We start from the raw sequence: 72,089 nt of genomic DNA, 5'->3' as shown, positions 1-72,089 counted from the left end.
TTTTTCTGTGCTAGTCTGTTTTTAGGGTTGCGGCAGTATGGAGAAAAATGTTGAGCTGTAAATTAAATATGATGAAATGCCTTTTTTGCATACTGCACATCGTTATTTTTATTTTTATTTATGCACCCAGACGCGTTCCGCCTTTTTTATAAGGCAAGGTGTCCTGAAATATTACATGATTTGTCCATTTCTTTTTTTTTTAATAAAAATAAAAATTATTATTTTTTATTACTATTTTTTATTCATTTATTTATTCTTAATAATAATAATAATTATTATTATTATATTTTTCTGTATATAGTTATGAGAGGAATCAGATGTGTAATCATTTGTTGGGATTTTTGTCTCTTATGCTTAGATGCAATGAATTAGAAGTTACCAGTAAGTACCTTTCCATTTCATAAAAACCGTTAAGGGACTGTTTCTAAATCTATAACTTAGATGTGAAACCATAACCTATGTGTAAAAATGGACAAATCATGTACTATTTCAGGACAACCACTGAAGGCGCCTAGTAAAAAAGGCGAAACGCGTCTGGGTGCATAAATAAAAATCAAAATTTCGATGTGTAGCACGGAAAAAGCCATTTTCTTTGAAACAACTGCAATTTAGATGCAGCTGCTGCGAAAATGGCCACCACAAGAAACGTGTTAAATATGATGGCTCTCATTGTCCTCATTGGGGATGATAAATTCAGGTATCCTTCCTCATGTCGTTAGTAATTGAAATGAAATAAAATTATTCTTGTTGGTATTAACTGGTAAGACATTTAATAATTAGGCCTTATCCGATGTAAATTACGTAAACTGACGACCCATAACTACAATATTTCAATTTTCAGTAATAAAAGTTTATTATCTTTAAAATGTTCACATAAACTCAAAGACTGATGAAACAAGTTATTTCAGTAAGTGGTTAAAAGCTACTCGAGCATGCAATATAGCAGAGGTAAACGTTCAATATAATTTTAAGAAACTGACAACTGCTGGAAAACGGGAACTATATTTACTGCTAATCACTGAAGGAGAATAAACGACACACTAATTCGCAGTTAATTGGAGTCAGACCGACACATGGCGCTAAATTCTAAGTGCCAATTTGTGACTGACCTATGGCTCAGATCGATTAAACATCAATATGGGCAGCCCTACTATACCTGAGATGAGATTAAAATTTTTGCGGAAGGAGATAGGATGTTGGCGTGACGAGATTCACATGCACCATTGCAAGTTATAATGCAGAAACCGGGAGTAATTGATGAGATTACATATCAAATTAAGGGGATTGATGAATTAAAAGAGCAAAATGCAGAAATTAGACAAAATATAAAAGCCCGAAATGAGGAAACACGAACAATTTAGAAGGGATTAGTTCGCAGATTAGCGATGTGGAGAAGAATCTGACTGATCGAATTACTGTTGTCGAGAATGATTTTTGACGGAGGATAGATTCGGTGTGAACAGAGTGCTACAGGAAGACGAAAGAGGCGGAGTTTGCGCTGAAATCGATGTCATACAACATAGGCTTTGTGGTTCAGTGCCAGACGGAGGCGAAGGGAGGGCTGGATTCAGTGAAATCTGACACTGGAGATCTGCATGCTGCTGTCCCTAAAGAGGCACAAGTAGGAAGGAGAGAAACCGCGTCTGTCGAGGCCGCGATAAGTAACATTGTTATGAGTCGGGGAGGAACCACCAGTTTCCAGCCAAGTCCCAAAGTAAAGTATTTAAGTGGGGAAGCAGAATACCACGTAGAGGATGCCTTGACCACGAGTAAGGATTGTTTTTTGAAGGGCATATTCGACAACGTGGAAGTCAAGGTCGTAAAACGGCAGCTTGGCAGAAGTGCACAAATGTGGGCAAATCAAGAATTAGCAGCATTTATTGATTACGTCGCTTTTGAGACGGTACTGCGAAATACTTAATGTGGTGTAAGGAAAGCAGGTGCAACAGCAGTACGTGTTCCTAAACCGTGCCTGCTACAGCAGTAACGTTGAAAGCATTCTCGAATATTGCGAGTCTGAGCTGCAAAAACTGGTGCGTTTGTACAGACCATTGGCCATGCTGACAGAGAATCAGTTCTGAAAAGGCATTTGTCAGATCACTGGCAGTGGGATTTGGTCAACAGCCCGACGGGATCTGTGGTGAGCTTTCTTGAGTTCGTGGAACGAATGGACGGTGCAGTGTGTTACCGGAACAGAGGAGCCGGTATAGCAAGAAATCATGGGGATAATGGAGACGACAGGTGCTGGCAAGACGCTGAATGGGAGCACTTCCAGCGCGATGTTAGTGAAAAAAAAAATTGTAAATTTGTGATGAGATCTTACGGGACCAAATTGCTTATGTCAGCGGTTCCCACTCTTACATTCTACGTAATATAACTTAAACTAATTTACGCTATGGACAACACACACACACACACACACACACACACCCATTGCGGAGGGAGGACTCGAACCTCCTACGGGGTCAGACGCGCGGCACAATCGTGGGAATCAGCTGAGCAGAGAAGGGTGGGGAAGTAATAGGCAAGATAGTAGAGAAAATCAGAATGTGAATATTCAGCGGCAGCAGCCAGGAAACTAGGGCTCAGCCAAGAAGTTTAAAGTGGCGGGGAAATTGTGCATATTAAGTGAAATTCAGACGGAATTTCGTGCAGTTTTCGAGGACGTATGTGATGGTAATACTGATGTTGAACCTCCCAGGGACGTTGTAATTAACACCATGTGCATTGATAGCTTTAAGGAGATTGACAGCGATTTATTGGCAGAGACTGAATAGTTTGCGGTGAATAATGCAGCTCTAGACAGTCTCGCACACACTGGAAGTGACCTGAATTGTATTTCAGAGTCATTTTTTAATTATGTAAATAATGTAGATGTTGTTTATCGTGTCAGCAGTGTGAAAAGTAAGATGGCTACCGACAGTCACAGTAGGCCGATTTAAAGAAAGGCAGTCTTTGAGGTAGATGTGGATGGAGTCATGCGCACGGGTTTTTTCTGGTACCAAATCTGTGTACCAATATTTTCTTAGGCACAAACTTTCAGACCAAGTATGCTGGTAATATCAGCTACCAAGACAGATATATTAAATTGACCGTTGGCACAGACTGGAAGTGCATTCGTTTCAAGCATTCAGTCCCTAGTGAAAAACTGGTAGCCAGTTTGTACAAATACTATGTAATCAAAAGGATCCGGACATCCCCCAAAACATACGTTTTTCATATTAGGTGCATTTTGCTGCCACCTACTGTCAGGTACTCCATATCAGCGACCTCCGTAATCATTAGACATCGTGAGAGAGCAGAATGGGGCGCTCCGCGGAACTCACGGGCTTCGAATGTGGTCAGCTGATTGGGTGTCACTTGTCTCATACGTCTGTACGCGAGATTTTCACACTCCTAAACATCCGTAAGTCCACTGTTTTCGATGTGACAGTGAAGCGGAAACGTGAAGGGACAAGTACAGCACAAAAACGTACAGGCCGACCTCGTCTGTTGACTGACAGAGAAAAAATGGTTCTGAGCACTATGGGACTTAACATCTGAGGTCATCAGTCCCCTAGAACTTAGAATTACTTAAACCTAACCAACCTAAGAACATCACACACATCCATACCCGAGGCAGGATTCGAACCTGCGACCGTTGCGGTCGCGCGGTTCCGGACTGAAGCGCCTGGAACCGCTCGGCCACGACTGCCAGCCCGACAGTTGAAGAGGGTCGTAATGTGTAATAGCAGACATCTATCCAGACCATCACACAGGAATTCAAAACTGCATCAGGATCCACTGCAAGTATTATGACAGGCGGGAGGTGAGAAAACTTGGATTTCATGACCGAGTGGCTGCTCATAAGCCACACTTCAGGCCGGTAAATGCCAAACGACACCTCGCTTGGTGTAATGAGCGTGAACATTGGACGATTGAAAAGTGGATAAACATTGTGTGGAGTGACGAATCACGGTACGCAATGTGGCCATCCGATGCCAGGTTGTGGGCATCGCGAATGCCAGCGTGTGTAGTGCCAACAGTAAAATTTGGAGGCGGTGGTGTTATGGTTCAAATGGTTCAAGTGGCTCTGAGCACTATGGGACTTAACATCTGTGGTCATCAGTCCCCTAGAACTTAGGACTACTTAAGCCTAACTAACCTAAGGACATCACACACATTCATTCCCGGGGCAGGATTCGAACCTGCGACCGTCGAAGTCGCGCGGTGTTATGGAGTGGCCGTGTTTTTCATGGAGGGGGGCCTTGCACGCCTTGTTCTTTTTCGTGGCACTATCACAGCACAGGCCTATATTGATGTTTTAAGCACCTTCTTGCTTCCCACTATTGAAGAGCAATTCGGAGGTGGCGATTGCATCTTTCAACACGATTGAGCACCTGTTCATAATGCACGGCCCGTGGCGGAGTGGTTACACGACAATAAAGTCTCTGTAATGGACTGGCCTGCACAGAGTCCTTATCAAAATGTTATAGAACACTTTTGGGATGTTTTGGAACGCCGGCTTCGTACCAGGCCTCAACGACCGACTTAGATATCTCTCCTCAGTGCAGCACTCTATGAAGAATGGGCTGCAATTTCCCAAGAAACATTCTATCACCTGATGGAACGTATGTCTGCGAGAGTGGAAGCTGTCATCAAGACTGAGGGTAGGCCAACACCATATTGAATTACAGCTTTACGAATGTGTAAGACATTTTCAACCAGGTGTCGGGATACTTTTGGGCACATAGTGTAGATAAAGGTTAAGTTTTACGAGGTTTATTTTGTGTATACGTTTATTGTGGGGGTAAACAGTGTTCTGATTAATCCTGTGGATTGATTCTTGGTGTTCGGAGGTGGCAATGGCTATTACTGTGTTTTGTGAACTTAATTGTATTAGATAAAGTGTATTTTGAATGGTTTTTATGGTTCCTGGTTCCGTGCCCCCCCCCCCCCCCCCCCCTGCTGTAAGAACGGAACTCTTATATAATCGCTTTGTCGCCCGTCTGTCTGTCCGACTGTTCAGAATATCTTTTCTCAGGAACGGACAGAATTATCTTGTTGAAATTTTTGTCACGTACTATGTTCTACGGTCTCTTAGCGGCGTAAAAATTTTGTATTTCTACGTCAGTTAAAGTGAGTTCAGTTAAAAGATACGGCCATTTATTTAACATATTCTGATATTCGCAAACTCACTCGTCAAAAACTGTACGAGGATACTTCCCAGTGACATAGAGTCATGAATTTCGGTAAGAAGTGAGGTTTCGCAATGCAACTACAAAAATCTGAAACTTGTTAAACTGTAATTATATCACATAAAAATATCTTTTTATCATTCGAATATACCGCATGATCTAAAAGTCAGTATAAATTTGAAAACTTAATAAACGACGGAATAATGTAGATAGAGAGGTAAAAATTGACACACATGCTTGAAATGACATTGGGTTTTATTAGAACCAAAAAAACAAAGTTTACAAAATGTCCGACAGATGGCGCAGGACAGCAAAACGTCAGTGACTGCGCATGATAATCGTGTATAAAAGGAGTTGTAATGAGACAGAGAATCAGATGCGCCAGCAGTCGCAGCATGTTGACGTTACCTGAAAAGGCGCTTTTAGTGAAACTTTTTTAGAATGGAGAGTGTGCTAGATCAGCGTTACGATCCTATCGCCATAGGAAGGGGATTCGAACGGCTAAAGGTCCGTTGACAAATGCAGCAGTGGCGTGAATGATTTCCAAGTTCGAAGCCACGGGTTGTTTAGACGATAGACCCCGTAGTGGCCGACCGAGCACAATGCGTAATGCTGCTGAGACAGTTCAGGAAGAAATGGAGACTGTAGCGGATTCGTCTATGCTCGGGGAAGTCAGCGCTCTTGCAGTCGCACATCGCACCGGCATTCCATACACCACTGCTTGGTTGACACTAGGGCGTACCCTCCGATGCTATCCGTACAAAATCCATCGACATCATGAACTGTTACCTGGCGGTTTAGTGAAGTAGAGGGCATTTGCGGTGTGGGCGTTTCAAAAGATGGTGGAAAATGACGATTGGCTGAGCAACTTGTTGTGGACTGATGAAGCTCATTTCACGCTCTGAGACTCTGTCAACGCCCACAACTGCAGAATTTGGGCTACCGAAAATCCTAGAACAGTCTTGGAAACTCCATTGCACGACAAGAAAGTCACGGTATGGGTTGGATTTACCTCATCTACCGTTATCGGGCCTTTTTTCTTCGAGGAAATGCGTGATTCTGGTTTTATAACTGCTACCGTGACGAGTGAGAGGTACGCCGATATGTTACAATATCGCATCATCCCCAGCCTGGCTGATAAACACCTGCTGGAACGTACGATGTTTATGCAGGATGGCGCTCCACCCCATGTTGCTAGACGCGTGAAAGATCTCTTGCGCGCGTTGTTTGGTGAAGACCGTGTGCTCAGCCGCCACTTTCGTCATGCTTGGCCTCCCAGATCCCCAGACCTCAGTCCGTGTGATTATTGGCTTTGGGATTACCTGAAGTCACAAGTGTATCGGGATCGACCGACATCTCTAGGGATGCTGAAAGACAACATCCGACGCCAATGTCTCACCATAACTCCGGACATGCTTTGCAGTGCTGTTCACAACATTATTCATCGACATCAGTTATTGTTGAGGAATGATGGTGGACATATTGAGCAGTTCCTGTAAAGAACATCATCTTTGCTTTGTCTTACTTTGTTATACTAATTATTGCTATTCTGATCAGATGAAGCGCCATCTGTTGGACATTTTTTGAACTTTTGTATATTCTTGGTTCTGATAAAATCCCATGTCATTCCCAGCATGGGTGTCAATTTGTACCTCTCTGTCTACATTATTCCGCGATTTATTCAGTTTTCAAATTTATACTGGCTCTTTGATCACCCGGTGCATTGCAATCACCATCCGTCAAAAGCATAACAGACGAACAGTATTGTTTGTATGAACAATGAAGGGTTTACGAACGTCCTAAGTGTCAAGCGAGATGCTAGCCTATCTGTTGCTCAACATTCACCCTCCGTGAAAAAGTAAGTACACTTCTAAGAGGTCAAGCAGAGATGTTAAACTCAAATAAGAAAATCAAGAACAGCTAGAGGGAACAAAAAGCCACAGAACTCCAAAGTCTGTCAGTTGCCAGGGATTTGTGGAGTGTTTATGTCGGAATAAAGGAAATATATGGGCCCACGGCACGACCATCCTAACTGATAACCAGGATATCCTGAATCGCTGGGAGGAGCACTTCAGCTCACTATTAAACCGAAATTCTATTGCTGCTGACTACTTTCTCGAGCGTGTCACACAACATCTAGCACAATCTAGTATTGCACTTCCACGGACATTTTGTGAATTCAACAAGGCTCTAAATAGCATGAAACCAAGAAAGGCACCGGACCTGACAGTATCCCCCTCGAGATCGTTGCCTCTAAAAAACAGACTCTTTTTCCCTGTTTCTTCTAATGTGGGACACCTGTAAGGTACTAGCTGACGTGAAGAACTCCTCAGTTGCCACCATCTTTAAAGAAGGCGACCGAAGCATAAGTGGTAACTACCGTGGCATATTCTTGCTCTCAGTGGTTGATAAAATTTTTGCTAGAATTTTGTTGATTCACCTCTAGATCCTTTCCGTGACTGTACTTCTTGAACATCAGTGCGGATCTCATCCCTCCAGAGGGATCATCGATATGAAGTTCTGTGCACGACAACTGTAGAAGTGGAGGGAATAACATAAGCCTTTAATATTTCTTCATATACATCTATATATATACTCCGCAAGCCACAGTACGGTGCGTGGAGGAGGGTACCCTGTAGCTCTACGTGTCATTTCTTTTCCTGTTCCCCTCGGAAACAGAGCGAGAGAGAAACTGTCTACAGTCATGCTCACAAATTAGGGATAATGCTGATTCATGGAGAAACAAAGCTCTGGTGGGTGATTTTCGGGTTTAAATCATCTCGGAGTATGACCATATAGTGTATTTGACCTGCGGTCTCGCACGGTGGCGCTGGCAGCAGTCCATATACGCAGAGGTGTGTTGGTGCATGTCAGAGTACGGTGCAGCGAGTAAGTGTGCAGAAGTTTTCAGACGGGCTAATGGTGACAGTGTGCTGAAAATGGCTCAAAGAACACATATTGATGCCGTTAAAGGGGTAGAATACTGGGACGGCTGGATGCTGCGCAAACACAGCAGGTCGTAGCACGGGCGCTACGTGTGCCGCAAAGTGTGATCTCACGATTATGGTAACAATCCCAGCAGACAGGAAACGAGTCCAGATGCTGCATTACGGGACGTCCACAGTGTACAACACCACAAGAAGACCTTTATCTCACCATCAGTGCCCGCAGACGGCCACGGAGTACTGCAGGTAACCTTGCTCGGGACCTTACCGCAGCCACTGGAACACTTATCTCCAGACACAGTCTACAGGCGACTGAACAGACATGGTTTTTCGCCCAGAGACCTGCAAAGAGCATTCCGCTGACCCCTGGTCACACGAAAGTCCGTAAAGCCTGGTGTCAAGAACACAGTACATGGTCATTGGAACAGTGGTCCCAGGTTATGTTCACGGACGAGTCCAGGTATAGTCTCGCCGTGTTTTCATCTGGTGTGAACCAGGAACCAGATACCAACCCCTTAATATCCTTGAAAGGGACCTATATGGAGGTCGTGGTTTGATGGTGTGGGGTAGGATTGTGGTTGGTGGACGTACACCACTGCATGTCTTTGACAGAGGAACTGTAACAGGTCAGGTGTATCGGGACGTCATTTTGCACCAGTATGTCCGCCTTTTCAGGGGTGCAGTGGGTCCCACCTTCCTCCTGATGGATGATAACGCATGGCCCCACCGAACTGCCATCGCGGAGGAGTACCTTGAAACAGAAGATATCAGGCGAATGGAGTGGCCTGCCTGTTCTCCAGACCTAAACCCCATCGAGCACGTCTAGGATGCTCTCGGTCGACGTATTTCTGCCCGTCTTCAAACCACTAGGACACTTCAGGCGCTCCGACAGGCACTGGTGCAACAAGGGGAGGCTACACCCCAGCAGTTATTCGACCACCTGATCCAGAGTATGCCAACCCGTTGTGCGGCCTGTGTACGTGTACTAGGTGTTCATATCCCATATTTATGCCGGGGTACATGAGCAGGAAACAGTGGCGTTTTGTGGCACATGTTTTTTCACCTTATCACCAATACCGTAGACTTACAGATCTGTGTCGTCTGTGTTACCTATGTGCCTATGCTGTTAGCGCTAGTTTTGGGTAGTGCCACGTTGTGTGGCACCACATTCTGCAACTATCCTTACTTTATGAGCATGAGTGTATATGCCTCCGTATGAGCCCTAATTTCCCGTCTCTATCTTCGTAGTCCTTATGCGCATTCTATGTTGGCGGCTGTAGAATCGTTCGGCAGTCAGCTTCAAATTTGCCGGTTCTCTAAATTTTCTCAATAGTGGCTCTCGAAAAGAACGTCGCCTTCCCTCCAGGAATTCCCGTTTGAGTTCCCGAAGCTTCTCCGTAACACATACGTGTTGTTCGAATTTACCGGTAACAAATTTAGCAGACGGCCTCTGAATTGCTTCGATGTTTTCCTTCAATCTACCCTGGTCGGATCCCAAACACTCGAGCAGTACTCAAGAACACGTCGCACGAGCGTCCTATGTGCGATCTCTTTTACAAGTGAACAAATCTTTCCTAGAATTCTCCCAATAAATCGAAGTCGATTTATGCTTGTTCCACCTCATATCGCTTTGCAACGTTGCGCCCAGATATTCAAACGCCTTGACTGTGTCAAGCAGGACACCAGTAATACTATATCCGAACATCATAGGTTTGATCTTCCTATTTATCTGTATTAACTTACATTTTTCCACATTGAGAGCTAACTGCCATTCATCATACCGACTGGAAATCTTGTCTCAGTCGTCTTGTATCTTCCAACGGTCACTCAACTGCGACACCTCACTGTACACCACAGCAGCATCACAAAAACTACACTAGATTGCTGCTCACCCTGTCCGCCACATCGTTTATGTCTACAGAGAAGAACAGCGGTCCTATCGCACTTCCCTGGGGCAGTCCTGACGATACACTTGTCTCTGAGGAGCAATCGCCATTGGGGACAACATATTGGTTTCTATTATTTAAGAAGTCTTCGAGCCTTCCCTATCCTCGTATCTTTGTTAAGAGCCTGCAATGGGGCACCGTGTCAAATGCTTTCCGGAAATCTAGAAATGTGGAATCTGCTTGTTGGCCTTCATCCATAGTTCTCAGTAGTGCATCATGTGAGAAATAGGCAAGCTGAGTGATGCACGAGCGCCGCTTTCTAAAAACCTGTTGATTCGTGGACATAAGCGTTTCAGTCTCAAGAAATTTTATTATATTCGAATAGAGAATATGTTCAAGGATTCTGCACTAAACAGAGGTTAGGATATTGGTCTACAATTATGTGGGTCCGTTCTTTTACCCTTATTATCTACCGGCGTCGCCTCCTTTCTTTCCATTCGCTTGAGACTTAGTGCTGGGTGAGAGATTCACGGTAAATTCAAGCTAGATAAGGGGCCAATGCCGTGAAGTATTCATTGTATCCCACCCGTACATAGTGATTTCAGTGATTTATTTCCTTCCAAATCATCAGTTGTTTCTCTGCGCCAGGTATGCTTATTACTATTTCGTCCATACGGGAGCCTGTCCGCTGGCCAAATGACGGTATGTCTATACGATTCTCCTGTGTGAACGATTTCTTGAAAGTGAAATTTTTAGCAATTTTACGTAGAACAAGAATTTTCTCGGGTTCTCTGCCAAATCTTTTGCTAAGGCGTTGTATGCTTCGCGTATAGATCTTTTCACATATGCACAAATCTCTATTAACCCTAGCTTGCTGACTTTTGCGCATCTCCTTTTGAGTCTAGAACGCAACAGCCTCTGCTACCTCGTCATCCGCCGAATTTTGTTATTAAACCATGGTGGGTCTTTTCCATTCTATATCCAATTACTGGGTTTACAATCTGCTTAAACTTTACCCACAATTCTTCTACATCCATCTTACTGTAACTGAGTGACACCAATACACTGTCTAAGTGAGATTCTAATAACTGCTTATCTGCTATATCCAGCAGAAACACTCTCCTAGCTTTCTTGACCGATTTATTAACTGTCAGCTGCTATAATGACATCATGACCTCAAATCACCATTTCTATGCTGACATTGTCGATGAGGGCCGGCCTATTTGTAGCTACAATGTATAAGATATTTCCATTGCATGTTGGCTGCCGGGTTAGCTTATCAAGACAATTTTCAGAAAACATGTTCAAAAGTGTTTCACATGGCTGTGTGTCTGTACCCCCGCAATGAATCCGCAGACATCCCAGTCTATACTCAGCAGGTTAAAGTCGCCTCCAACTAGTACTGCAAGATCTGAGTATTTATGCGCTATTGACCCTTTACTGTGTTTGAATGATTCTAGAAATGTCACAACAGAATCGAACGGCCGGTAAAAATATACAAGAATTAACTTGGTTTCACCTACACCTGTTATAAGCGGCCAAATGACTTCACTGTCACACTCAACTTCGACATCAATAGAGGCAACATTTTTGTCAACTGCAATGAAAACTCCCCCTCCTATGGCATCTAATCTTTCTTTCCGATGTACGCTCCACGACTTGCTAAGTATATCAGAGCTTTCTAATTCGAGTTTCAGCCAGTTTTCGGTCCCAAGAATAATTTGAGCTCGAGAACTTTCCTGGAGGGCAGTGTATTCGGGAACTTTATTACGAATACTTCGACAGTTTAATGATAAAACTGTGAGAGTCGGAGTGGCTTTATTCTGAACGCCCTTGCTGTATACTGACAGGCGAGTGTTCATCAGAGCACCTCAGACAACTACCTAGCCTAAAAAACCGCCATGTGCACTCCACAAGTATTCTGCTACCCGAGTAGCTGCTTCCTTTGTGTAGCGCACCCCTGACATATCAAGGGGAGTCCTACAAATACCAATAAGATAACACAGTGTAGAAACCTGCAGCTAAGACCATCACAGAGGCGACGATGCCTCTGGTTGAGAACCTCCAAAAGAAAGGACCCCGATCAACTATGGGAACGAAACTGGAAATTGTGAGCTCTGCTTGCATCTCGCCAGCCTCCCGTAAGAAATGCATATCGCCTCGAGAACCCATGCGACAGGCGTCGTTGGTGCGGACGTGGGCCACAACTTGCAGACGACTGCAACCTGCACACTTAATAGTGACGGGCAAGGCCGTCTCCACATCTCGGATCTGCTCCCTCGGCAGACATACCGCGTGCGCATTGGTTTTCTTTCCAGCCCCGAACGCTGGAACCGCGTTGCTGCTGCGGTCGCAGGTTTGAATCCTGCCTCGGGAATGAATGTGTGTGATGTCCTTAGGTGACCTCAGATGTTCAGTTTCATAGTGCTTAGAGCCATTTGAACCGAACGCTATCTGTGTAAAGGGGCCATATACGGGCCTAACGTTGTTGTTGTTGTCTTCAGTCCTGAGACTGCTTTGATGCAGCTCTCCATGCTACTCTATCCTGTGCAAGCTTCTTCATCTCCCAGTACTTACTGCAAGTGTATTCATCTCTTGGTCTCCCTCTACGATTTTTACCCTCCACGCTGCCCTACAATGCTAAATGTGTGATCCCTTGATGCCTCAGAACATGTCCTACCAACCGGTCCCTTCTTCTTGTCAAGTTGTGCCACAAACTCCTCTTCTCCCCAATTCTATTCAATACCTCCTCATTACTTATGTGATCTACCCATCTAATCTTCAGCATTCTTCTATAGCACCACATTTCGAAAGCTTCTATTCTCTTCTTGTCCATGTTCCACTTCCATACATGGCTACATTCCATACAAATACTTTCAGAAACGACTTCCTGACACTTAAATCTATACTCGATGTTAAAAATTTTCTCTTCTTCAGAAACGCTTTCCTTGCCGTTGCCAGCCTACATTTTATATACTCTCTACTTCGACCATCGTCAGTTATTTTCCTCCCCAAACAGCAAAATCCTTTACTACTTTAAGTGTCTCATTTCCTAATCTAATTCCCTCAGCATCACCCGACTTAATTCGACTACATTCCATGATCCTCGTTTTGCTTTTGTTGATGTCCATCTTATATCCTCCTTTCAAGACACTGTCCATTCCGTTCGACTGCTCTTCCAAGTCCTTTCCTGTCTCTGACTGAATTACAATGTCATCGGCGAACCTCAATGTTTTTATTTGTGCTCCAATTGTTTATTTGTTCTTTAATACCTACTCCGAATTACGGACAGACTACAACTCTGTCTCACTCCCTTCCCAACCACTGCTTCCCTTTCATGCCCCTCGATTCTTATAACTGCCATCTGGTTTCTGTACAAATTGTAAATAGCCTTTCGCTCCCTGTATTTTATCCCAGCCACCTTCAGAATTTGAAAGAGAGTATTCCAGAGAACATTGTCAAAAGCTTTCTCTAAGTCTACAAATGCTAGAAACGTTGGTTTGCCTTTCCTTAATCTAGCTTCTAAGATAGGTCGTAGGGTCAGTATTGCCTCACGTGTTCCAACATTTCTGCGGAATCCAAACTGATCTTCGCCGAAGTCGGCTTCTACTAGTTTTTCCATTCGTCTGTAAAGAATTCGCGTTAGTATTTTGCAGCTGTGACTTATTAAACTGATTGTTCGGTAATTTTCACATCTGTCAACACCTGCTTTCTTTGGGATTGGAATTATTATATTCTTCTTGAAGTCTGAGGGTATTTCGCCTGTCTCATACATCTTGCTCACCAGATGGTAGAGTTTTGTCAGGACTGGCTCTCCCAAGGCCGTCAGTAGTTCCAAAGGAACGTTGTCTACTCCCAGGGCCTTGTTTCGACTCGAGTCTTTCAGTGCTCTGTCAAACTCTTCACACAGTATCGTATCTCCCATTTCATCTTCATCTACATCCTCTTCCATTTCCACAATATTGTCCTCGAAGCTCCCAGTACCTACTAAGCCCCTCCCTCTGTGTGCCTGCTCGAATCCTAGCGAAGGAGCGGCCACCTGTTCACTCGCAGGGTGAACGGGCGAGGCCAGGCGGCCAGTCTCCACATTGGCCCTCCGCCTCGTGCCACGCGAACACGTTATGACCTGCCACTCACCCTGCTGAGAGGGCGGATACGCCGCGTCGGGTGCACTAGGTGGTGCGTCGGAAGCAGAGCACGTGGGCAAAACAAGCGACACCTGAGCTGTCCCATGCGCCACGCCAGATTCTCCGCCACTTTGCACCTGTGATCTAAAAAAGGCCTTTGATACGCTGCCCAGAGAAGCTATGTAGAAAGTCTTAAAATGGATTGGTTGCCGTGAACACTTCGTTAAACTGATTCAAGCTATACAGGGTGAAACGTATTTAAACCGACAAACTCTGGGAGGTTGTAGGGGACATAAAAACAAATATTTTTCCCTAGTGTCATTTTTTCCTCTGAGGATTGTTTAAACCGATGGAAGCCGTATTACGCTCTTCAGTTGTTAGAGGCCGTATTACGATCTTCAGTTGTTAGAGGGCGTATTACGCTCTTCAGTTGTAGGCAACTGCTGTCCACCAGTGTAGTAGTGCATTGTCTCTGTTTACTAATGGAGTGATACTCCTCGAGTGAGTACACTGATAAGGTTCGTGCGTACTACGTTGTGCACCACAGCGGACGAGGTGCACAGCAGTTTTATCAACAACAGTATCCTAATCGCCGTATCCCGCATCATACGACCTTTGCTACTGTGTATCAACATCTGCGTGAGACCGGGTCATTTAGCAGATTACCTGGAAATGGACGCATGGTGAAAACGCTGCAATTTGAGGAAGCTGTCTTGCAGCATGTGGAGCGGGATCCTTCAATCAGCACTCGTGCAATTGCACGTAACATGGGGACTAATCAGACGAATATAAGGACAGTCCTTCGAGAACAATTGTTACGCCCATTTCACTTACAGTGAGTCCACAACCTGGAACCAGTTGATTATCCACCCAGAGCACAGTTTTCGCAGTGGTACCTGGAACAGTGTGAAATGCATCCTACATTTCCATCCTCTGTGTTGTTTAACGATGAAGCAACGTTCGGGCGTGATGGAGTCTTCAACACGCACAATTCGCATGCTTGGAGTGAGGATAACCCACAGTTACTAGCGCTCATCAAGTGCGGTTCTTCGCTAATGCGTGGGTCGGTATTGTTGGGGACTGTTTAATTGGGCAGTATCTGCTACTTAGGCCATTAAATGGCAGGCACTATTACAGTTTTCTCGCCAGAACATTGCCAGAATTGTTGGAAGATGTCACGCTACTTACACGTAACGCATGTGGTTCCAACATGACGGGGCGCCGGCACGTTTCAGTCGTTTCGTGCGTCGATTCCTGGACCGACGGTTCCCAGAAACGTGAATTGGCAGAGGTGGTCCTGTACCATGGCCTGCTCGATCACCAGACATCTCCACTCTGGTTTTTTTGTGTGGGGAGAGATGCACAACCTTGTTTACGCAACTCCTGTTGCATCAGAAGAGGATCTGGTTGCCCGGATAGTAGCAGCAGCAGGAACATTTCAGGATACTCCTGGGGTTTTTGCCCGTGTCAGACAGAACATGATCCGACGGTGTAACCTTTGTTTACGTGTCAATGGAGGCATTTTTGAATATCTACTGTAATTGAAATAGGGTTGTGTTAATGTGTTGTCTCTTGGTCATAAAAAATGGAAAAGTGTTTGTGTGTTTAATTATTTTGCCGTCAGAGAAATCTTCCTCTACCGGTTTAAATACTCCTCTTAGGAAAAAATGACACTAGGGAAAAGCATTTGTTTTGATGTCCCCTACAACCTCCCAGAGTTTGTCGGTTTAAATACTTTTCACCCTGTGTATGAGGGCACGTTTAGGCTCATGCTATACTAGAATGAAATATCTGGCAAATTACTTATTACTTATGGAATCAAACCAAGGTTGTTTGTTCAGTACCTAGCAACTATGCTTTGTGGGACATCATCATCGTCAAATACATTTCTGACGGAGGTCCATTTGATAAGTCCAGACTGCACTCTAAAAGATTCATAAGTCTTACTCAAGCAACCCACTACGGTACACTGGCGATAATGCTTTTCCAGCTCACACACTCACAGAGCTACAACTGTTTGTAAATTAATTACTTTTGAATACATTCTGGGAATGAACAGTGATCAAAGTGTTACAAATATTTACTATCAAAAAGAGTCTTGATCACAATTTATTTATTACGGTGACCGGTTTCGACCACTACTGTGGTCATCTTCAGACTAATGAGTAAAGACCTCCTCCTGCTGAAGAATCACTACTGGTCGAAACTGGTCACCGTAATAAATAATACTAGTGATTCTCCAGCAGAAGGAGGTCCTTATTGGTCTGAAAATGACCACAGTAGTGGTCGAGACCTGTCACCGTAATAAATAAATTGTGATCAAGACTGTTTTTGATAGTAAATGTTTGTAAATTGTTTTTGTACTGCATATAAACCAGCTGCTGAAACTGCCCTTCTGGATCTCAGTATCTCTATTTCCAGCACACGCGTGGAACAAGTAGATCACTTCCTCTGTCTAGGAAGTATACTATCAACTAAATGCTCGTCGGAAAAGGACGTGGAGAACAGGATGTATATCACATATGTTGCTTTGGACGTCTCCTACATCGGGTGTTCCTGAATAAAGATCTGACACTATGCACCAAACCAATGTTGTAACGAACAGTTGTTTCCACCCTACTCTATGGTTGCGAAACCTGGACACTGTATCGCTGTGGTTTTGCGAAACTAGAGCGCTTCAAGCAGAAGAAGCTTAGATACATTACGAATATCAACTGGAATGACTTCGTATAAAAATATTATTGTTCTTGAGAAGACAAAGATGTATAGCATAGAAGTTAGCGCTATTGGCCACCAATCCAGATGGATTGGACATGTCCAGCAGGTGAGAAACAGTAGACTTCCTCGACAAATTTTATATAGTGAAGTGAGCACAGGTGGAAGGTCCCGTGAAGCTCCTCTGAAGCTCTATAATAACCAATTCAGGAAGAACCTAAAGAGTCTAAACACTGACCCGGCAGAAGATCGTAAATACGACGCACAACTACCTCACCTGCTGTGTTACGTTATGAGCAGGAACATCGGGGGCAGGAAAATGAAAAACGTCAGAGATGCAAACTTCGCCCTCTATTATGTCTAATGAGTGTGGCCGCAAGTTTTATTCCAGGATTCATCTGCTAATCCATCAAAGCACCTCCATACCTGAACTGCCATGCAATAATAAAAATTCAGGAGAAACATGAAAACTCAGGTACGAGTATCATCTGAAGACAACGACGACGAATGCTTGTAAACATAAAATGTAACTAGTAATCATGTTTTAGTAAGTAAATAAAAAAAACGTTTCATTAAATCTTCAATCTTAACCAATGCAAAATGAAGTCCCCTACTCGCTTTTTTTTATGCCCACACTAGTGTGAGTAGTGGTTCATGGTGTGGGTTCCTGTAGTCATGTCCTAGTTCATGAACCACGGGCAACGTATGAGTGGCCTAGTAAGTGGTCCCGACAGTCGGGATACCAGTTACTTTTGGAATAAGGCTGGGCATCTCGGACATATTCTGAGTCGTGGTCACCTTTGTGCTCATACGGCAAAGACTACCAAATCCACCGGTTAGTCTCTCAAACGTTAGGGTTAATACCCAATGGGACTCAGGGCAAGTAAGGCTAGCAACCTGCTTCCCTGGTACTTTAAATATGATGCTGGCAACAATCAGAGCAAAATGCCTCGGACCTTTGGAGGTGACGGAGTCCCACCTCTAACTGAAAAACCAGGGACTCCTAAGATACGACTTGGCAAACAAGTGGTAATGAGATGGGGAGCTATTAATATCAATGGGGGCTACTGTGGGAAGAAGGTAGAGCTGGCAGAGGGTGCAAGTAAGATGGGACTGGACGTTTTAGCTGTTAGTGACATTCGGGTATGGGGTGAGAAAGAAGAGGAAGTGGGAGAATACAAGGTCTACCTGTCAGGAGTCAAAGCAGGAATAGCACAATGGGGTGTAGGGCTTTACATCAGGAAAGAAATGGAACCCAGCGTAGTTGCAATAAGGTATGTAAACGAACGACTGATGTGGACAGATTTGACAGTATCTAGCAAGAAAATTAGGATTGTGTCAGTATATTCGCATTGTGAAGGGACAGATCAAGATAAGATGGATAGTTTTTATGAGGCACTCAGTGATGTAGTTGTTAGAGTAAAGGACAAGGACAGTGTTCTGCTCACGGGTAATTTTAATGCCAGGATTGGAAATCGAACAGAAGGGTATGAAAAAGTTATGGGTAAATTTGGAGAGGATATGGAGGCCAACAGGAACGGGAAACAACTCTTGGATTTCTGTGCCAGTATGGCTTAGTAATCACAAACTCCTTTTTTAAACATAAGAACATTCACCGGTATACTTGGGAAGGCAGGGGAACCAGATCTGTCATTGACTATATAATAACAGATCAGGAATTCAGGAAGGCTGTGAGGGACACACGTGTATTCAGGGGATTCTTTGATGACACTGATCATTATTTAATCTGCAGTGAAATTGGGATTCTAAGGCCGAAAGTGCAGGTGGTCTGGTCCATATGTAGGAGGATAAAAGTGGAGAAACTTCAGGATAAGGAAATCAGGCACAAGTACATAACAGCGATCTTAGAAAGGTACCAGTTAGTTGAATGTAGTCAATTACAGTCATTGGAAAAGGAATGGACAAGGTACATGGACACAGTACTAGAAGTGGCTAAAGAATGTCTTGGAATAGTAGTGTGTAAAAGCAGGAAGAAGCAAACAGCTTGGTGGAATGACTCAGTCAAGGAAGCCTGTAAAAGGAAAAAGAAGGCGTATCAAAAATGGCGTCATACTAGAACTCAGGTAGACAGAGAAAGTTATGTTGAAGAAAGAAACAAAGCCAAACAGATAATTGCAGCATCCAAGAAGAAATCTTGGGAAGACTTTGGAAACAGGTTGGAACTATGGGTCAACCTGCTGGAAAACCATTCTGGAGTGTAATTAGCAGTCTTCGAAAGGGAGGTAAGAAGGAAATGACAAGTATTTTGGACAGATCAGGAAAACTGCTGGTGAATCCTGTGGATGCCTTGGGTAGATGGAGGGAGTATTTTGAAGAGTTGCTGAATGTAGGTGAAAATACGATCAGTAATGTTTCAGATTTCGAGGTAGAATGGGATAGGAATGATGACGGAAATAGGATCACATTTGAGGAAGTGGAGAAAATGGTTAATAGACTGCAGTGCAATAAAGCAGCTGGGGTGGATGAAATTAAGTCGAAACTCATCAAATAGAGTGGAATGTCAGGTCTTAAATGGCTACACAGGATAATTGAAATGACCTGGGAGTCGGCACAGGTTCCATCAGACTGCACAAAGGCAGTAATCACACCAATCTTTAAACATGGAAACAGAAAAGATTGTAACAACTACAGAGGTTTCTCTTTAATCACCGCTGAGGGTAAAATCTTCTCAGGTACTGTTGAAAGGAAAGTGCGAGTATTAGTTGTGGACCAATTGGATGAAAATCAGTGTGGGTTTAGGCCTCTTAGAGGTTGTCAGGACCAGATCTTTAGCTTACGGCAAATGATGGAGAAGTGTTATGAGTGGAACAGGGAATTGTATCTATGCTTTATAGATCTAGAAAAGGCATATGACCGGGTTCCTAGGAGGAAGTTATTGTCTGTTCTACGAGATTATGGAATAGGAGGCAAACTTTTGCAAGCAATTAAAGGTCTTTACGTGAATAGCAAGGCAGCAGCTAGAGTTGACAGTAAATTGAGTTCATGGTTCAAAGTAGTTTCAGGGGTAAGACAAGGCTGCAACCTGTCTACACTGTTGTTCATATTATTTATGGATCATATGTTGAAAACAATAGATTGGCTGGGTGAGATTACGATATATGAACTCAAAATAAGCAGTCTTGCATATGCGGATGACTTAGCTGTGATGGCAGATTCGATTGAAAATTTGCAAAGTAATATTTCAGAACTAGATCAGAAATGTAAGGACTATGGTATGAAGATTAGCATCTCCAAAACGAAAGTAATGTCCGTGGGAAAGAAATATAAACGGATTGAGTGCCGAATAGGAGGAACAAAGTTAGAACAAGTGGACGGTTTCAAGTACTTAGGATGCATATTCTCACAGGATGGCAACATAGTGAAAGAACTGGAAGCGAGTTGTAGCAAAGCTAATGCAGTGAGCGCTCAACTACGATCTACTCTCTTCTGCAAGAAGGAAGTCAGTACCAAGACTAAGTTATCTGTGCTCCGTTCAATCTTTCGACCAACTTTGTTGTATGTGAGCGAAAGCTGGGTGGATTCAGGTTACCTTATCAACAAGGTTGAGGTTACGGATGTGAAAGTAGCTAGGATGATTGCAGATACTAGTAGATGGTAACAATGGCAGGAGGGTGTCCACAACGAGGAAATCAAAGAAAAACTGGGAATGAACTCTATAGATGTAGCAGTCAGGATGAACAGGCTTAGATGGTGGGGTCATGTTACACGCATGGGAGAAGCAAGGTTACACAAGAGACTCGTTGGTTCAGCAGTAGAGGGTAGGAGGAGTCGGGGCAGACCAAGGAGAAGGTACCTGTATTCGGTTAAGAATGATTTTGAAGTAATATGCTTACACTTAAGAAGAGGTAGCAATGTTAGCACTGAATAGGGGATCATGGAGGAATTTTATAAGGTTGGACTATGCTCCAGACTGAACGCTGAAAGGCATAATCAGTTCTAAATGATGATGATGATGATGATGATGATGATGTAGTGTGTAGTGTAAGTAATCGTTGAGATTCTCGATTCTCAGATGGATGAACTGTATATATACAGAGGTACCAATGTTAGCACTGAATAGGGGATAATGGAGGAATTTTATAAGGTTGGACTATGCTCCAGACTGAACGCTGAAAGGCATAATCAGTCTTAAATGATGATGATGATGATGTAGTGTGAGTAATCGTTGAGATTCTCGATTCTCAGATGGATGAACTGTGTATATACATAGCTAATTGTGTACGGAACCCCGAGTGCGCGAGTCCTAATCGCATTTGGCCTGTTGTGTATCATGTTTAAATTTTTTATGGAGACACATGATGTGTCAATTTATTTGTTTGGTTGGTTGTTTGCCCTGAGAGTACTTTTACCAAGGCAAAGATCGAGTTCTCTGATGTGTGCAGTGTTGTGATCGTTGAACTTTCCGTGTGAACATACTGGTCGTAGCATCAGAAGTAAAAAACGGCATTTGCATGTCTTGTTCTTGGCACTGCGACTGCACTTGTCTCTTCCTTTGTCCCACTGAATTTCCCACTGCGAGAGTTTGGTCTGCCAAGAGTGGGACTTTCATAGGGCACCTATGGGGGCGCGTTTGTTTTAAGGGATCAACTACCTTATGGGTCACGTTTCTTTTTTTGGTAGACAATGAGCTGGCTACAAGTTGCAAGGTGCATCGCGGCAGTGCTGGCTCCACTAAGCGTACTGTCATCGCACGAAGGGCGTAACTGTGGGCAGTTCGTCTCTCTGAGTGCTACAGTGGCTGAGTGCGATGCTAACTTATGCCACTAATTCAACTGAATCGACAAATGAGAACAAATTCCAAATACTGCAAACGACATCAGACTGAATGAAAGGTGCACGTAGCGGCAGGCGACTATTTTGGAAAATTTTGTTATTTTTGATACGTTCAAATTGGAGCAAAAGCACTGAGTAATCAATTCTGATGCAGTGACGTGATATTTAAACTGTTTTAATTTGCGTACAGTGTGTTTCGTTCACACAGGAACCATCACACACGGTTGGTTCATTTACTGTATTTACATTGCAAATATGTTGTTTTGTCCAGGTTTAAGAAAAAAACTGAGACATATGTAGATTAAGATGACAAATACTTACTACCAATGTTGACTCTGACAATATTCAGTGTTACAATTTCACGTTTACTTATTGATATGTCAATTGCAGACTGCTATACGAGTATCTTCGATAAGTGTTTTAATTCTTCGTGCAGCTTCCCTTATCTTGGTAACTGCGTGAAAGGTAAGCTAAGCGGAGGTACTGTGACACGATTGACTGTACGTTTGTATGTTTGAAAGAAAGTTGAAACGTCCCCTTAGAACAATTTATACATGACTGTGCTTAAACTGACACACAATATTTTTAGCGCAACGCAATCTGACTTTCAATAATCCCTACAAAAGAATGGCCCTGACTAACATTAACCTATACCTTTCATGAATCACTTACCTCACAAAAAATCTTCGTTACTCGAACTACTGCAATACAGCGAGCACCACTACTGCCAGCTAAATAAAAGATTCTAACTACGGAAGGCACTAACTACTGATAGGTATAGTTAGCAAATGAAAGATTTTAATAGAGAACAAACAGTGTATTTACCTGAATAGTCAAAATATATATGATAGTTCATGACATCCAGTCTTACAAATTACAAAACTCCGCCATCTCTCTCCCCACGTCCACCACTGTTGGCGGCTCACCTCCAACTGCGCAACGCTACGCGCTGTTAGCATCCAGCTGCCGCTGCCCAACACTACAATGGCAGACAACAATGCAAACCAGGCAGAGACTGCACACGGCACAGCCAGTGATTTTCATACAGAGCGCTACGTGGCGGCGGCGTTACCAATAAAAAAACCTAAACAGCCTACTTACAAAGTGTTTGGTTGCAAGCGGCGTTTGAATGGAGCGCACACGATGATGCGGGCTGTTTTTGTGTTTGTGTGTGTTTTGCATACTGCTCCGTACCAGGATCCCTTCGCTGACTTGTATCGGCTCCGTTCCCGCACTAACCGCAAGTTTGAAATAATACAGTCATGACGTCAGTTCAGCTGTTGAAAGCACAATGGCAATCAACTATTGTTCACGGTTGCTCTCATACAAAGCAAACGACTAAGGCCGATACGCCATATGAAAGTGGGGAGCGTCAGGATTCCGCCTGTGTACAGATATTATTGGTAATCATCGTACATAAAAATAACGTAGCATTGAGCAGTTTTCCTGTAACCGTCTAACAGCAAAGATATAAAAATTTCTTTGCTAAGGAATGTACACTGATGATCGCGGAATCAAATTATAGTTCCCAAGGAGGCGCTTTGACTAGTACATACACATGATTCATACCATAAGTAATTCAACAGTGGGACAGGTTTTAATTGGAATTAACTGAAAATTGATATAAAAGCTACCACAAGAGAAATACACATACAGCAAGGCAGTACGCACTGGCAGAGGTCGTAACATATAGTTACAGTTTTAAATCTATGTTTCTTTTGTTTGTTTAGAATTTTCCCTAAGTTTCGTCCATAACCCATGAAACGAGTAGTGCATGGAAAGGGCAGTAAAATCTATTAAGGAAGTGGTGCCAAATTAATAATTGTATTAATATTTAACAGCACAAAGAGAAAGAACTCTGTTTGAGAATTGTATCGAAGCTTGCAATTGTTTAGTCACAAAGCGAACTATTGCACATGCAAGTTAATATATCATTTTAGACTAGAATTTAAACGTACAGCTAATGGTGCAGTCAAATCATACATAACCACTTGAGAGATTACAGGGCACTCTTACTCCTGATTTGGTGTCATGTCGCTTAGTGCTCTTAGGGAACATGATCTTTATTACGATCTGACTTCATACATCATGACGAAATGGTGGGCAGTAATTAAAGCTCTTGCTTGTGTGCTCTAGTGAAGGAATAGCGGTAAGTTTTACCTGCTTTCAAAGGTATAGGGTACTGATTTATATGACTGCAGTAAAAGCGTATGGCAGCTGAGGGCCGAGGGGGGCGTTTTTTCTGCGTAACGTTGGTGAAAACATTTGCGGATTGTCGAGTTCTATGGTCTCATTGTGCAGACACGTTAGATGGCGCCGGTAGGTCGGCAGCCACGTCCAGGTAGGCTGACTGGCGCCTAGAAGTCGCCATTGCAATGGGCAGCGCATTGAAGACAGGCAATAAAGCAGAGGATGGGCCAGACTGCTGAGTTCTGCGGTCTCATTGCGAACACACATTGGATGGCGCCGGTCGATCAGGGGCCACGTCTAGGAAAGGCGCACTAGCGCCGAGAAGTCGCCGCTGCAATGGGCAGCGCATTGAAGACCGGCAATAAAGCAGTGGATGGGACGTTGTTAGGCAGGAAGCCGACTAGACAACTGTGAGCTTTCTGCGATTTTTCCGTGGAACAGGTCACTTGCGCCCAGACGTCCAGACTCTGCCACGAAACATGTTTCTGAAGGCACGAGGCTTTTAGCGAGTTTATGGCCATTCTTTGGAAACTTTGAAATGGACACTACAGGGGAGATAATGATCTTTTTATGGAAGGCTGTGGCTCGATCCAGGTCATGATGTTAGCAAAAGACACAGCCTATAACGTGTGGGAGAGAGGCTGTGAAGCTGAATCTTTTTTCCTCTTTTCTCCCAATCAACGTAAGTGTCTGATTGGACAAATCTGTATATGCGGAGCAAGGAACAGTCTCCCATCTTTCGCTGGCTCTATTTGCTTTGTTTTATTGTTGCTCGCGTAACAACTATATATGAGACAAAATATGTTGCTACGAAAAGAGTCCCGAAATACCTTTTAGTGATGCTGTGCTGTGACTGTCTTTGGATCATTAATTTTCAACAAAACAAAATATATTATGTTCTTATTATTCTGGATCTGGCTTTCTATTAAAGGAACATTTTTTCATTACTGTAACTCGCCAAAAAGTTCAACATATCTTCCTTACTTTACAGTTATTGAAAAGGTTAATGAAAATTAGTTCGTTATCAATGCTGATGTTACAGTACGCAATGATTGTTCAGCATCAAAATTTTGCAGTGGATTTTTGTTAACAGTAAAACACCAATAAGTACCACGACTAAAAAAAAAAAAAGGTTCAAATGGCTCTCAGCACTATGGGACTTAACATCTATTGTCATCAGTCCCCTATAACTTAGAACTACTTAAACCTATCTAAGCTAAGGACAGTACACAACACCCAGTCATCACTAGCAGAGAAAATCCCTGATCCCGCCGGGAATCGAACCCGGGAACCGCGGCACGGGAAGCGAGAACGCTACCGCACGACCACGAGCTGCGGACCACTACTACTACGAGAACATGTGACTATTATCATAGAAAAAGATGTTTTTACTATAATTTTTGCCAGACCAGAACTACGCACAGCAAGACTTATTTTATGCTATGGAGGTAAATTAGCTTTTTGCACTGTTAATAATATATTTTATTTGATCAAAATTGGGCATATGTGTCACAGGGAGTTACTTCTCAATCTTTATTTGTACAAAATATGCTTAGTTCCAACAGGCCAGTCACTGTTTTATTATTTCAAACTAGCTGATTTTGGCCAGTGTCACCCATCTTCAGAAGAAACTGCCCAAAATCACTGTCTAAAATAAGACATGATGAAATAAAGCTCACCTTATATAAAAAAAAAATTGACTGCCAATGGTTGATATTAAATATGGTTTTGCGGTTCTAGGCGCTACAATCTGGAGCCGAGCGACTGCTGCGCTCACAGGTTCGAATCCTGCCTCGGGCATGAATGTGTGTGGTGTCCTTAGGTTAGTTAGGTTTAAATAGCTCAGAGTTCTAGGCGACTGATGACCTCAGAAGTTAAGTCGCATAGTGCTCAGAGCCATTTGAAATATGGTTTTATTAGTCAGAAATAAAAACAGCGACTGACAGGCTGATAATAAGTCTACTTTGCCCAATTTTATTGCATATTCATTACGCGAGATGTCAATAGTAGGAAATCGTGTTTTTCTTGACTTCCCTTAGAACATTGAGACTCAGAATTTTTAAAATAATTTTTTAGTGATACAGATCATATTACTTTAATAATGTATGTAAAAGCTCTAGCTGGTTAATCGATATATTTAATAACTCCAGCTGATAAAGATGAAGTATCCACAGGTGCTTGTCACTGAAAGTATAACATAGCAATTCTGAGTTATTGTTGGTGATTATTGTGTTTATTATGGGGTGAGAGGAAGCGGAGATCAGTGTCCAGGAAGCTAAGCTTGTTGAGCGTAGAGGAGCAGGGTGAAGTATGTTTGGCAGTTGATGTTGCGATTTTTGGGGAATGAACTATCCCCACATGTCTCGAATTAATTACTGATGTGCCATCATAGAACTTTTGAAACAAGCAAAAGATTTTTGTGTTGCTTGGCTAAGAGCAATTCTTGAAAGTGTTTCACAGACAAATTGACACAAAAATTTTTTGGTGCTGATTTGTACCCCTCTCAGATATCATCAAAAGTGTCAATGAGTTCTGTGTCCCCCATTTGGTAAATCGATCACCATCAGTAGTATCACGTGCTTTCATCCCATGCATTTCATATCATAGTGTCTGTGGACCTCACCAGCCAAATACAGCCAACAAAAATTTTTTCATCAGTATGATTCAAACAAGTTACTTCGTAATGTACAGGAAAGAAGCTATGCAGATTTGTTTTTAAGTGTGATCTTCAAAGGAGAAGAAATTAATTATTAAAATGTGGTTTCACAAGCATGGTAGGAAGAAGGTTGTGGTGCAGGGTAGTGTGGGTTACATTCTGCAAAATGCTATGACCAGAAAGTGGCAATGTTTGGAGAGTATGTTATCTACAGTGATAAATAAGTAATTTGGTGGTAATGGAACCAGAACTGTAGGAAGACAATGGAGATAATGATCTAGTGTTTTGATTGTTGCGATGAATGCTGTGATCAGTTGGTTGGAGATTACTGTCAACAATGAGATATTATCTTTCCGTGGGAGCATTATAGCCAACTACAGTTGTATCATTATGAGAGAAATAGTATTCAGTTGACTTTACTAGGTTTGGTTTGACTGTTGCATCTGAAGTGTTGGATTTTTAATACACCATATCTTATGAAGTAAAAGACGCTGCGAGCTGTAAGGTGCGCCTTAATTTTTAAGCATTTTTTTAAATAACCTTTTTCTTCATTTTCATGGACCTTGCCGTTGGTGGGGAGGCTTGCGTGCCTCAGCGATACAGATGGCCGTACCGTAGGTGCAACCACAACGGAGGGGTATCTGTTGAGAGGCCAGACAAACGTGTGGTTCCTGAAGAGGGGCAGCAGCCTTTTCAGTAGTTGCAGGGGCAACAGTCTGGATGATTGACTGATCTGGCCTTGCAACATTAACCAAAACGGCCTTGCTGTGCTGGTACTGCGAACGGCTGAAAGCAAGGGGAAACTACAGCTGTAATTTTTCCCGAGGACATGCAGCTTTACTGTATGATTAAATGATGATGGCATCCTCTTGGGTAAAATATTCCGGAGGTAAAATAGTCCCCCATTCGGATCTCCGGGCGGGGACTACTCAGGAGGATGTCGTTATCAGGAGAAAGAAAACTGGCGTTCTACGGGTCGGAGCGTGGAATGTCAGATCCCTTAATCGGGCAGGTAGGTTAGAAAATTTAAAAAGGGAAATGGATAGGTTAAAGTTAGATATAGTGGGAATTAGTGAAGTTCGGTGGCAGGAGGAACAAGACTTCTGGTCAGGTGACTACAGGGTTATAAACACAAAATCAAATAGGGGTAATGCAGGAGTAGGTTTAATAATGAATAGGAAAATAGGAATGCAGGTAAGCTACTACAAACAGCATAGTGAACGCATTATTGTGGCCAAGATAGATACGAAGCCCACACCTACTACAGTAGTACAAGTTTATATGCCAACTAGCTCTGCAGATGATGAAGAAATTGAAGAAATGTACGATGAAATGAAAGAAATTATTCAGATAGTGAAGGGAGACGAAAATTTAATAGTAATGGGTGACTGGAATTCGAGTGTAGGAAAAGGGAGAGAAGGAAACATAGTAGGTGAATATGGATTGGGGCTAAGAAATGAAAGAGGAAGCCGCCTAGTAGAATTTTGCACAGAGCACAACTTAATCATAGCTAACACTTGGTTTAAGAATCATGAAAGAAGGTTGTATACGTGGAAGAACCCTGGAGATACTAAAAGGTATCAGATAGATTATATAATGGTAAAACAGAGATTTAGGAACCAGGTTTTAAGTTGTAAGACATTTCCAGGGGCAGATGTGGACTCTGACCACAATCTATTGGTTATGACCTGTAGATTAAAACTGAAAAAACTGCAAAAATGTGGGAAATTAAGGAGATGGGACCTGGATAAACTGAAAGAACCAGAGGTTGTACAGAGTTTCAGGGAGAGCATAAGGGAACAATTGACAGGAATAGGGGAAAAAAATACAGTAGAAGAAGAATGGGTAGCTCTGAGGGATGTAGTAGTGAAGGCAGCAGAGGATAAAGTAGGTACAAAGACGAGGGCTGCTAGAAATCCTTGGGTAACAGAAGAAATATTGAACTTAATTGATGAAAGGAGAAAATATAAAAATGCAGTAAATGAAGCAGGCAAAAAGGAATACAAACGTCTCAAAAATGAGATCGAGAGGAAGTGCAAAATGGCTAAACAGGGATGGCTAGAGGACAAATGTAAGGATGTAGAAGCTTATCTCACTAGGGGTAAGATAGATACTGCCTACAGGAAAATTAAAGAGACCTTTGGAGAGAAGAGAACCACGTGTATGAATATCAAGAGCTCAGATGGCAGCCCAGTTCTAAGCAAAGAAGGGAAGGCAGAAAGGTGGAAGGAGTATATAGAAGGTTTATACAAGGGCGATGTACTTGAGGACAATATTATGGAAATGGAAGAGGATGTAGATGAAGACAAAATGGGAGATACGATACTGCGTGAAGAGTTTGACAGAGCACTGAAAGACCTGAGTCGAAACAAGGCCCCCGGAGTAGACAACATTCCATTAGAACTACTGACGGCCTTGGAACAACCAGTCCTGACAAAACTCTATCAGGTGGTGAGCAAGATGTATGAGACAGGCGAAATACCCTCAGACTTCAAGAAGAATATAATAATTCCAATCCCAAAGAAAGCAGGTGCTGACAGATGTGAAAATTACCGAACTATCAGTTTAATAAGCCACGGCTGCAAAATACTAACACGAATTCTTTACAGACGAATGGAAAAACTGGTAGATGCAGACCTCGGGGAGGATCAGTTTGGATTCCGTCGAAATGTTGGAACACGTGAGGCAATACTGACCTTACGACTTATCTTAGAAGAAAGATTAAGAAAAGGTAAACCTACGTTTCTAGCATTTGTAGACTTAGAGAAAGCTTTTGACAATGTTGACTGGAATACTCTTTTTCAAATTCTAAAGGTGGCAGGGGTAAAATACAGGGAGCGAAAGGCTATTTATAATTTGTACAGAAACCAGATGGCAGTCATAAGAGTCGAGGGGCATGAAAGGGAAGCAGTGGTTGGGAAAGGAGTGAGACAGGGTTGTAGCCTCTCCCCGATGTTATTCAATCTGTATAGTGAGCAAGCAGTAAAGGAAACAAAAGAAAAATTTGGAGTAGGTATTAAAATTCATGGAGACGAAGTAAAAACTTTGAGGTTCGCCGATGACATTGTATTTCTGTCAGAGACGGCAAAGGACTTGGAAGAGCAGTTGAATGGAATGGACAGTGTCTTGAAAGGAGGCTATAAGATGAACATTAACAAAAGCAAAACGAGAATAATGGAATGTAGTCAAATTAAATCGGGTGATGCTGAGGGAATTAGATTAGGAAATGAGACACTTAAAGTAGTAAAGGAGTTTTGCTATTTAGGAAGTAAAATAACTGATGATGGTCGAAGTAGAGAGGATATAAAATGTAGACTGGCAATGGCAAGGAAAGCGTTTCTGAAGAAGAGAAATTTGTTAACATCGAATATCGATTTATGTATCAGGAAGTCGTTTCTGAAAGTATTTGTTTGGAGTGTAGCCATGTATGGAAGTGAAACATGGACGATAACTAGTTTGGACAAGAAGAGAATAGAAGCTTTCGAAATGTGGTGCTACAGAAGAATACTGAAGATAAGGTGGATAGGGCACGTAACTAATGAGGAGGTATTGAATAGGATTGGGGAGAAGAGAAGTTTGTGGCACAACTTGACTAGAAGAAGGGATCGGTTGGTAGGACATCTTTTGAGGCATCAAGGGATCACAAATTTAGCATTGGAGGGCAGCGTGGAGGGTAAAAATCGTAGAGGGAGACCGAGAGATGAGTACACTAAGCAGATTCAGAAGGATGTAGGTTGCAGTAGGTACTGGGAGATGAAGCAGCTTGCACAGGATAGAGTAGCATGGAGAGCTGCATCAAACCAGTCTCAGGACTGAAGACAACAACAACAATAATATATTATCAGCAGCCCGCGTCCATCTTTAAAACAAATCATAAAATCTGCTGCCCTGCCCTGCAATTCCGAAAGCTGAAAGAAATAATTTTTGTTCACTATTACCTGCCCGCTTCTTTGCGCTATGATTGGTTTCATTTAATGGAGTTTGGCAGCGGCTCGTTCGTTCGTAGCGCAGCTCTGCACCACGAATAATATTTAAATAACTGAAAATGTCTTAAAAGGATGGGATAAAATGCCAGGCAAGCTTATTACAAATCATAATGCAAGTTTTCACTAAGTAACTCTATTCAAAACATTTAAACAGTTTAAATTATTACACACCTTTACAATGAGTACGTAATGGCGTACGTCTCTCAATCTTGACAAAAGAATGCTACGCAAGCTTACAATATGACGCCACAGGCTCTTCCCACTCACGTAACTCCAAGAAGACGACAGAGAAATTAATGTTCGGTCACAACTATTTATACTTGTCACATATTCTGATCTTTGTTTGATATTTAAAAAGTATCGTCTGTGGCGGTTACAGTACTCGCCGACACAGATATTATATTTAAAAAAAAATCGGTACATAATTCTATACAAGAACAAAACATGACAAACAATGCTTTCTCTTTATTACATAAAGTTCACACAGCCGTTGTCCAAGCAATTACAATCATCGGGTTCAATTATTCTTTTCTCCTTTTTTTTACCACATATAATATGTGTTTTGCTAAGAGACGTTACACATCTTAGAATGCGGCGCTCCAGCTCATTATTGGCTTGTGCTAAAGTGGGAGAAGTCTAAGGTGTAAATATGCTTTTCTACCGAGCTGACGAGGAAAGCGAAGAGAAAGAGAAGAGGTCATTCTTGTACTGGGGCATCGCTAGTAAAGAACTGCAGGTCTCTACCTAAGCGGTGAGACTTGTGTACCACTTAGGACCTGTGCCAGTCATCTTCTGAACCGTCAGAGGTACTGCTTCTAGCATCACGCACACAACGAGTAATGCGTGGGTGTACATGAGGCGGCCGTCTAAACATTTGACATATTCCATAATGCATAGTCAAATTGGTTTAGCAAACCATCAAACGGTTCCACCTGCGTACTGGAATCAACTGTGGTTTCAGAAGCTCATAGGGAAGTACCTGTGTTCCGAATTAGCCGAACGCAAGACCGCGTACTTGCATTTTTCGGGCGCTCGCCGTTTATTATAAATTGCTGCCGTCCATGACTTCAGTCGCCGAATGCATCGCGGTGTGCTGCCCCGACCAGCAGAAGGGTAAAGTATTCGCTGCCATGGCGTAGAGCTCCAATATATGTTTCTCAGAGCCCTGTTCTTTCGAACCATATTTTTCTTTTTGGAATAGATGCTTGATGGTGGCGTAGTTTTTGTGCCATACCCCAGATTCAAGTGTATGAAGTCAGATAAAGCTATTAGTGTTCTGGTTTGTGTCGTGTGTCGATCCCCAGCTGATCACTTCGTCCACCATAGACCGCATATTTCTGAAAGCATTTGACAATGAAAATGTTTTTGTGACGTTTCTTTAGCCATTTTTTTTTTGTCCGCGATGTTAAGAATGAATGAACCTGTTGTCATTTACATCACAGCTCCTCCCTGTGTTCTGATTAACATTATCTTTGCCATATTTATTAAAGTCTTGATTACAAAAGGAAGTAGCAAGTTTGCACGCTTCGTATCAATAGATTTAAATGAGGCTTGTGGAACTGCGAACCTCATTAAGTGGCGCATACGGGAATTACATTGAAGTAGTGAACCGAGGCTATATAAGGGCGGCGACCATCATGACGTGGACAGAGTTTGGTACGACCTATTTGGGGCCTGGCCTGCGCTGTTCGGAGAGTGTTCTGTGCGAGTTAGTTTGAAGCAACATCTTGACCACACATGCTTTAGGAAGAGAATAGCTTCATGGTTAGTCAGGTGTCTGATTATTTTCTGCCAGAAAACGGTCTGGACTTGTCATTCTCGTGTGATATGGCTTTCGGACTCCGTTTCTGAGCACTGAAACTGGACTTCGCCTCATTTTCGCCTGCGAGGAACTCTGGTTTTTACTACAACATGGCACTTTGAATTTAGCGTCATGTGCCAGTTTGGCTCCAATTAGATGCAAGTGAGTCTGCGGTTTATTCTTCTTTTCATGGTCAGCAATGAATATGGTTTTCAATTTATTACATTTTATATAGCGACCTCATCAGCCACTACGTTGGGGGCTCTAGTCACTTTTAACCACTTACTGAAATAATTGGTTTCATCATACTTTGAGTTTATATGAATATTTTAAAAATAATAAACTTTTATTAGTGAAAACTGAAATATTGTAGTTATGGGTCGTCATTTCAAGTAATTTTCTCCTGGATAAGGACAAGTGATTGTGTTATTGGTTAATAGCATCAGGAGCAATTTTATTTCATTATTTCAATTACTAATGCTCACGAGTAAGGGAAGCTGAATTAATAATTCGGAGTGAAGACGAGAAGAGTCATCATATTTAATTTACATTCCCACATTTTTCCCCATACCGTCGCACTTGAGGGATCATCTGGGCTCCAGTCTATTGGTCAACTAGACCCGAAGGCTAAGATCACTAGGTACTTTTCTTCTTGCCTTCCTAGTGTGATGTATCGGTGCAAATGTAAAGTAGAAGCGTGTATAATTTTTCTAATTAAGTGAAACCAAAGATTAATTACGTTAATGAAACGTTTTGGACAGTTATACCGATGTGTAACGAGTATAACAGGTATCTACTTTCAGTTGCCAAAAAAAAAAAAAAAACTGTAAAAATTTCTGAGAGAAGAGGCCCTTTCCGTTTCACTTACTTTTGTCTTCGCTTCTGGCTGCTATGCACTCAGTATGTAGCCAGTCTTGTAATGTGATATATTCTGAATATTAATTAATTATATCCTTGGAAAGGTATCTGCAATTATTGTAATATCCTACAGATCTCCCACATGTGTTTTCATAGCATGTATTTCATGTTCTAGAGAGCGTGTCTCAGGAAGGGTAACGACATTGTTTGAACGTAATTGGTTCAAATGGCTCTGAGCACTATGGGACTTAACATCCATGGTCATCAGTCCCCTAGAACTTAGAACTACTTAAAACTAACTAACCTAAGGACAGCACACAACATCCAGTCATCACGAGGCAGAGAAAATTCCTTACCCCGCCGGGAATCGAACCCGGGAATCCGGGCGTGGGAAGTGAGAACCCTACCGCACGATTTCTTGCTCTTTAAATATTTTCGTTTCAAATAGAGCCTACACGTTTTTAATACGAAGTTCGAATCAGTTTTACTACCGCTATTTAAGTTGGAAACTAAATTAATGCTTTTAGCTTATCGAACAGTGATATATTCACCAGCACCCACCGTCTGATACACTCATCAATCAGCAAGCGATAGGCATTTCATTTTCTTTTCAGGAAGTTAAATTAGTACTCAACGGGATAGTTAATATTTTCATATGTTTGGATTTAAATTCAATGCGTCATGCTATCGCTTTTGTGGTATGTCCTTTCGAAGTCAAAAACCTTCAGTACTGTTTGTGATATGTCCTTTCGAAGTTAAAAAACTTCAGTACTGTTGAGCAGATTTAATTATAAATGATAATCAATTGCAACCCTCAGCTGCCGACAGGTGTTGTTGGGGACAGCTGGGACTCGAACCCGGAATCTGCTGCTTACATAGCAGGCGCTCTATCCATCTTTTTTTTTTTTTGTTGATCTTATTTTGCTCTATGTAATTCGTTGAATTTGTTCGTGGCGGACGTCCGTTGATACTCGTTCAGGTTGTTCGTTGATCCGTTCACTCAATTTTTTATTGCAGAGGATAGCTAAACTCTCTGACCGAACACGCTGAGCTACCGTGCCGGCTTTTTTTCACTGTTGTGATCGTTTTCCATCTGAGCCACTGAGGACACAGATGAATAGCGCGACTGCAGTGACTTATCCCTTGCACTCCCAACTGTCCACAATCTGCATACGTAATGTACCTACTAGATATTTGCCCATCCACTCATTACTCGCGCACACTAAGGTGATGATTCCCGCAAAGAGTTCGGGCAACCTTTGCACATTCGCACAGACGAAGGTCAATGGTTGGGTAGCCTTTAAACCGTCAGCTGCCGACAGGTGTTGTTGATATATCATATAAGCAGGAGATCCCGGGTTCGAGTCCCGGTCGGGGCACACATTTTCAGCTATCCCCATAGAGATACATCGACAACACCTGTAGGCAGCTGAGGGTTGCAATTAATTATCATTTATTCTAGAGAAGCTGCACGGTCATTAATGGTATGTTTTTTCGAGAACAGCTCCTATCTTCATATATATAGATTTAATTATCTCTATCATATCGTATTTGCTCCTCACTGCCGGACACAGGATACATAAGTGTGCGTGCATGTGTCCGTGTGTCCGTGTGTGTGTGTGTGTGTGTGTGTGTGTGTGTGTGTGGAAGAAATAGATGTGCACACTCTCTCAAAATAAACATGGGACGAATGTGTACTGTTGGCTGTATTAAGCGTGTTTCGCTTAATTGGACATCAGTCTCCTATCCTAGCATCCGTCTGTGATTGCTATGAATTTCAGCATGTCACAAACTATCGAAAGCTGTACTCCCAGAGCAGAATTCTAAATTTAACCTGCTGTTTAATATGAATAAACTTTGACAGTACGCCTTTAACAAGATCATCCATTTTGCTTCGGTCTAGCGGCGGATGCTGATTTTATTGCATCATTAGCGAGGATACGTGTGCCCGAGGTATGTCTTCTCTGATATATTTCTCGTGTCTGACGGAACTCGGTGTAGACAAGAAAATATTGTGTAGCTGCCACTGAGAAACTTGTACGTCAATGTTTATTTATGAGTACGACCTTTACAATTACTGTGATAGAACCAGAATTAAAGCAAGTAAACAGAGTAAAAAGTTATAACTTTTGAGAAAGAAGTAGTTTATATTTAAACATAGGAAAAGAAAAAAACAACAGGAAGAGATCAACTGTAGAAGGTTGTAAATAATCAGCGTTTGGGGCGAGCGAAGTGTTTGATGGACAGCATTCGACAAACCATTGAAACTAAACAGCTCTGCAGTACGATTTGTTATTTCATACAGACAGCTAAGAGAAGACAGCAAACAGTTTGTCTTTAACAAGTACATTTGAAGTACCCAGCAGATACTGAATGTCTAACACAACTTCCTGTCGCAGTCGTCTGATGTCACATAACACGTGTCACAAACCCTCTCTCCTGACATTTTAGTCTTTATGTCATTTATGTCTAACATTATTTAGTCAATTATTTCCAGTATCGCCCCGACTGTTATTTTGTCTACACATTCATCTGTTACTTAAAAATTGTGAAGTGTTATTTGAGTATCCTCTTTTGTAGTATGACAGAGAGGAAGTGTATCAATTGTGTAAGTTACACTGATAGGAAGTGAATCTCGACAGGAAGTGAATCTCGACAGGAAGTGAAACTCGCATTTTGGTACAAAAGTATTTAGTTGGCACAACGGCGTTCCTGACAGTCGCTGATATACTGTTCAGTGCGACTGATTTTATTCAAGAACAGACGAGATGGAGTAGGCTTTACTGCAGTTGTCATAACAAATTAGATAGTACGGCAAGTACATTCGAAGTCAGGACAGAATGCCATGTCTCTGGTACGTTATCTTTCAACAAGGTCACGCGAGATCGCATGTCCTGACCTACCCGGATGTAGAGGACGTCTGACTGTCGACCCGGGCATCACGTTCAGATCTCTCACTCAATGGAAACATCTGCTCGTGGGTAGCCGAGAGACAAACTCGACACTACCGATCTATCATTTCTGGAACAGAGTTAAACAAGTATGGAATTATGTACCCTTTTCTGTCGTCCAAGTTCAGTTCGGCGCGGTACCCGATTTTATACGCCCATATCACCTGCAATTTAGTCATATAATTGTTAGATGTGAGGTCCGCCAGCTATGCAAAACACCGTTTTTCCCAGTACCCAATTTTAACTGCAATCACGGCCAACACAAGGAGCTGCAAATCAAAATAATGAATATTTAGTCATATACTATTTCTACTATTCTGCATACACACAAAAGGCAAAAATTCTTTATTTGCTACCTTTTTTGGTGTTACAGTGTTACTGGACTCATCTACATCAATTGTGGTAAAACATTTTTGCTCAAGAGCCAGTACTTACTTTGTCGGACGGCACCTCGGGCCGTGTAAGTTCTCTCATGTTCAGAAAAAAACACCTCGAACGACTAGAGATAGGCCGCTCATATTCGCAGGACATGTACATCAGTATCGCAAGACCATCTATCAGTAAGATGTGCCTGCGGCTCTCGTTGTCCCTATAAACCGAAGGCGTGACTCGTGGAGACTTGCAGGATGCCTCGCAGGCGTATGCGCGAACCGCCCCGCCAGATCAATGAGTTTGAAAGAGGGCGCATTATTGGCACGAGAGAATGTGATGCATCCATTCGGGAAATTGCTCGTGTGGGACAAAGTGTTCCGACAGTACAATGGATGTGTGGAGAATGGTTCACGGAAGGCCGTAGAACACGACGAGATGGGCCAGGTCGCACCACCCAGACCACCCCCTCCAGAAGATCGATGCCTCATCCGAATGGCATTGCAGAACACATCTGCGTTCTCCTCGGCTCTGGCGCAACAGTGGAGCAGTGTAACAGTGGAACACATCGTACACCATCAGGACTGACAATCCGTCGCCGTTTATTACGGCATGAGTTACGTGCGTTTCATCCACTTCTCCTGTCCGCCCCGATAGCTGAATGGTCAGCGTGACGGATTGCCGTCCTACTGGCCCTGGTTCCATTCCCGCGGATTTTCTCCGCTCAGCGACTGGGTGTTGTGTTGTCTTCATCATCATTTCATCCCCATCCGGCGCGCATGTCGCCCAATGTGGCTTCGAATGTAATAAGACTTGCACCAAGGCAGCCAGACCTGCCGCATAAGGGGCCTCCCGGCCCATGACACCAAGAACTCTTTTCCATTTCCATTCACTTCTCCGCCTACTTTTGACGAATGCGTAGAAAACATGATAGACGGTAATGGGTTATGGAACGACGTCACTGGGGACAGGAATGGCATCGCATAGTATTTTCGGGCGAATCCCAGTTCTGTTTGTTTGAAAATGATGGCCGCATTTTGGTTCGCCGCTGACAGAGGCAGCGGCATCACAGTGACCGCATTCGCACAATACATACAGCGCCAACTCAAGGCCTGGGTACAACCACAAATCATAGTGCATGCATGTCCAGAGCATTGCCGGCACGGTAGCTCAGCGTGTTCGGTCAGAGGGTTACGCGCCCTCTGTAATAAAAAAAAAACTGAGTCAATCGATCAAAAACGAACATCAATGGATGTCTTACGACGTTCGCCCCGAGCAGATGCAACGAACAAAAGCGAACAAAATGAGATTAAAAAAAAAAAAGAACATTGTGATCAGTATGACACCCAGTTACATGTAGCCATACCCATTCTGCACAACACCCAGGACACCTTTCTCCAGCAAGACAATACACGACCACATGTTGCTGCAGAAACACGTATCTTATTTGTGTCACAGCATGTCAGCCTTTTGCCCTGGCCCGTCAGATCACAAAACTTCTCGCCAATCGAAAATATTTGGCATATGGTGAGACGAAGAGAACAACGCTGTGATCCAGTGTCAACTGCCACAGATAACTTTGGGTGAATACTGCATGAATATCTATACCACAGAACGCCATTGGCGCCTTATATGTGTCGAAGCCATCACGCATGGGACACGTTTCCGGGGCCCGTAGCAGACCCTGTGCCTACTAGGCGACAGGACACATCCTGAACTGAGGTGACTGAAATGGTAATCATTTCTGCAGAACATACTGCAGTACGTTCCGTGAACATGAGTGTCGTGTCTCTAGTCGTGCTTGGCGATCTGTTTTTTTCTGAACATGAGTGTACATACCTTATCATTTAACTAGTACGTCACAAGCCTCCAAGAGAGTAGCTATAGTAGGAGCATGATATGTGGGCCGAAAAAGTCGGCACATTTTGCAACGCTTGGTAGAGTTCGCGCCGGATACTGTGGCCGACGCGTGGTAACAAGTTTGCGTCCAAAGCACTAGGCGAGTTCATTCGGTAAATAATTTCATTTTGCGTTACTTATACCTTTACATGTTAGCTTCATGATGATGTAGCCACCGTTTCGTTTACTGTCATATTTGTGATATTTACATGGAAGTAAGACACTGCAAGAAGTTCGAAAAAGTTTGCAATGAGAAAAAGGGGTCGCTATGATTTTGGGTTTGGTGCATATTACATAATATGTTCCTGTATATGAAATTTACCCAACATATTTTTCGTTAGATCTGGATAGAGGTTGAGACCTCTACCCAGGTCTAAAGAAAAATTCGATATGTTAGCTAAATTCCATAAGCAGCAACATATTTTGTAATATGCACCAATCTCGAGAAAATTGATCTGAGATAGCACACTCATTTGCCGGCCGCGGTGGTCTCTCGGTTCTAGGCGCTCAGTCCGGAACTGCGCGACTGCTACGGTCGCAGGTTCGAATCCTGCCTCGGGAATGGATGTGTGTGATGTCCTTAGGTTAGTTAGGTCTAAGTAGTTCTACGTTCTAGGGGACTGATGACCACAGATGTTAAGTCCCATAGTGCTCAGAGCCATTTTTTTTAGCACACTCATTTACGATGGCGCCGCGCCAGCGATAAAACCAGAGTGAAATATCCACAACATTCCTCATATTTCATGAGCAGTTTGAGATATCGAAATGAGATTTTGGAAAATGATAGCACACAGAAAGAAGAGTATTTTACCATTTGGTTGTTATGCAAAAGTTCGTTAGCTATCGTGTTGTTCCACTATCTACGATGAAAGAATGTAATTTTTAGTACCATCGATAGCTGGTGAAGCGAGAAATGCTATGGGTTTTGGAGCAACATAGGTGATGACATTACATGTTTATTATATACGAAGGATGTGCTTTCTCTTAAGCTATGACCCTAATTTTCCTCAGTCCCTCATTTAATAAACTTAAACCAGTGTTTCAGATTACCTACGGAACTGTTTCTGTACATGTTAGCGAGATGACACCGTGTAATTTTAATATGGCAACGAGAGAAATGTGAAGGTTTCACTCAAAATTTTCCACTCATGACGCTTCTCTGAAACTTACAAATGGTTAACAAGCCAAGCGAAAATAAATCGCTGAATTTTCAGCGGAATTCTTCTTACATACTAGTAAAAGCAGAGGTGACAGATCTTCTTAGATGGTCATCATGCAAGTGTGGGTCTGGAGGGGCTCCACTTCATATTTGCAAAAACTTTGGGCTTCTGTTTCGCACGGCATTTCCCTTTCACTGCTCGGCACTTCCCCTACAGTGACTGACCGTAGTTCCCACCACTACCACTCACCATACGTGTGACCTGCCGATGCGCAGCTGCCGGCCACGGTATTTTGCGCAGACTCTATCGGCCGTTCTCTGTCTCACGTGTCTTGCACCCTCAGCAGCCGCACAGTTATGACATTATAATTATCTGACGAAGTACTGCTGTGTTGCCTTTGTGAGCAGATGATTAACTGATTAATAGCTTTGAGGGAATTCATACTTAACTGCTTCATGGCCATCGGACAGCTGTTCAATACCTGAAGAATAGAACATAGCTATATTATTTCTATATTTAGAAAAGGCAACAGGAAAGATGCAGAGAACTGTAGAGAAATATGTCTACTACCTGCAGGACATGAAATTTATTGGAAAATTCTTATGAGAAGATTACAAAACATCAATGATGCAACAATCTCAGAAGAACAATCAAGCTTCAGCAAGGCACGTTCGTGTAATGATAATATATGTTGTAAGATGGCAAGAACTATGCCCCTTACATCAAGTCATTAAAGATCAACTAACGCACATTGAGTGAACAGTAGGGCTGAACAAAAATGGCTGACAAGGCACAGTGCATCTTGTAGAGGGTATAGTATGGACGTATTGGAATCATTAATGCCAGGTGATGGTTTTAAAGTAATTCACACGACATGAAAACTTTGTGGAAATGCATCGATTTACTGGAGGCTAATTTATCCCAGGGAAGTGTTCGAGTTGACCACCGTGGCCGGCAGGGGAGCAGCAAAGGGAAGTGACAATAGGCAGCGTAGGGCGGCTCAAACTCTGAGAAAGCGGTAACAGGGCGCGGCCTCCAGCTGCCTTAAGATGAGTGACAGTGAGTGGGTGGTTGACACCATGCTGGTGTACCGGGAAGCAGACAGAGAACTTGTATGGCTGTTGATAAATGTCCATCGTCCCATTTTCAGTGAAACATGCGAGAAAGCTGAGCAAAGCTACATTGGAGCAGTCAACAGAGGTCAAAATATGCGTGTTCGTGACTATAGCAGCTTCATGATGAATTCACGGTCTGCAGAGTCTGAAGTAAATCAGGTGAAGAGCGACAGAATGAAATACGCCGGCCTCCAATGAGAATGTAGGACCAAGAAATTTGAAGTACTCTCCTGGGAGTCAGAATTCCAGAAAAATAGATTTCTGCAGACGCTCACCTTGATGGGTGGCCTGGGAGGTGCTAAGTAGCAAAAGTTGAGAGGAAGGGAAATTTTGTGGGAATTTGTTCACTTTCAGAGCAGGCATTGGTCAGCGCTGGGAAGCGACACATAATTAATGCAACTTGTGCTGCAATTGGCGTAAGTGATTTTGCCGGAGGGGAAACCGAGGCGAAGAGCGGACTGGGAGAAGTCTCCATAGGGGTCGTCCGTTCCCAACTTGTCTAGAGTGCGGATGTGGCGTTCTTTACTCAGCCTGCCTGAGAGAGAGTGAGCATCTCTGCAGTTTAGGACTTAGCAAACAGAACAATTGAGCTTAGAAAGTTTTCGTTCAGCTATGTACTGAGCAAGATAGCTAGAAGTGAATAGATGAGCGCAGCCTTGCAGCACCACAAGGTCGGCCGACATCCGCATAAAGACGCCGCCATGCCATGCTGAATTCAGTGATATTGCGCCCGTTCTGGCCACTGATTAATTTGTTGGATCACGTCGGCAAAGTTTCCACGAGGGGTTCATGGGCCATGTATTGTAGAATTCTTCTCTCACTTCGCATTACCCCTGGGCAGTCGATAGGAATTAGTTTGATTTATTGCGCTTTACTCCACGCAAACGCAATTTATTATTAGGAGAGTCATGCAATGTGATGATTGAAGGTCGCGAGTTAAAATAATTCTGTGCTAATCGACTGCATCTGTTTTCAATCAAGTAATTGAAATCCCAAGTCACTTTGTTAATTAATTTTATGTTCAACATTTGCATCTGATGTTCAATAGCTGAATAGAACATCAATGTGCACCCCTTTTTAATTAAAAGAGATCAATTCTGAATAAATTATTGTCAACACTGCCACCGCAGTTCAATCAGGAGTCACAGGGCCTTGTTGCTTTCATTGCGTTATCTGACATTGCAGCAGTTTTGCACTCTCTGTTGATCTGTTAGTCAATTACCTGGGGTGAACACCCTCCAAAACCAGATAAGTGACGGGTGGGGTGATACAATGTTTAATATGACAACTTTTTGTAAAAGGTTGGAAATTTGCCTTTGAAACGCGTTTAGCATTCTTTGGTTATGAGAAAGCTTTTTATGAGGTAAAAGACTCCTTGTTTAGAAAATATTTGAAATAAAAGGTATTCAGAGCGTCTTATTAATACGGTAAAGAGTCCTACATGTAAATACAAAAATAGGTTCCAAAACGTCAGATGAAACTTTAATAAATCAAGGTGTTCGACGATCTAGTTGTAAAGTGGAAAGATGAAATACACTTAGAAATTAAAATTGGACCTAGCGGGCCATTAAATAGTCTATTATATGCTGGTGACCAGGTAATTGTACAGGGAACAAAAGATACGTCGGAGGTTTGAGTCCTCCCTGGGGCGTAGGTGTGTGTGTTGCCCTTAGCGTAGGTTAGTTTAAGTTAGATTAAGTGGTGTGCAAGCCTTAGGGACCTATGACCTTAGCAGTTTGGTCTCATAAGGTACGTACCACAAATTTCCAAAATTTCTAAAACAGAAGATAATTTACAAATAGCAGCATATACACTCCTTTAAATGGAAAAAAGAACACATTGACACCGGTGTGTCAGACCCACCATACTTGCTCCGGACACTGCGAGAGGGCTGTACAAGCAATGATCACACGCACGGCACAGCGGACACATCAGGAACCGCGGTGTTGGCCGTCGAATGGCGCTAGCTGCGCAGCATTTGTGCACCGCCGCCGTCAGTGTCAGCCAGTTTGCCGTGGCATACGGAACTCCATCGCAGTCTTTAACACTGGTAGCATGCCGCGACAGCGTGGACGTGAACCGTATGTGCAGTTGACGGACTTTGAGCGAGGGCGTATAGTGGGCATGCGGGAGGCCGGGTGGACGTACCGCCGAATTGCTCAACACGTGGGGCTTGAGGTCTCCACAGTACATCGATGTTGCCGCCAGTGGTCGGCGGAAGGTGCACGTGTCCGTCGACCTGGGACCGGACCGCAGCGACGCACGGATGCACGCCAAGACCGTAGGATCCTACGCAGTGCCGTAGGGGACCGCACCGCCACTTCCCAGCAAATTAGGGACACTGTTGCTCCTGGGGTATCGGCGAGGACCATTCGCAACCGTCTCCATGAAGCTGGGCTACGGTCCCGCACACCGTTAGGCCGTCTTCCGCTCACGCCCCAACATCGTGCAGCCCGCCTCCAGTGGTGTCGCGACAGGCGTGAATGGAGGGACGAATAGAGACGTGTCGTCTTCAGCGATGAGAGTCGGTTCTGCGTTGGTGCCAATGGTGGTCGTATGCGTGTTTGGCGCCGTGCAGGTGAGCGCCACAATCAGGACTGCATACGACCGAGGCACACAGGGCCAACACCCGGCATCATGGTGTGGGGAGCGATCTCCTACACTGGCCGTACACCTCTGGTGATCGTCGAGGGGAGACTGATTAGTGCACGGTACATCCAAACCGTCATCGAACCCATCGTTCTACCATTCCTAGACCGGCAAGGGAACTTGCTGTTCCAACAGGACAATGCACGTCCGCATGTATCCCGTGCCACCCAACGTGCTCTAGAAGGTGTAAGTCAACTACCCTGGCCAGCAAGATCTCCGGATCTGTCCCCCATTGAGCATGTTTGGGACTGGATGAAGCATCGTCTCACGCGGTCTGCACGTCCAGCACGAACGCTGGTCCAACTGAGGCGCCAGGTGGAAATGGCATGGCAAGCCGTTCCACAGGACAACATCCAGCATCTCTACGATCGTCTCCATGGGAGAATAGCAGCCTGCATTGCTGCGAAAGGTGGATATACACTGTACTAGTGCCGACATTGTGCATGCTCTGTTGCCTGTGTCGATGTGCTTGTGGTTCTGTCAGTGTGATCATATGATGTATCTGACTCCAGGAATGTGTCAATAAAGTTTCCCCTTCCTGGGACAATGATTTCACGGTGTTCTTATTTCAATTTCCAGGAGTGTAGATTGAGCCAAAACGCGATATATTACAACTTAACTACGTCAGCAAATAAGACAAAGATATTGACTTTCAAAGAAAAGAATTGAGTCAGATAAAAAAATAATCGTAAATGAGGAAATTTTAGATCAAGTATCCCACTTCGATAGTCTAGGATGTGATGTTAGTTTTAACCACGACAAAGACGTTGAGAAGAAGGTTAATAAATGTCAAGCTATCTGCAGAATAATTGGAAGAACTTTGGGAAGAAAACCAAGAATGGAAACACATATTAAATTGTATATTAAAAGAAAAAAAAGATGACATATACAAGCAGGAGAAATGAAGTTCATGAGATATGTAAACGGCTGTAATAAAGATCAGATTTAAAATCTTTTCAGTTAATGACAAGACAGAAGAGAATAGAATGACATGGAAGGATCATGATGATAGAATTATAGAAAAAAGATTGTCAAGGAAGATAATAAACTATCGGTCGACTGGAAAGAGGGAAGTAGGTAGGCCTCGTAAGAGATGGATGAATGGATGATAGAGACCTGAATAGGTGACTGGAACACGTGGTCCGTGGAAAGAGATGATGATATTTGAAAATTTTATGGCACCTCTCTGCATAGAATGGCCAGTCTTTCATACTTTCCATAAATAATGTTTAAAGACCTGGCTGTTAGAATATGCTGCCAAACAATGAGGAGACTTTATTTATAGAGTACTAAGAAATAAAAGACTCAATGACGACCTCTGCCCAAGGAAACCGTTTGCTGATACGGCACGACGAACAATGAAGAATCGCCAGTTTGTAGACATGTTATTTACGGAACCGGACGCGTCGCAAGTGCAGAAAGATTTATCCACAGGCCGCAATTTTAGGAGGTGCGCGTTTTGCGTGAGCCTATTGTCTCGTCCGGGGGGCCTGGGATTATCTCCGGAGGAAGCGGACTACCTGCAAGCGCAAACGGCGGTCCAGAGCGCGCAGAACGGCCACGCATTATCTCTTCCACTGCCAAAGCACACGTCTGCCGGTGGCTTTCTCTCGGCCTAGAAGTGGAAACAAACACTGGTGGAACATCGCCGAACAAAGGACATGAAGAAAGTTGTCTGCTGAGCTAGACAAAGAAAACTTTCCTAACAAACGCTCTTGATCGCAAAAGCACATTATGTTTCGTTTTGGTTGGAGTAACGCGTCGAAGGCACTATGAGAGATGTGGACTTCTTCTTTTACTCCTCCTCCTCTCTCTCTCTCTCTCTCTCTCTCTCTCTCTCTCTCTCTCTCTCTCTCTCTCTCTCTATATATATATATATATATATATATATATATATATATATATATCGTGTTTCTTAAATTTTTATTTTATTTATTTGTTTATTTATTTTTATTTGAGTTCTCAGTCTTCTGAGTGGTTTGATGCGCTCCCGGCGAATTCCCCCTCTGTGCCAATTTTTGGTAGCACTTGCAGTTTACTCCCTCAGTTATTTTCTTGATCTATTTCAATGGTCTACCCCCTACAGTTTTTCCCCACTGCAGTTCCCTATAATACCAAGGAGGTTATTTTCTGGTGCCTTATTACACGTCCTATCACCCTGCCCCTTCGTCCTTGTTCCTTTCTTCGATGATTCTGCAGAGGATCTCCTCATTCCTTGTCTGCGCAGTTCACCCAATTTTCAACATCCTCATCTAGCACCACATCACAGGTTCTTCGATTCTCTTCTGTTCCGGTTTTCCCATGTCAGTGATTCACTACCATACCACGTTGTGCTCCCAACGTCCATTCTCAGAAAGTTCTTCCTTACATTAAGGCCTATGTTGTTGGATGAATTTCAGTCACTGTCTTCCTCTACAGTTTTTACCCTCTACAGCTCCCTTTAGTACAATGGAAGTTATTCCCTGATGTCTTAAAACTTGTCCTATCATACTGCCCCTTCTTCTTGACAGCGTTTTACAGATGTTCCTTTACTCGCCAATTCTCTGGAGAACCTCCTCATTCCTTACCTTATCAGTCCACCTACACTACTGGCCATTAAAATTGCTACACCTCGAAGATGACGCGCTACAGACGCGAAATTTAACCGACAGGAAGAAGATGCTGTGATTTACAAATGATTAGCTTATCAGAGCATTCACAAAAGGTTGGCGCCCGTGGCGACACCTACAACGTGCTGACAAGAGGAAAGTTTCCAACCGATTTCTCATACACAAACAGCAGTTGACCGGCGTTGCCTGATGAAACGTGGTTGCGATGCCTCGTGTAAGGAAGAGAAATGCGTAACATCACGTTTCCGACTTTGATAAAGGTGGGATTGTAGCCTATCGATATTGCAGTTTATCGTATCACGACATTGCGGCTCGCGTTGCTCGAGATCCAACAACTGTTAGCAGAATAAGGAATCGGTGGGTTCAGGAGGGTAATACGGAACGCCGTGCTGGATCCCAACGGCCTCGTATCACTAGCAGTCGAGAAGACGGGCATCTTATCCGAATGGCTGTAACGGATTGTGCAGCCACGTCTCGATCCCTGAGTCAGCAGATGAGGGCGTTCGGAAGACAACAACCATCTGCACGAACAGTTCGTCGACGTTTGCAGCAGCATGGACTATCAGCTCGGAGACCATGCCTGCGGTTACCCTTGACACTGCATCACAGACAGGAGCGCCTGCGATGGTGTACTCAACGACGAATCTGGGTGCACGAATGGCAAAGCGTCATTTTTTCGGATGAATACAGGTTCTGTTTTGTCGTGCGGTAGCGTTCTTGCTTCCCACGACCGGGTTCCCGGGTCCGATTCCCGGCGGGGTCAGGGATGTTCTCTGCTTCGTGATGACTGGGTGTTGTGTGCTGTCCTTAGGTTAGTTAGGGCGACTGATGACCATAGATGTCAAGTCCCATAGTGCTCAGAGCCATTTGAACCATTTGAACCAGGTTCTGTTTACAGCATCGTGATGGTCGCATTCGTGTTTGGCGACATCGCGGTGAACGCACAATGGAAGCGTGTATTCGTCATCGTTATACTGGCGTATCACCCGGCGTGATGATATGGAGTGCCCTTGGTTACACGTCGCGGCCACCTCTTGTTCACATTGACGGCAATTTGAAATGGAATGTTACATTTCAGATGTGTTACGACCCGTGGCTCTACCCTTCATTCGATCCCTGCGAAACCCTACATTTCAGCAGGATAATGCACGACCGCATGTTGCAGGTCCTGTTCGGGCCTCTCTGGATACAGAAAATGCTCCACTGCTGCTCTGGCCAGCACATTCTCCAGATCTCTCACCAACTGAAAACGTGTGGTCAATGGTGGCCGAGCAACTGGCTCGTCACAATACGCCAGTCACTACGCTTGATAAACTGTGGTATCGTGTTGAAGCTGCATGGGCAGCTGTATCTGTACACGCTAGCCAAGTTGTGTTTGATTCAATGCCCAGGCGTATCAAGGCCGTTATTACGGCAAGCGGTGGTTGTTCTGGGTACTGGTTTCTCAGGATCTATGCAACCAAATTGCGTAAAAATGTAATCACATGTCAGTTCTAGTATAATATGTTTGTTCAATGAATACCTGTTTAACATCTGCATTTCTTCTTGGTGTAGCAATTTTAATAGCCAGTAGTGTAATTTGGCTTCTGCGTGTTAATTAAATATTAAACAGATGCAGTTCTAGCGTTTTCGTTTGCTTGGGAAAGCAAACCGATTTTGTGACTTTTTTCTAATCAGCCGCGAATTATTTAGTCTAATCTGTGCGCTTTGGTAGTTCAGTTTTTGAATTTATGCGTGTTAATCCAATTTATTGCACACAGTTCTTGCTCCGGCCAGAGTGGCCGAGCGGTTCTAGGCGCTGCAGTCTGGAACCGAGCGACCGCTATGGTCGCATGTTCGAATCCTGCCTCGGGCATGGATGTGTGTATGTCCTTAGGTTAGTTAGGTTTAAGTAGTTCTAAGTTCTAGGGGACTGATGACCTCAGAAGTTAAGTCCCATAGTGCTCAGAGGCATTTGAACCATTTTTGACACAGTTCTTGCGTTTTGATTCGTGTCTACTGTAGAATCCTGTAGTGCGTGTCGATAGTCGTTTGTTCGTTTGTTTTTAGTACTAGTGACCGCTTGCTGGCGTCATTCAGCAGTAACCAACCGAAACAGACACAGCAACAGGGAAGTAAACGATTTTGTGGCATTCCAAGAGTTCCTTACCAGGAGCGAATTGTTTATTTCATCTGTGTGCTTTGGTAGTTTGTCTTTTGTGTGTTAATTTAATACTTAATAGATGCAGTTCTAGCGTTTTCGTTTGCGTGGGAAAGTTAATCGATTTTGTGACATATTACAATTTACTAATCAGGCGCGAATTATTTAATCTTACCTGTGCGCTTTGGTAGTTCAGTTTTTGAATCTTTGCTTGTTAATCTAATTTATTGGACACAGTTCTTCCGTTTCCCTTAGAGTCTATAGTAGAGATCCGTAGCGCGAGTCGATTGTCCTTGTTTGTCCAGGAGGTGTAGTTTTCCGTGGTCCTTAATATAGATAGGGTCTGTGATGGTTTTGTACGAATGCGAGCTTAGATGGTGACGCTTCGCTCTCAGCTCCAGTGTGTGAAACTTGAAGCTGCAGTGGATGGACATCACTGTTGTGGGCCGGCCGTGCGGATCCAATGAACGTCCAGCACACCTGATTTTCCGATTGGCCCGCGCCGGCGATCAGCCCAGCTACTGCGCGTACTGAAGTTGACCACTCACCTGTGGTAGAGTGGGAGGTCTCCTCGGGGCGTTGCAGGGTGCCGCACGTGAGGTTCAAATGGCTCTGAGCACTATGGGACTTAACTTCTGAGGTCATCAGTCCCCTAGAACTTAGAACTACTTAAACCCAACTAATCTAAGGACATCACACACAACTATGCCCGAGGCAGTATTCGAACCTGGGACCGTAGCGGTCGCGCTGTTCCAGACTGTAGCGCCTAGAACCGCTCGGCCACACCGGCCGGCGCCACACCTAAGGCCTCCACAGTTAGTCTGACAAACAGGTTCCGGGTGCTGTCTGTGGCGACACTGTCCTTCAGCCAGATATAGTCGCTTGTCCTGCTTCAGAGGGAATCTCTGAGCGTGCAAGATCCGGGCAGTCAAAGAGGGTGAGGCTATTGGTAGTAGGGAGCTCCAATGTCAGGCACTTTATGGGTCCCCTGAAGTACATGGCTGCCAAAGAGGGGAAGAAAACCAATCTACACTCCGTGTGCATACCGGATGGAGACATTCCTTCCGGACGCTATGAAGAGCACAGGGTCCAGACAACTGTAAGTGGTGGCCCACGTCGGTACCAACGATGTGTGTCTCTCTGGGTCAAAAGAGATTCTCTCTGGTTTGAAGCGGCTGACGTAAGTGGCAAAGGCTGCCAGCCTTGCTTGCAAGATGAAAGCAGAGCTCGTAATTTGCAGCATAGTTGACAGAACCGATTGCGGACCTTTGGCACAGAGCCGAGTGGAGGACCTGAACCAGAGTCTCAGACGGTTCTGTGACCGTGTAGGCTGCAGGTTCCTCGACTTGCACCATACGGGGGTTGGGTTTCGGTTCCGCTGAATAGGTCAGGAGCCCACTACACGGATAGCAGGGTCTGTGCGTGGACTGGGCAGTTTTTTAGGCTAGAGGGACTCGGGGAAATACAAAATGGCTTCATTCTCAAAGGGTGAACGTCGAACATAGGACGAACGTAGATACAGGAACCATCGGTATAACAATAGTAGATTTCCGTTGCTATGTTGGGAAGAGCCGAGAGCTCCAAGTGCTAATAGAAAGCACTGATGCTCAAACAGTTGTAGGCACTGAAAGGTGGCTAAAGGCGGAGATAAGTTCAGCCGAAATCTTTGCGAAGAACCTAACGGTGTTCCGAAAGGACAGGCTAAACACAGTTGGCGGTGGCGTGTTTGTTGCTGTTAGAAGTAGTTACTTGTAGCGAAATTGAAACAGGTAGTTCCTGTGAGTTAGTATGGACAGAGGTCATTCTTGGCAACCGGAATAAAATAATAAGTGAATTCTTTTACCGAACTTCCAACTCAGATGATACAATAGCTGACAGGTTCAAAGAAAACTTGAGTTTAATTTCAAACGCGTATCCGACTGATACAATTATGGACGGTTGTGCCTTTAACTTACTCTCGACATGGCAAAAATACATGTTTAAATCCGGAGGTAGGAAAAAAAAAAAACATCGTCCGAAATTGTGCTAAATGCATTCTCTGAAAATTATTTCGAGCAGTTAGTTCATGAGCCCACGCGAATAGTAAACGGTTGTGAAAACACACTTGCCCTCTTAGCAACAAATAATCTCGAGCTAATAACGAGCATCAAAACGGATACAAGGATTAGTGAACAAAGTAGATAAAAATTCACTTGACGACTTCCTGAGAGACAATCTCCACTCCTTTCAAATTACCAACGCAAGTGTAGACTAGTAGTGGCTTGCATTCACAGAAATAGTATCGACAGCAACTGAGAGATTTATACCAAATAAATTAAAAAATAGCGGAGCTGATCCGCCTTAGTACACAAAACGGATCAGAACACTGTTGCAGAAACAATGAAAAAAGGGTGCAAAATCTCCAAGATTGGCGATCTCTTACAGAAGCTCGAAAGTCAGCGCGGACATCGTTGTGAGAAGCTTATAATAATTTCCACAACGAATCTTTATCTCGAAACCTGACAGAAAATCCGAAGAGATTCTTGTCGTCTGTAATGTATACTAGCGGCAAAAGACAGTCAATGACTTCTCTGCACGATAACAATGGAAATAGTTTCGACAACAGTGCTGCGAAAGCAGAGTTGCAGAACAGTCTTTCGAAATTCCTTCATCAAAGAAGATTTCGAATGAAGAACAGCTGCCAACATGAGTAGCTTAGAGGTAGATATCATCGGAGTAGTGAAGCACACTTAATAAAAGCAAGTCTTCAGATCCAGACTGTACACCAATTAGGTTCCTTTCATGCCGATGCAATAGCTCCATGCTTAACAATCATATACAACTGCTCGCTCGACAAAAAATCCGTACCCAAAGACTGGAAAGTTGCACAGGTCACAATAATATTATGGAAAGGTGGTAGAAATAATCCACTAAATTACAGGACCATATAATTAACGTTGATATGCAGTAGGATTTTGGAACATATATTGTGTTCGCCCATTTTAAATTACCTCGAAGAGAACGGACTATCGACACACAGTTAGCACGGATTTAGAAAACATAGTTCTTGTGAAGCACAACTAGCTCTTTACGTACGCTAAGTGTGGAGTGCTATTGACAAGTGATTTCAAATTGATTTCGTATTTCTAGATTTGAAAAAGGCTTTTAACACTGTAATACACAAGCGGATTGTAGTGAAATTGCGTGCATATGGAATATCGCCTCAGTCTTGTGCTGGATTCGTGATTTCCTGTCAGAGAGATCACAGTTCGTAGTAATTGACGGAAAGTCCTCAAGGAAAACAGAAGCGGTTTCTGGTGTTCCCCGAGTTAGTGTTATAGGGCCTATGCTGTTTCTTATCTATGTAAACAATTTAGGACACTATCTCAGGGGCCATCTTAGTTTGTTTGCAGGGGATGCCATCGTTTATCGTCTAGCGAACTCTTCAGAAGATCAAAACAAACTGGAAAACGATTTAGAAAAAAATATCTGAGTGGTGCGTAAATTGGCAATTGACCCTAAATAATAAAATGTGTGATGTCATCTACGTGAGTGCTAAAAGGAATCCGTTAATTGTTGGCTGTAAATTCAACTAAATACCTTGGAATTACAATTACGAATATTTAAATAGGAAAGAACACACAGAAAATGTTTTGAGGAAGGCGAACCAAAGAATGTGTTTTATTGGCAGAGCATTTAGAAAATGTAACAGATCTACTAAAGAGAGTGCCTACAATATGCTTGTCTGTCATCTTTTGGAATACTGCTGCGCGGTCTGAGATCCTTACCAGATAAGATTAACAGAGTGCATCGAGAAAGTTCAAAGAAGAGCAGCACGTTTTGTACTATAGCGAAATTGTAGGAGAGTGTCACGGACATGATACAGGATTTGGGATAGAACCATTAAAATAAACGCGTATTTTGTTGTGGTGGAATCTTCTCACGAAATTTCAATCGCCAACTTTCTCCTCCGAGTGCAAAAGTATTTTGTTGACGCCGGCCTGCATAAGGAGAAACGATCATCATAATAAAATATAGGAAATCAGAGCTCACACGGAAAGATATATGTGTTCGTTTCTTTCGCGCGCTGTTCGAGAGTGGAATAATAGACAGTTATTGTGAAGGTGGTTCAATGAAGCCTCTGCCACGAACTTAAGTTTGGGGTGTAGATGTAGATCTCCAGTGCATCAAAGTGACTTATAAGCAAACGAACTTGCAACAGTACGTGTCACCATGCGATGTACTACCAATAACGACATATGGTGATACGTACTGGTGCCAGTTTGCTGGATTATACTCTCTCAGATCTACTGAAGATGCATATTTATAGCTCAAATCTGGATATGCAAGAGTAATAAAAAAACAATGGGACTGCGACTGATTGCGGTGTTCCCGTCCTTCCTTACCTTGTGCAGTTTGTCAGCATGCGGAGTGCTAACTAAGGCAAGTATATGGAAGACAGTTACTTGAAGGTGAGTGTATGGCCGCCAAGGAGCCGCTAGAGGACGGAACTTTGCTCTTTGCGCCCTGGCCTGCGAAGTGTATCATGGACTGGACCTGCGAGTGTCGGCCTGCTTTCACCGTTTAGCTTTCTTTGGCAGCACGACCGGAGTCCGTGTTGCTCCGGTGGCAGTTAGCCTCTAATTGTCCGTAATAAACTGTAATCTCTGCAGACCACCCGCGACACCGCAGAAGCTTCCGTGTCGGGTCGTGATGTCCAGCCGACGTTGCGGCGCCGCTTTCTGGTCACGGGCGCGACCCAGATACGTTGTCACTGGCTAAAATGGGACAACGTCTGAAGAACGACAATTGCCAGCTACGCTGACGTAAGGGCTAGTCTTCGTCAAGTAAAATACACTGCCGGAAAAAAATAGTACATCCTTTTAGATACTTCCACTTCTTACAAGATTTATTGTTGAAACTCGGCATATGGAGTAAATGAAATAGTTACATTAGCAGGTCAACAGCACAAGCAGTTCTGAGGCAGCAGGTATCGACCTTTGCTGGAACAGCCATGCCTCTACGAGAAGCAATGCAAGCGATGACTTTGGCATCCAGTCAATCGTACAGATGGCGAAACTATCCTGGGATATAATTGCGTAGGCATCCGCGGCCAGAGTCAGCCGACATAAAAGTTTTCTGGATATGGTACCGCGTCAAATTGTATAAGACTACTGCTGGAGAAAACCAACATTTCGCTCACGTTTGCAGCGCCCTTCTTCTGGGTTTACTCACACCTAGAAGAAGGCCGCTGCAACCGTGGCCGAAATGTTGGTTTTCTCCAGCAGTACTTTTATACGGTATGACGTGGTACCGTACCCAGAAAACTTTTATGTCGACTGTCGTGCGATACGTTATACCACTCCTGGTCAACCTGCTCACATAATTCTGTAAGAGTTGTCGGTTCTTGAGTCGCAGTACGACGAGCGTTTGAAAAGTCCGTGCAAAGTCCGAGAGATGACAGCACCGACGCATATCGAGGTCATGCTTAGTTAGTAGCATCTTTGCAAAGAACGCACACCAAGTTTCATCCATATTGGTCTATTTCTTTGTGTTTGACATTCGTTTGAATCAAAGAAGTCGAGTGATTGTCAACAATGGACGAAAAAGAATTTCGTGTCGTGATTAAACATTACTTTATGAAAGACAAAACGCCTCAGGAGACTAAAGAGAAGCTTGATAAACATTACGGTGATTCTGAACATTCGATTAGGACATTTTATAGGTGGCCATATGGGCATAAGTGGTGCTGAATGTTCTGGACGCCCTATGGAGGTTACAACTCCAGAAATCATTGATAAAATCCATGATAAGGTGACGGGTGACACAAGAGTTAGGGTGCGTGAGATTGGTACTGCTGTGGGCACCTCGAATGAACGAGTACATAATATCTCGTATAAGCATTTAGACATGAGAAAGCTAATCCGCAAGATGGGTTCCGCCATTGTTCATGCTTCACTAAAAACGGAATCGTGTGAAGTGTTGCAAGGATGGTTTGCAGCTGTTCAGGAAGAATCCGCAGGACTTTAAGTGTCGTTTCGTCACTGTGGATGAAACATGGATACATTATTATACTCCTGAGGCCAAATAACAATCTAAACAATGGGTTACCGTGGGCGAATCTGCACCAAAAAATGCGAAGACCATTCCTTCGGCCGGAAAGGTTATGGTGACTGTCTTTTGGGATACGCAAGGGATAACCTCACGACTATATGGAAAAGGGTAAAACGATTACAAGTGCATATTATTCACCGTTATTGGACCGTTTGAAAACCGAGCTGCAAGAAAAACGCCGGCGATTCGACCGCAAAAAAGTCCTTTTACATCACGACAACGCACCAGCACATAACTCACCAATTCTGGTCACAAAATTATAGGAAATAGGATTCCAGCTCGTTTCACATCCCCCCTATTCTCCAGACGTGGCTCCCTTGGACTACTACTTGTTTCTCAATTGGAAGAAATAGCTGTCAGGGCAAAGATTTTATTCAAATGAGAGTGTGATTGCAGCAACTAATAGCTATTTTGCAGACTTGGACAACTCCTATTATTCGGAAGGGCTCAGACAAATTAGAACACCGTTGGACGAAGGGTATAAGTTAAAAAGGAGACTATGTCGAAAAATAAAAAGGGTTTACCTCAAACACGGAAGTAGCTTTTATTTTTGCACGGACTTTTCAAACGCCCCTCGTAGGGGTTGTGATGGGACAACTCACTTCTCAGTTCCACAAGCTACCGTAAGTGTAACTCGCTCACACTCACTAGTCCATCGCTGAAAGTCGCTTATACCCATCCACTCTCACTTGCCCATTCTCACTCACTCTTTAAGCTTAACTCATTGTCATTATCTCTTTATACCTCTCTAAGTGTTACTGAAACACTGACAAGGAGAAGTGACAGGACGATAGGACATCTGTTAGGACATCAGGGTATGACTTTCATGATACTTCAGGGAACTGTGGAAGGCAAAAACTTTAGACGATGATAGAGGTTAGAATACATCCAGTAAAAAATTGAGGACGTAGATTGCAACTGTTACACTGAGATGAAGAGGTTGGCACACGAGAGGAACTCGAGGCGAGCCGCATCAAACCAATCAGGAGACTGACGAAAAAAAAAAGTGTCACTTCCTCCTGTCTCGCAGTCACGGTCTCCTTAATTTTGTGCTGCTACTAATGTCTCCTCTCATTGTCATTGTCTCACTCTTCCGCTCTCTGACTGCTACCATCTTATTCATTTCTTCCCACTGCTGCTATCTCTCTCTCTCCCACGCTGTCCTTGTCACCTTGACACAGACTCTGTTTCTTACTATCACTGGCTCTTACCCATCTCCACTTTCTCCTTCTCTTCATTCCTCTAACATTGGCACTGTCTCCTTCACTCTTTTCCTAGCACTGTTCTGTTACTGTCAACTATGTTCAAGTGGCACAGCGTTCCTCTCTTTTCTCACACTGTAACTGTCTCCTTCACTCTTTCTATACCACAATAACTGTCTGCCATCTCCTCGTATTTAGTACTTTTCCGTCTCTTTCCCACTGATATTTTCTTCTTCCCTCGCAGTATAAAAACCCAAATTTTTGGGAAAATTTTTAAAGGTGCTGGGGAAGGGAGAATGATGCAGCTGGAACCCTACTTTTCAGTGAGAGTCTTTCAAACAGGAGCATATTCGCCTTTATTGTGCTCTGATAGTAGCATTTTTCCACTGATTCTGTTATTTTCCCTACTGCAACAAGGCATGTCACTATTACGAAAAGAACAATATGGGTTAGTAGAATTTTGATGGTTAGTTATGTGAAATTGAAAAAACGCAAAATTAATTTTATGTGCAGAAAAATTTTACGTGTGATTTTGTGCTACAGACACGCTTTACAGCACATAACTCCATGCTACGTCACTTTATAAACTAGGATTTCTCTTCACCCTGGATTTTACGTGCGTACTTAATTTGTGCAAGTAGCGTAACTTTGACCTCTGTATCTCGGGTTGTTAGGAATGTACCGTAAGAATTACAGCCATTTGCTGGGCATAGCCGTCTTGGAATTGACTGCTTGGTTTTGGTATCCAAAAAGCATGTTTTTGGGATGTTTTTAGATAACGGATAAATATTTCTCAAAATGGGAAGATGTCACTTCTAGATAAATGCCTAGAGAATATACCATTACAATTTGAGCAATTTGTTGCAGTTAGTTATTTAGAAATCTGCTACTGACGCCGAAAAAATTATGAAAAACACTTCTTACTGGTGTCCCCAGGGAATCCCATGAATTAAATGGTGTCTCCTTAGACCCCTAAGGTCTCACCGTAGATAACATCCAATGGAAAGAGAAACAAACGATTTGCTCCGTTTGCCTAAACTGGACGAAGTGTGTAATATTCAAAATTTGACCATGTACTGTAGGATAGTTAAGGAAGGACGATCCATTTGTTGGATATACAAATTGATCCTAACTAAGGCCTATCCAAAACGCTTCATCATAGCACTCAATCGCAAACAAAGCTGTCGCATGCGTAACGATATCGAGAAAAAATATCAGTGCCATGGCGATATCATGGAGCAGGAGGCTGGAGGAATAGTAATATATACCGGTTAGAAAAGCTGTGATGAAGACAGTTCCCCCGCCCCCCTACCGGGACCCAAGACCACCAAAGATAGGGAACTACACGGCAAGAGGGAGAATTTATATGACTGATGAACCGACAAGTTCGACTTCAGATGCTACTCAGTGATGAATTATTCAAAAATGTATGAATGCGCCATGAATTTTAATTTGTAAATGATTTAATTTACTTACACTTCAGTGTCTTGAAAGGAGGATATAAGATGAACATCAACAAAAGCAAAACGAGGATAATGAAACGTAGTCAAATTAAATCGGATGATGCTGAGGGTATTAGATTAGGAAATTAGACGCTTAAAGTAGTCAATGAGTTTTGCTATTTGGGGAGCAAAGTAACTGATGATGGTCGAAGTAGAGAGGATATAAAATGTCGACTGGCAATGGCAAGGAAAGTGTTTCTGAAGAAGAGAAATTTGTTAACATCAAGTATAGATTTAAGTGTCAGGAAGTCGTTTCTGAAAGTATTTTTATGGAAGTGAAACATGGACGATAAATAGTTTGGACAAGAAGAGAATAGAAGCTTTCAAAATGTGGTGCTACAGAAGAATGCTGAAGATTAGATGGGTAGATCACATAACTAATCATGAAGTATTGAACAGATTGGGGAGAAGAGAAGTATGTGGCACAACTTGACAAAAAGAAGGGACCGGTTAGTAGGACATGTTCTGAGGCATCAAGGGATCACAAATTTAGCATTGGAGGGCAGCGTGGAGGGTAAAAATCGTATTTGTAGACCAAGAGATGAATACGCTAAGTAGATTCAGAAGGATGTAGTTTGCAGTAAGTACTGGGAGATGAAGAAACTTGCACAGGATAGAGTAGCGTGGAGAGCTGCATCAAGCCATTCTCAGAACTGAAGACAACAACAACAACAACACTTCACTTTAAAATAAAAGGTTAAGTATTATACAAATTAATGTAATACTCAGCCTTCCGTACACTGAAGAAATGTCTGGTGCCAATAACACTACTATTTGGCGTGTTCTGTCCCCGCTCTTCCCCTGGTGTGCCCACACATTTCAGTAAACAAACATCGGTGCACTCACGTGTATTATAACCCACTTGCGTATAACACTATCAGCTGCGCTTTGCGAGCCTTTCGTCCAGTAAACGTTTGCATTACAGCATCAAAGGCCAGTTACCTTGCCAAATTATCTTCAGTTTTCAAGACCCACAAATCAGTGAGACACTGTTGACGCATAGTTGAAATTGTTCAAATGGCTCTGAGCACTATCGGACTTAACACCTGAGGTCATCAGTCCCCTAGAACTTAGAACTACTTAAACCTAACTAACCTAAGGACATCACACACATCCATGCCCGAGGCAGGATTCAAACCTGCGACCGTAGCGGTCACGCGTTTCCAGACTGAAGCGCCTAGAACCGCTCGGCCACTGCGGCCGGCTACGAATAGTTGATCTAAGATAATTTTCAACACTATCCAGTGTCCTGAATGACCTTTATGATTAAGCTACAGACACTGGAAAAGTGAAAAAGTTGTGCATAGCTACTCACAAGTTTGGAAATAAGCTTGAAATACTCATGCATCTTATTGGAGAGGTCTGACGGTTCCAAACTAATGAAGTCAAAGTGTGAAGTATGAATTATTTGCAGATATTTAACTTCTTCTTGTAAATCTCTTGTGACATATTTATGGTATTCATTGATAAATAGCTTGCATGCCTCAGTGACCTGATCGTCAGTCATGTTCGAGTATTTCCAGAAAATCCCAAATGTTTCATCTAAAATCTCCACTGTTTGATATCCGGTTTTCAGATTTGACCTAGATTGTCAATAAAGCCTAAAACATTAATCTTGAGTTAATCTTCTGAACTGACATCTTTCTACTTCATTCCTGGTTTTATCGTTAAATGATTTCCTCTTCTTAGTGCACATCTCCGGATATTCAAGATTGATATTAATTGCATTGGCAACAATTTTAGAATTAGGGACATTGGCGTCTCGAATTTAAGGATGATATCTGAAGGCGTCTTATCTGAACATCAATGATAATATCTCGAGCTTCTATTAGTTTGCTTTTGTAGTCAATTGGTACCAACAGCTTTAGCCAAATTGATGCCATGATTAAACAGATGAAAGCTCTCACATAATGCAAAACACCCCATACCACAAAACGAGTTTCACCCGACAAATATAACTCCTGTGAGTTTCAAAAGCAATGGCAATCTTTTCCAAGTGAGCTGCAACTGTTCTTAAGAGTGTCAACCCGAGTACTCCAGCAAATATCAGACATGGAATATAAATAACTTCAAGCAAACTGTTTCAGAATTTCCCATCGGTGTGGAGTGCAACTGGACAGATTGTAAAGAAGCTGACCATTTGGAAAAAAAAAGTACGTAATTCACGAGAACTCCGAGTTGCGTGTACTCCACATAAGTCTATGTATGATAAGCACAGAGAGAGAATTTTGCAAGAGGATCCCACTGATGTATATGTGCCTGAGCTCCTTTATATAGAACCCACTCACATTTCTTCCGTTGTCATAACCTTGTCCGCAGCATTCACTTGTAGGGATTGAGTATTTAAAAGGTAATGGTCGAATTTTAAATGTGCAATACCAATTTATGTTTTCTTATTACAACCTATGAATTCTAATAAAAGTTCATTTATCTCATATTTATCAATCTCCATACTGAAATAAATGTAACGCAGGATGAATGTTGGCTCTGCAACAAGTGAATAATCAGGAGTTGCTTCAACACTAATTGATAATACTTCTCATTTTCCAAGATGGCACTCCTGACATGATGGGCACAACTAGAAATAAATTAATTCTATTGAATTCTCTCATTTTAAGAGTACTGAAGCAGCGATTTGTTTACCTGCTAAAAACATTCAACAGCTGAGATCGCATAAAATATTTCTTTATTGAAGACAAACGGATTTTTATCCATGTGACAGCTTGCGTCAGGTTCAACGTAAAATGAAAACGTTTCACACCAAAAAGACTTCAGACATGAACATGAGAGCCAAGTCTGTCGTAAACGGTTGTCTTACATAAAGAAATATTTCATGCGCTGATTGCTGTTGAATGATTTTTAGTAAATTAATTCTGAGTATTATTTCACAGATAATGCCCCTGTAAATGTTTTCCAGCTTCTTGTCCATGGCTGATGCTCCAAATTGATTTGCAAGAACTAAATCGAAGTGACTCAACGGTTCTAATATTCCGAGAAAAATTCCATTACTTGGATCTCTAGTATTATGAGATGTGCCTCTGAAGGTCAAGCTTTTTTGAACAAGAAATAAAGTCACATCAAGTAACTTGAGAGTTCCTATGTAAGACAATGCAATTCCGTCATATTCATTTCTTCACTTTATGGTTCTTTCAGTACAGTTACATAAAATGCGAGTATTTTATTTTGTGTTTACTCTTGAATGCAAAATATTTACTGTATATTTCGTACAAAATCACTGTGTGATAGAATAAGAAGCGCCTTATCTTTGAACGTTGTTGGCAGTCTTACCAAATTATAACGACGTTTTTCAGATGTTGGCATATACACTAGTTGGGGAAATATTTTCGCACGATTTCCAGCAACATTTAAAGGAAGGGCATAATTACAAGTACGATTTCCGAAGAAAATATTTTGGATTCAAGATTAAGCATGAAACAGAATTGTATGCAATTGTTCTGTAAGAATCATAAAAAAAGAAATAAAGTGAGGAACAAGAGTCAGACTGGCTATGCTGGCGTAGCGGTAGTGATCTTTCTCTTTTTTATGCTATATATGATACAAAATTTCTTTTACAATAGAAGTGTGATATTTGTTAACTGGGTATCATGAGGGATACGAACCCTTGAGAGACTTGCCCCCCCCCCCCCCCCCCACTGCCCCTGCCACCCTCCCATTGGAGCTGGCTGTGGAAGGCACGAGTGCGTCTCTGTACCATGGTTGCCTGCTTGCTTCACACGTTTACATTCCCACTGAGCCTTCTACGTGTGAGCATACCCTATTGCATCCCCACAGACGGCGCTCTGGTGACTATGTCACTGCGTTATTTGTTAGTGGACATCACTGAAACCATTATCAGCACATCTACTGTCCCCCAGGTGTCGTAAACCATCGACGTCGTCTTTCGAGAAGTACTGATTTTTCCCGGCAGTGTATTTTGCTGCTGGTGTCGAGCATCGTGATTAACAGCCATGTCGGAGCGTTTGATCGCAAGTCACATACCTGGGCGCCATCATGTCACTTTTCACTTACACCGTAACGGTGTGCCTGCAATGACGTTCTGTGCCACCCTCTCCGAGCCGCGTCGACGCCACCACACAAATGACCAGCAGCGTAGACAACTTGCTGGCGAAGAAGAACGCCACCGCTGGCCGACGTTCCGTTCTACGACTTACATGGCAATGTCTCGACGTGTCTACTAAGCAAGATCGATACTCTGCAATGGCGCACCACATGAATCTGTCTCGGGGCAATGTTTTCTGCACCTGCTTTTGGTGAACGCGAGGGAGATGCCCCTTCAATTATGAAGGACTCTCTTGGCTCAGAAATGCATACTTAGTAGAGCACCACAAACAGTTCATCATCTCAAGTGCTTCACTGAGAATTCAGAATTCGAAGGAAACGGGCACCTCTAGTAGTTCAGTGTTTCAGACAGCAATGATAGTTGATACCCCCCTTTTTAAAAGACTCTGCCTCCTACTTGTAGCCTGAAATACTGAACTACCGGCCCACAATCTTCCATCAATCCAGAGGGTCGGATCCAATATTCACTAGTGATTTCCATCTGATGCATCAACGTGACTGTCATGAGTCAGGATTCTCACTGACGGCATGTGCTCTGCTTACGTCTGCGGGGATCCCGCATCTTGGTCTATGTTTAAGCTTCCGACGATAGCCAGCATTTTTACTGCCGGAGTTCTTGCAATTGAAGAGGCCCTCCGGTAAGCAGGCAAATCAGTTCGACGGCATCCTTATTGTCATTGATTCGAGAAGTGCACTGAAAAACCTGCCGTAGTGCTCCCACACTAACCTCCACGTACTCGTCGTAATTAAAAGTGGTCTGTTGTTGTGGTCTTCAGTCCTGAGACTGGTTTGATGCAGCTCTCCATACTACTCTATCCTGTGCAAGCTTCTTCGTCTCCCAGTATCTAGTGCAACCTACATCCTTCTGAATCTGCTTAGTGTACTCATCTCCTGGTCTCCCTCTACGATTTTTACCCTACATACTGCCCTCCAATACTAAATTGGTAATCCCTTGATGCCTCAGAACAAGTCCTACCAACCGATCCCTTCTTCTAGTCAAGGTGTGCCATAAATTTCTCTTCTCCCCAATTCTATTCAATACCTCCTCATTAGTTATGTGATCTAACCATCTAATCTTCAGCATTCTTCTGTAGCACCACATTTCTAAAGCTTCTATTCGCTTCTTGTCCAAACTATTTATCGCCCACGTTTCACTTCCATACATGGCCACACTCTACACAAATACTTTCAGAAACGACTTCAGTACACTTAAATCTTTACTCGATGTTAACAAATTTTTCTTCTTCAGAAACGCTTTCCTCGCCGTAGCCAGTCTACGTTTTATATCCTCTCTACTTCGACCATCATCAGTTATTTTGCTCCCCAAATAGCAAAACTCCTTTACTACTTTAAGTGTCTCATTTCCTAATCTAATTCACTCAGCATCACCAGACTTAATTCGACTACATTCCATTATCCTCGTTTTGCTTTTGTTGATGTTCATGTTCCTCCTTTCAAGACACTGTCCATTCCGTTCAGTTATTCTTCCAGGTCCTTTGCTGTCTCTGACAGAATTGCAATGTCATCGGCAAACCTCAAAGTTTTTATTTCTTCTCCCTGGATTTTAAGTCCTACTCCGAATTTTTCTTTTGTTTCCTTTACTGCTTGCTCAATAACAGATTGAATAACATCGGGGATAGGCTACAACCCTGTCTCCCTCCCTTCCCAACCAGTGCTTCCCTTTCAAGCCTCTCGACTCTTATAACTGCCATCTGGTTTCTGTACACATTGTAAATAGCTTTTCGCTCCCTGTATTTGACCCCTGCCACCTTCAGAATTTGAAAGACAGTATTCCAGTCAACATTGTCAAAAGCTTTCTCTAAGCAGGAAATGCAGGAAACGTAGGTTTGCCTTTCCTTAATCTATTTTCTAAGATAAGTCGTAGGGTCAGTATTGCCTCAGTTGTTCCAATATTTCTACGGAATCCAAACTGATCTTCCACGAGATCGGCTTCTACCATTTTTTTCATTCGTATGTAAAGGATTCGTGTTAGTATTTTGCAGCCGTGACTTATTAAACTGATAGTTCGGTAATTTTCACATCTGTAGTCAATCAGAGTGAAAGTCCAATCAACGTGTTGAGCTATTACGGACTATGGACTCTGGTATCTCACTTAACGAGGTGGCAGACCACTCGGAGAAACAAAGTGTGATTGATGGCCAGTCTTACTACACTTGTCTCCGTCATACAGATTTTGTTGCGGGCTCAAAGGTAAAAAGTCCATCAGTAATGGTCACAGGTATTGGAGATCTTACCACAATCGAAAAGACGACATTAAACTGCAATACAGCCGAGTATTCCGTGAAAATCAAGTTTTCTAGACCTCATACCAGTACTATAACGTGCATCTGGCTAGGTCAGTGCTGTTATCCTTCACATGTTTATAGGACCAAACTTCAGCCACCTACGTTCTGCGAAGACGACCCAATTGAGATTACAGACCTCTACGATATCATACTTCAGCAATCTCTCTATGACAGAACACTGAAATTTTCTCGTGCCCTTGATCAGAGCAGGAAGCAGGAATTTCCCAGTCTATATCTGTGAGGAACGTGTTTCGGCAGCTGTCCACCATAGACGATGTCAGTATTAGGAAGGAGAGGCATGCAGAAGTTACTAACAATGCCATTAGTTTTTATTACTCTTGCATATCTAGATTTCGGATATAATTAGACATCTTGAGTATATTTGAGTTTCGACCCAATAAACTCGCGGCAGTACGTGTCATCATACGATCTTACCGGTGTATAGATTAGATTAGATTAGATTAGATTTACTTCCATTCCAACTGATCCGTAGTGAGGAGGTCCTCTAGGATGTAGAACATGTCAGAAAAACAACAATACATGACAAATATTTACAACTAAAACAAATAAGCTAATGTACCATTCCACAGGTCCCAAGTGGAATGATCGTCATTTTGTAATGAACACTATATGAAAGAGTCATTCTGCAAATACTAATGTACTGAATTTAAAATAAAAAAGTTTAAAATAAAAAAGTATATTGAACACATTCCTGCACTGAAATTGTGCACAAGTTATATTGTACTTATATAAATCAGTTGGTTTTACTGTGAAAATCATCAGAGGAGTAGAAGGAGCTGGCCACTACTCAGTAGTAGACTTAATAATGACACGAAGTGCCCGGTATATATTTTTTTGGCTTCCCTTTTTTTAGGCTTCCCTTAAACTGATTTTCATTGGTTGTTAAGCTTTTTTATGGCTGCTGGCAAGTTATTGAAAATGTGTGTTCCTGAATAATGTACACCTTTTTGTACAAGACTAAGTGACTTTAAATCCTTGTGAAGATTATTCTTATTTCTATTATTGATTCCAGAAATTGAGCTGTTGGTTTGAAAAAGTGATAAATTTTTAATGACAAATTTCATTAAGGAATAAATATATTGGGAAGCAGTAGTTATTATCCCTAGTTCCCTAAACAGGCTTCTGCAGGATGTTCTTGAGTTCAAAACACATATAACTCTTACTGCACCTTTTTGTGCCAGGAAAACGTTAGCTTGCCTTGATGAGTCGCCCCAAAAAGTAATCCCATATGGCATTATGGAAATAAAGTAAGCATAGTATGCCAGATTTTTCATTTTTATATCCCCTATGTCTCACACAATTCGCATTGCAAATAGAGATTTGTTAAGACGCATCAGCAGTTCTGTGGTGTGCTCCTCCCAGTTGAATTTATTATCAAGTTGTAATCGCAAGAATTTAACACTGTCCGCTTCTTCTATCTGCTTGTGATCGTATGTTAGGCATATACTCGTGGGACACCCCTTACAAGCTCAGAACTGCATGTAGTGTATTTTTTCAAAGTTTAGTGACAAAGAATTGGCTAGGAACCAGTGATTAATGTCCACAAATATTTTATTAGCTGATCTTTCTAAGACTACGCTTGATTTGCTATTTATTGCAATGTTTGGATCATCGGCAAACAAAACGAACTTGGCATCTGGTAATGTTACTGATGAAAGGTCATTGATATATACAAGAAAAAGTAAGGCCCCAAAATGGAACCTTGTAGACCCCACATATAACTAGTTCCCAGTTGGATGCTGCCTAATAGCTTAATGGATGTCTCTTTCCTAATAACACCCTTTGTTTCCTGCCAGAAATATAAGATTTGAACCATTTGGCAGCATTTCCTGTTACACCATAATATTCTAATTTACTTAAAAGGATATAATGATTTATACGGTCAAATGCTTTTGACAGATCACAAAATATACCAGTTGCCTGCAAATTTTTGTCTAATGAATTAAACACCTTTTCACTGTAAGTGTAGATAGCCTTCTCAATATCAGAACCTTTTAGAAATCCAAACTGTGACTTTGACAGTATGTTATTTGAGATAAGATGGTTGCAAAGCCGATTGTACATTACTTTTTCTAAAATTTTTGAGAATGCTGGCAACAGTGAAATTGGACGGAAATTTTATGCTATTCCTTTATCTCCCTTCTTAGAAAGTGGCTTAACTTCAGCATATTTCAACCATTCAGGGAATATTCCACTGATAAACGACTGGTTACACAGATAGCTTAATATGTTACTTAGAACAGAATCACATTCTTTAATTAACTTTGTTGATATTTCATCATACCCACTAGATGTTTTTGATTTTAGAGATTTTATGATGGACATTATTTCTGCTGGGATAGTGAGGGTCAAATTCATATTATGGAAGTTTCTTGAAATGTCTGGTCTGAGGTATTCCATAGCAGCATCTACCGAACCTGACAACCCCATCTTTTCAGTAACAGTTCTAAAATGTTTGTTAAAAGGTTCTGCAACAGTATACACATCTGTCACCAATGTATCATTTACTCTTAATGCTATTTGTTCCTCTTCATGTCTAGTTCTACTGGTCTCCTCCTTCACTATGCCCCATATTGTCTTTATTTTGTTGTCTGATATGACTGTCTTTTCCTTGTAACATATTTGCTTTGACATCCGTATGACAGTCTTTTTGCACTATTTCTTGTAATGTGCTATAGCAGCAACATCGGAACTGTTGCGGATTGACAGATACAGTTTTCTTTTTGTTTTACAAGATACCCATATTCCTTGAGTAATCCATGGCTTCTTTGTAAACTTTGCTCTAAATCTAGTAAGTTTTGGGGGAAAACAGTGTTCGAATAAGGTAAGCACTTTATTAGCAAAAGTGTTATATAGGCAGAAGGAAAATTATGCCTGTACACCAGTAAGATCCTACGGTGACACGAATCACCGCGAGTTTTTAGGGCGGTAGCTCAAATGCATTGATGATGGCTATTTATAACCGAAATCTATACGTGCAAGTGTAGTACAAACTAATGGGATTGCTACTGATTGCTGTGTGCCTCTCCTTTCTAATAGCCTACGGTTGCTGTGCACAACAGTTCCTTATGGAACCACAGTTGGTTACGCCGGTACGCCCAGTTCTGCAAGAAGCTGATATCCAGTTATAAGTCAGACACAAAGAACTTTAAGAATCCCACAAACGGTCTCGACTGCATAGATGTTTATTTTGACGGTAACCGGTTCCTGTCAGTTTTTGACCATCCTCAGATTTTGTAGCTCCACGAATGTCAGCTGCAGTTAACGGTCGTGGAGTTAGAAATTAAGTAGAAGCTGCGGAAGAAGTGGACGCAGCAACAGAAGATAACCAGGGAAAGACAGATCTACGAGAGCAAGAAACAGAACATAAAAAAAGGAAAGAATAACATGTGCACAGAAGTCCAAAACCGTAAATTTAAGAGGCGAAACTGATGGGAAGAGAAATAAGGTGCAGAAGAAAGAGAAACACGAACTGAGCAAAATTTCGACATTATCGTACACCATAGAGTGCCCAGTGTCAATACAGTGCTCCGCCACCGGAATGGCCGAACGGTTCTAGGCGCTACAGTCCGGAACCGTGCGACCGCTACTGTCGCAGCTTCGAATCGTGCCTCGGGCATGGATGTGTGTGATGTCCTTAGGTTAGTTAGGTTTAAATAGTTCTAAGTTCTAGGGGACTGATGACCTCAGAAGTTAAGTCCCATAGTGCTCAGAGGCATTTGAACCATTTGAACCACCGCAGGTTTATTAGGTCGTAAGAGACAGGTGTGTACCTGCAGTGCACTGTGCATCTCTCGTGCACCGTAAGTGCAGTCTGCCCGATTATGAGCGGTCGCACTTTTAGCCTCAACTTCATCATTCTGGGATTCAGTAGTGAAAGAAGCAACTGAAATTCGGTTGGCGACGAGTTTTATTAAGAGATATAGCGGCTTCAGTTTGGACAAATCAGGTAATCCGGCAATTTCTTTAATTAATCACAATGACGTCGCGACGGTGCAGCTCTCCGTGACATTTAGATGTCACCGTGTGGATCGACTATGCAACCATATATTCAATTTCCATGCACATGTTATATCTCTTTGCCGCCTATCAACGTCTCTGGCTCTTGTGTATCTTTGGCCGCATACGCAGTGGTTCGGTCCTCGGGTTTAAAAGGACAATGTAACTGCAGCACTGCTGCTTAGCCTCCTCCACCACCGGATTTAGGCAGTCCGTGACTTAGCGAGACGAGACGACACGTGGAGCGTTAGTCACCTCGGCTCAGTCTGAAGTTGGATGGACGGCATTCAGACGAAATATTAGAAAAAGATGATGAATTTATGCGGCTGCATGCCCGAAATTTTGTAAGTTTATTTTCATAGACTTTCCTTTTGTAATATGTATCGGATGTTGTAAGACTAGACTCTCATATGTTGGCAATTTATATTCATGGACAATGCAGAACATGGCTCTAGCCGAAGAAAAGAACTACGGAGGGGAACAGGAGTTTTTGAGGGAAAGTGTGAGGACTGGGTAGACCAACAGATGCCTGAAGCCACCGGAATACAAAAACCTGAACAAATCAAATTTATCAACGAAAAGTTCAAAGAATGCTGTATAACTAACATGTTATGTATTAAGCATGAATAGACACAAAATCTAATTTTAATAATAAACAATTCTCACTCCCACGTGTTTGTTTCACTTAGTATCCAGAAAGAGAAAATATGAGAGCTAGCGTATGTACTAACAGTTAAAATATTGTTCTTTATACTATTTGCAAGGTCAGCTAGTGACCTAAGTTTTGCCAGAGCCAATGTTTAAAGTTAAACATGGACCAGAAGTGCCCTAGCTTGAACGACACAGATGTGATTGAGGTATCATTGGTTTGTTTCGAAGAAATTAAAAAATGGACATATTTGCTTAAATTACTGGCAGTTATAGATCGTAGGTAGTAATGTTGCACCTTAAATTCACACCATTTGTTTCGTATTGCAAACAAATGTTGTGTACAGTGAAGGAAGTTATGTAAAAATGAGGCAGAAATTAACTGTTTACTTTTCATTTTTTTTCAGAGGAGTCCGTCTCTTAAACTGCACATGTTTCAGATAAAGTAACAAAGTTCGTCATTAGTATGTGGTAGACACTGTCCAGGAAACTAAATCCAATCTGAGAAATACAGCTCTACACCGTGACAGTGTGCAATTAGATACTTGTCATTTTTTTAAGTTGACATAGTGACTTTACTGGCTGTCAGATCACACACCGTTTCACACTGTTGTTCTGTGGCAACAGATTGCGATTATTTCGTTCGTTAACTCACGGTAAAGCAGTCAAGGTAAAATGTATAAAATGAAATGATATTTTTGTCTTGTAGCTTGGCGGCAGCACGCGTGTAACCAAATACAGAGATTTATTTTCCACAGGCCTGGTTACAACGGTAACTGAGGTCACGAACCAGTTAAATAACAACATATCCAGTCACTGGTAAATAGGAATGAACCTTTGTTACCATTTTTTCTTTCTGTTGAGGCTGTCACCGAACAAGATGTTTGGCAACCACTTTTATTTCTCCATGCTTTTCTGCAGCTTATTTCCTAGGTGACGATTTTGAGTATATTAAATTAGTTCCGCACTTTGCAGAATATTCTAATGGTTGCTGACGAACTTGCCGTGTTCACATCATTTCTATCAGAAGTTGGTACGGGAAAGTAGTACACAGTGAAACATTCCATTTCGGCTGTTTCTAGCAATATTTTTTCTACATGTTGCAATCACTATATGTTGGTATTTATCAGAGACACCTTTGGCTGTATCGGTGGAAAATTTAGTGAACTATATTCTTCTTTATGTTATTTAATCTCTTTGTTATTCAGAAATTACGATTAACATCTATTTATAAGTTTAATATTTTCCATAATATATGCAGGTAAGAGAAATTTGCTACTTTGTGATAATATACACACTATCAGTTATACATTGATCAGTTTTAGACGTGTTAGATGTGTAGGTTACGAATGTTAACTAATTTTTACTTTCTGATGTTTTTAGAACATAGTAAACACTTGTATACAGTACACAGTGAAACCACGTAGACTCGTGAATGCTGAGAAATTTAGGCCTATGACAATTTATGAAATTGCTGAACGTGCTTATGAAAGTTTTCTGAAAGCAACGACACCAACAAATGCAACTTCTCGCTTTAGAAAATGTGGAATTTACCTATTCAATGTCGATGTCTTCGATGAGTCTGATTTCTTTATGCCGGCAGTTTCACAGGATTCTCTACATTGTGGTGGTGTGCCTAATCCAGTAGAGCCATTGGAATCAGAGGGATGTGCGCCCCCTCCAAACACTTAGAAAGATGAAGTGTAAAATGTTGAGACAGTGAATAGAATTTTATACAGTGATAACGTTAGACAAACAACTAGACGCTCAGAAGAGAGAAACATCAAATTGACTTGGACGTCTGAGAAGGAGGCTATTGCAGAAAGAAGCTTTAAGGAAAAGGCTAAAGTAAGAGGGGAAAGAGAAAAGAAGTGCGAAGAGACCAACAAAGAGAAAACTCAGAAACGTGAAAGTAAAAGGGCTTCAAGCGAACAAGGAGAAAAAAACCTTATCTGATGGAACAGAGGGCAGTTTATCTCTAGACTCTCTTAAACTGAATTGGGATGTGATTGGACGTTATATTTTGTTAAAATTTCCAAAGTATTTGTTTCTTTTTTTTTATAGCTAACCAGGGAGGCCACGACGTTTGGAACGCGGATATACTGTAAACTTTGTACACTAGTAGTATTTCATTAGGACAACAAAACGTGTCAGCAGTAGCGCATACTTCTCAAGCGCATTTGAGAAAATCACACGACAATTTCGGTCGTCAAATATATACGGTTGTGCGTGGCCATTTCTACCACGAAGCGGTGGCAGCCGAGTGGTGCCGGCACGGCAATTCAGCGTGTTCGGTCAGATGGTTAGTTGCCCTCTGTAATAATAATAATAATAATAATGAGTTAATGGATCAACGAAGAACTGAAACGGGTGTCTTGTGACGTCCGCTACGAGCAGATGCAACGAACGAAAACGAACAAAATGGCCTCAGTAATAGAAAACTAAGTACCAGGATCAACAAACGAACTTGAACGGATGTCACGTGACGTCCGCAACGACCAAACCCAACGATAAAGAAAAAAGTGGTTAACGTGCAAGCCCCGTAATCGCTGGGTCACTGCATCGAGTCCCGTCCGTCAGGTTTTATTTTTATTTTTGTCACAATCATTTTCTTTACTATTTATATTACAATTGATATAATGGGAAAATATGTGTAATCGGATGAACTTTTATTAAATTTACAATGTTATTTGACAATCTGCAAATTTTTATTATCACAAATAATATAATATTCATAACTATCGATTAGTAAACGACCAAACGCATAAAGTAACTCTGAAAATGTATGCTTCTCCTGTTCTTCAAAATTGCTCGTATTTAATCGAAAGAGAACGAGAAAACTGCTTCTGGTGAAGATGCTAATAAAATGCACTTGATACTGCATGACCAATTATCAGCGCCGATATTTAAGAAAGGGCTGCGTTATGCATGGTTTGCTTCCAAATTATCGGCTGAAAGAGAGGTTTTTGAAAATGTTAACAAGGTTTGTTTTTCCAATGAAAACTTCACAAGATCTTGCGTATGCAGAAACAGCATTTAATCAATGCAGCTGGTGCCGTTTAACTTTATGTTTTACATCGTTTTACGAAAAATACCATCGTGTAACTTGTAATGTCGATTAATTGTACATCTTTTGAAAGCCGTCTGTGCCGGTCAAAATCTGCAGGTAACAAGTAGTTTCGGGCTCCTTCCAGGTAGAAGGGATTTTTCATATCACGGGCAAGTATACATTTTTAGTATCACTTTATGCATTTAGTCGTTTACTAGTCTATAGTTAAGACTATTATATCATTTGTGATAATAAAAATTCATAGACTGCCAAATAACATTGAAAATTTAATAAAAGCTAATCTGGTTACACATATTTTTCCCATTAAATCATTTGTAATATAAAATGACTGTGCCAGAAATAAAAAAAAAAAAACTGACGAACCGGACTCGATCCAGCGATCCAACGTTTACGGGGCTTGAACGCTAATCACTCGGCACCCACCGCTTCGTGGTAAAAATGGCCACGCACAGGTATATATCTGACGACCGATTTTCTCAATAACGCATGAGAAATACGCGCTACTGCTTACACATTTTGTTGACCTCGTGGAGTACTACGAGTGTACGAAGTTTACAGTGCATCTGCGTTCCAAACGCCGTGGCCTCCCCTTGTAAGCGTTGAACCTGATAAGTGGTGGTGATCAATATGTTGTCTGATACATTCTAAAAAGTGCAATAAAAAACAGTTTTTGTATTCCAAGAAGCAGAAGACACAGTTTGTGTGTTACATAAGGACACTGCAATGATTCTGCCTTCAGCGTTGCCTGTGGCTACCAAAAGATTATATTCTGTGTCTAATCAGTTTTCGTAGACTTGATGTTCACTGAGCAAAACGAATTTAAGCTTAATACTTGTAATTATATTTAACATTCCATCAGTGTTTTCTGTTTGATCTAAGCCATTCAAGTATTAATAATGTAAAAAATCATAGCCGTTTCACTGTGTTATACACAGTAAATAGTGAACATATGCAACACACTTTTAAAATTGTAAGTTCATTCAATAATTAGCTGCCAAATTATTTTTCTTTTACTCCAAAAGGTTGGCAAAAATATATTTTTTAAATGATTACAAAAATTTTGTTTTGTAAGAAAGAATTTCTACAAATTCATCAGAAATGTAGTTTTTGCTCCACTGTGTACTATACATCCTTACTATCT

Source organism: Schistocerca gregaria, chromosome 1 (genome assembly GCF_023897955.1).
Source record: "Schistocerca gregaria isolate iqSchGreg1 chromosome 1, iqSchGreg1.2, whole genome shotgun sequence".
NCBI classification, from domain to species: domain Eukaryota; kingdom Metazoa; phylum Arthropoda; class Insecta; order Orthoptera; family Acrididae; genus Schistocerca; species Schistocerca gregaria.
This window is presented reverse-complemented; position numbering follows the sequence as displayed.